Source organism: Nicotiana attenuata, unplaced genomic scaffold, assembly GCF_001879085.1.
Source record: "Nicotiana attenuata strain UT unplaced genomic scaffold, NIATTr2, whole genome shotgun sequence".
Classification (NCBI taxonomy): domain Eukaryota; kingdom Viridiplantae; phylum Streptophyta; class Magnoliopsida; order Solanales; family Solanaceae; genus Nicotiana; species Nicotiana attenuata.
Genome location: NW_017671148.1, coordinates 127,863 through 186,781, shown reverse-complemented (window position 1 = coordinate 186,781; position 58,919 = coordinate 127,863). Strand labels below are relative to the sequence as shown.

Below are 58,919 nucleotides of genomic sequence, written 5' to 3'. Positions count from 1 at the left end.
TTTTCAGAGTAAGTAATTGAGTTGTGGTACTTTTGGGATGCTTAATAGAACATTCAGCGACTTTTGAGCTATTGGGTGGTGTGGTTTTGTGCTAGGGTCTCGCGTGGTGAGTTTTGGTTGAGGATTTGGTATTTCGGCAAGAAGAAGAATCAATTTGAAGGTAATTCAGAAGGAACTCGGATAGATAGGACAGCTTGGTAGTAGGTTGGATCGGCATGGCAATGGGTATGATTAGTTCTTTGGGTGTTTATGAGGTAATGAGTTTCTACAGGTATTTCGTGTCAATGCTCTTGGGTTATAGGTGGCCTGCGTAGCTTGGTTGAGTTAGAAGGATTCAGTCCTGACAGTTTGGGTTTTGTGCAAATGGAATTCGGAGAGTTCTTGATGGTTTCTACCACGGTTAGAGATGTATATTTTCTACTGGCGTGAGAAACACGGGATGTATAGTGATTTTGTCCTAGATGGGATCAAATGGAAAGTTCTTGGCTAGTTGAGTATGTAGTTGCTTGTGACTCGGAGTGGATTATGAAGCTCTCATATCTATCATGAGATGGCATGGTATATACGGTATGTTGTGTAGGGTTGAGATGTGCATGTGTAAGGTCACGGTTCAGTTCTGAAAGAAAGGTTATAAATTCTTAGGCAGCATGGAAAGTTTCAGATGACCAGGTAAATGATATTACTAATTAGTATGGTGGGATGAGAGTATGCATTTCAGAAAGGGCGATGTGTTCGAGTTATGGATACTTCATTAGTATTGCGGCACTCTCTTGTTTGATCGACTGTTGGAGTTCAAATTTTGCTTTGTGGCACAGAAGAATTTTAGAAGTATCCCTCGTGGGGTGACTGTGTAATTGGCAAAGCATGGGCATTCGGGCGGTACAGTTGAGATCGGATATGGTGATCCGTATGCCTTATGGATTTGGAGACTGGGAGTTCTCATAAAGAGGTTATTTTGTGGTTGTGGACTGTGAAGATGTGGGCAAAGCTAGTCAGATGCTAGTATGTGCCATGATTCAGTCATTGTGAGCTTTCAGAGAGTTATTTATCTGTTGTGGGTGACCAGAGTTAATTAGGGTTCATTGGTGGGTCTGTATGGATGTGTGTTCTGCACTGGGTCAGATTTGTTGACTCCGAGCAGCTATTGTTGAGGAAGGTGCCATTCGATTATTGATAAGCTTATTAGTGTCCCGAGATTTGTTGTGAGTTACTCTTGTAAGCTACGCGGGATTGTGATTCGTTGATTTTATGCACAAATGATATGGTTCTATTTGGGCTTTATAGCGGAGTTGAGTGAGACAGGTATTTGGGCGTTGCATGATTGATTGCGCATTGGATATGTTCTTTCGGGCTGGTATGACATTGTGTCGTTTGCTTCTCCGTGGTTATGGTGATTCACTTTTGGTACTAGACATCAAATTGCGCGTGGTTGTTGATTTTGAGCATGGTGATTTGAGGTGATTCATGTGGATCAGTGTTTGGATAGGGTCGCGCATTGCAGCAAAGTTATGTTGGGATATGATCCTTCGAGTTAGATTAGTATGTTCTGGTTCTACGGTGTGTGATGGGTTGTTAGCATCGTGTTGAGATGGTACTGGTGAGCTTGCGGTACAACTCTCTCATTTGAGTCATTTTCCATGATTTGAGTACATTTGGATTGTTGCTTTTTGGTGCACGGATTGTGGCTTTAGATCGTATTGATGTGTCATGTCACCAGAGTAGTCGTGTTGGATGAGATGATGTCATTGAACCTAGAACGAATACTATCGGATTCGATTTCAGCATGTTGGACGGATAATACAGGAATTTGGCTTAGAAATGCTACGGTCCTTGCCGACGGAGAGGGAACTCCATGACTTGTTGATCGGAGGAATGATTATGATTTCTGCATGTTTCTTTCATCCTTGGCAGTATAGGAAAGTGTTTTAACGAGGCTTTGTTTGATAAGAGGTTATTATCGGTATTGGGCTGTTTGAGCAGCTGCGGTGATTAGAAGTTATCGCTATGAGTGCTTGAGTTGTGTGGTATATCATGTGATTTCATCTTGAATTGTGGTTATGGCATGTGAGATTCTGATCTTATAGATAATTTCGGAAGTGGAAATTTGGTTCTAAGGTTATGGGCTAGGGTAATTGTGAAATTCCAGTTATGTTGTGTGATCGGACCTATATGGGATAGGCTGACGTGGGATCACCCCCGGGTACGTGCATGGTAAGGTTATACAGCGATTTGATGGTTTTTGGAACAACTCTGGCACGTTCGACGATGAACGTATGTTTAAGTGGGGGAGGATGTAACGACCTGATCGGTCGTTTTGAGCATTTGCACTTGGCTCGCCAGTTCTCGGGCATGGTTAGCCCCGTATGATGTATTATGACTTATGTAAATCGTCGGTTTTAGTTTTCAGGTTAATCGGAACAGATATGGAAGAATGATTCTCAACTTGAAGCTTTAAATTTGAAAGGTTTGACCAAGTTTTGAATTTTTAGTATTCGATCTTGGATTTGGAATTTTATGATTTGGTTCGCTTCGTTAGGTGATTTTGAACTTGGGAGCGCGTTCGGAGTATGATTTGGAGGTCCGTAGTAGATTTAGGCTTGAATTGGCGAAATTGGAAATTTGGCGTTTCTCGATCGGCAGTGGAAATTTTGATATCAGGGTCGGAATGAAATTCTGGAAATTTGAGTACGTCCGTAGTGTCATTTGTGACGTGTGTGAAAAATTTCAGTTCATTCGGACGAGGTTTGATAGGTTTCGGCATCGTTTGCGGAATTCTGATGTTTGGAAGTTCTTAGGCTTGAATCCGAGAGTGATCTGGTGCTTTGATGTTGCTTTGAGTGTTCCGAAGGTTTGAGTAAGTTTGAATGGTGATATATGACTTGTTGGTATTTTTGGTTGAGGTTCCGAGGGCCCCGGGATGAATTCGGATGGTTAACGGAAGAGTTGGAATTGAGATTGTGCAGTTGAAGCTGCTGCTTCTGATGTTTCCACACCTGCGGATTGGGGACCGCAGGTGCGAGGTCACAGATGCCGTGGGGAAGCCGCAGATGCGGAACTTGAGGGCCAAGAGAAGAACCGCAGATGCGGTGTGTTTGACGCATCTGCGGGACCGCAGGTGCGGTGCCTGGGGCGCAGATGCGGTCCTAGGCGTTTAAGTGAAAACCGCAGGTGCGGTTGATTGGACTGCATAAGAGGTTGCGCAGGTGCGAGAAAAAGGGCGCATGTGCGGAAATGCTGGGCAGAATGTATAAAAGGGTCCCTTCGCGAATTTTTACCTATTTCCTCCATTTTTTAAGACGGAATTGGAGCTTTTGGGGAGTTTTGAAGAGGGAATCAAGGGGTTCTTCATTGTGGTAAGTTTCTTGAGCCAAACACACGTGATTATGGTGATTTTCAGTTGTTTAAGCATGAAATTAGTAGAAATTAAGGATGAAATTGAAGGGATTAGGGCTTGGAATTGGAGAGTTTAATTTGAGGGTTTGGGTGACCATTTGATCTCGGATTTTGATGATTTTGGTATGTATAGACTCGTGAGTGAAAGGAGTTTCTAGTATTGTAATTTTTGTCAAATTCCGAGACATGGCCCGGGGGCCGGGTTTGGGTGAATTTCGGGATTCTGGTATAATTTGATAATTTTCGTATAGAATTGGTTCATTGGCCTATATTGATTGCATTGTAATGCTTTTGGCCAGACTCTGGACGTTTGGTGGCCGATTCCCGAGGCAAAGGCGTCGCGGAGTAGGGATTTGACCGGTTCGAGGTAAGTAATGATTAAATCTTGTCCTGAGGGTATGAAGCTCCGGATTTTACATCGTTTCACTATTTTGAGGTGACGCACATGCTAGTTGACAAGCGTGTGGGCGTGCACTGTTAGGGATTGTGACTTGGTCCGTCCCGTAGCGGCTATAAGTTGCGTATTTGACTGAAAACTATATGACACTTATGTGTTTTAGAAAAAATTTCTATAATTTGGGCTGAATGCCATATTTGGGCCTCGTGCCAAAGCTGTTTGGACCCTTAGGGGTCTTTCCTTATTATTTCCTCACTGCTTTGATTTAAGATCCGTACTCAGTCATGCTATGTTTTACTGATTTCATAACTCAGTCTTTATTACTCCATTTTGATGCACAAAATGATATGTTGGGCTGAGCACCCTGTTTTACTGATAGCCCGAGTGGCTTGAGAGGTTTCTGACTGAGTGAGGCCGAGGGCCTGTGTTGTAAGGATATTATGGGATCGGGTTGATACTGATTTGTGATTATGAGAGGACGAGGGCCTGATTGATTATGCCACGAGGTGGCTTGTTATGGCGCTTGGGCTGTAGGAGCCCCTCCGGAGTCTGCACACCCCTAGTGAGTGCGGGTACCCTGAGCGAGTGTTATACTATTTTGCCCGAGGGGCTGTTCTTGATTTATGTTGTGCCCGAGGGGCTATCTTGATTTATGTTGGTCCCGAGGGGCTGTTCTTGATTCATGTTGTGCCCAAGGGGCTGTTTACGAGTGACTGTGAGGTTTGTCCGAGAGGCTGATTCTGAGTGATGCTATGCCCGAGGGGCGGTTTATGATCCATGTCGCCCGAGGGGCTGTATACGAACAATGTTTTGCCCGAGGGGCTGTTATGATTTTTATCACTTTTACTCTAAATTGCATAGAGTTTTTGAAAACTGTTGAAAGCATCTTCAAATGATTTTCACTGAAAAACTGGGTTATTTTTTTTAAACGAGAGGATTTGAATCATATACTTATTTGAAAGTATGTTGAACTTACTGAGTTTTTGTGATGTGGATTTTATGTGTTTCCTACTGCTCGGTCTTTATTTACCTTTATTACTTACTGAGTTGGTGTACTCACATTACTCCCTGCGCCTTGTGTGCAGATCCAGGGGTTGCTGGACGTGCTAACGAGCATTGGATTTTCATCCGCCGCGGATGTTTGGAGTTGGCAAGGTAGCTGCATGGCGATCGCAACCTTGCTCTTCTCTCTCCTATCTCCCTATAGATATTAGTAGTTGATTTCCAGACTATTTTAGTCTTGTTATATTTTGGGACAGTTGTAGTATTTGCTCATAACTTAGTGACACCCGAGGTCGGTCTTTTAATTCCGTATTTTGGTTTTTAATTTATCTTTTTATGGAAATTTCAGTATGAAAAAGGTTATTATCTAAATTTTAATGAAATGTCGAATTATTTTGGGAATGTGTCGGCTGGCCTAGCTTCATGATAGGCGCCATCACGATCGGGTTAGTTTGTGGGGTCGTGACATCACTGTTTCGGACCATTATTGGATCTTCGATTTTCCTCTGATAGTATGCCGTTGATGTTGATCATGATTCACTGCTTCGGACCAAACGTTAAAGGCAGATCTAAAATATAAATCTGATGTCTTCGACCTTTAAGGTTGTTAAAACTGAAGTTATTATACCTTTAAAGGTTACGATCCAATATTCGCTAAAACTTTTGTGAGCTTTAACATAAATTTATACTTCAAATCGACAATGCTAGGTTTAAAAGAACCCTGTATAGGTCAAAATTTGGCGTATCGATAATAAAGTATAATTAAGATAAAGGACGGGGTCGACCATGGTAAGGCGACTGAGGTTTGCTTTTGAAATGTTTTGTACCAAAGACGGGCAGCTGTGATACGGAGGCAACGATAACCTATGTTCAAATTTAGACACAAGGAATATTCCTTAGGATATTCCTTGCTTTGTACTTTATAGGGATTTTGAAAAATGTCCCTTATAAATAGGAAGATATAGAGAACAAAAAGGGGGACTGTACAAAAAGAGACTTCATGTAAAGAGTTGACCCGAGAATATACAAAATTGTCTCATTCATTGATTACTGGGTTCGAATCTATATTTTTGGTTCTATATTCATGAGATCCAAGGATCCTACAACTCGCTATTATTCCATTCATTCCACTTTGTTGTCATGAGAAAGAATTGTTTCGATCTCACGACACTGGGGAAGTAAATCCTTCTTGTTGTGCTAATAGCATTAATCTATATTCATTGATTAGTTATGTTGTCGCATTTATGAGCATTTAATCAGTTCGAACATATTTATTGACATCTCCTGTTCTGCACATTTCGTTTAGCATCCGGTCTAGAATTTATTATCATTAACTAAGATTCGCCCTTCTTATTATTATTAATTGATTTAACCAAAGAGTTTAACACTTTTTCGTCAAACAATTTGGAGCCGTCTGTGGGGAACAACGCAAAGCCCAAGAATGCTACCGCATCACTCAAGATTGCACATTCACTCAACAGCTAAAAGGAACAAGCTCAGAAGCATAGCAATCAACGAAGTCGGGTTCTGAGCCCGGTGATCGAAAAGACGTTATTAAGGACCCCGACATCGTGGAGGCCGCAGGATCAACAATAGAAGATCTCGACCCCGTACAACTGGATAGTAGTAACAACAACAAAAAGGCCTATAAAGGCCATAAGCTCTCCGAGCCAGGTAAATTTCATGAATTTTTAACCAATAATGCCGATCTGTTCGCTTTATCCCATGGAGATATGCCAGGGATCCCGAAAGACGTCGCCACACACAAATTGAACGTCGATCCATTTTACCCCCCCCCCCCCCATCTCCCCCTGTGACAAGCAAGAAGAAAATTCAACGTTGCAATCAATGAGGCCGTCGGCGAGGAAGTGGATAAACTACTCGCTAACGGCTCCACCCGAGAATCAAAATATCCTCAATGGGTCGCCAATGTAGTCATGGTCAAAAAGAAAAACGGGAAATGGCGAATGTGCGTGGATTTCACGGACCTAAAAAAGGCCTGCCCAAAAGACTCCTTTCATCTGCCTCATATCGATCAGCTCATTGACGCAACGGCGGGGCACGAATTGTTGAGTTTCCTAGACGCCTACTTAGGCTACAACCAAATCCTCATGGAGGAAGAAGACCAGGAGAAGACTACTTTCATCACCCATCAAGGAACATACTGCTATCGAGTCATGCCGTTCGGCCTGAAGAATGCGGGAGCGACTTATCAATGACTAGTAACCAAAATGTTCAAGAACCAGCTCGGCAAAACCATGAAGGTTTACATAGACGACATGTTGGTCAAATCAAAAAAAAAGGAAGATCATATCGACCACCTGAAAGAAGCCTTCAAAATACTGAGGCAGTACGGCATGAAACTGAACCCCGAAAAATGCGCCTTCGGCGTAACTTCAGGCAAATTCCTCGGGTCTTGGTATCATAAAGAGGCATCGAGGTCAATCCCGACCAAATCAAAGCCATTGACGGAATATCTGAAGTGTTAACCAGCAAGAAGCAGGTGCAGAAATTGACAGGTCGCATAGCTACCCTGTCAAGGTTCATCTTGCGATCTTCCAATAGGTGCCATAAATTCTTGAACGTGCTCAAAAAGGATAACAGGCTCCAATGGAATGCAGAATGCATCGAAGCCTTGAGAGAGCTAAAGGTGTACTTATCATCTCTCCCGCTACTCGACAAAGCGAAACCCGGTGAGCGCCTCCTTGTATATCTGGCCGTGTCAGAAGTCGCGGTAAGCGCAGTGTTGGTCCACAAGGATAAAGGTACGCAATCTCCAATCTATTACATTAGCAAAACTCTGGTCGACGCCGAAACGAGGTACCCTCACCTCACGACGAACAGTGATAAAATCGCCGGTACTCACCGACTTCGTTGCCGATTTCAGCGCCAAAGTAATAACAGAGGCCGAAAAGGAAATTTCACAGACCTCGTCCGATTTGCCCAACCTATGGGTCCTATACACCGATGGCGCGTCCAACGCGTCGGATCTGGACTGGGACTCATACTCGAAGTCCCAACAGGCAAACTTATTCGCCAGTCCATACGGTGCCCTCATATAACTAACAATGAGGCCGAGTATGAGGCCGTAATTGCAGGATTGAAACTAGCTCTCAAATACGGAGCACGCCGAGTCATCCTTAGATGCGACTCACAACTTGTCGTCAACCAAGTCACAAGGGCTTTCCCAATCAAAGAGCAGAGGCTACAACAGTACCAGGCAGAAATTCATAAATTGCTACCGGAATTCGATGAATGCCAACTCGACCAGATACCTCGAGCACAAAACATCGAAGTAGACGGCCTCGCCAAATTAGCGGCAGCCACCAAGAACCTCACAAAGGAAAACGTGGTCACCCTCCTACATTCATCAATAGACCAACTCGAGGTACACTCTGTAAATTTGACTTGGGACTGGCACAACCATATTACAACGCTTCCAGCGGACAAAAAAGAAGCCAGAAAACTTCGAATGCAGGCGGCCAAATACAGCCTCATACACCATGAGTTATACAAAAGGACATTTGGAGGCCCCTTAGCGAAATGCCTAGGGCCGAACCAAACAAGGCACGTACTCGAAGAATTGCACGAAGGCCACTACAGTGCCCATACAGGCAATCGGTCCCTCGTCAGATGCCTCATTCGAGCGGGATATTATTGGCCCACAATGAAAAAGGAAGCCGCCAATTATGTCAGGAAAAATTGAACAGTGCCAGAAATATGCCCCTATGATACACCAAGCGAGCGAGCACCTCCACTCTGTCACATCGCCATGGCTAATTCATCAAATTGGGAATGGACATCGTCAGACCACTCCCAGCAGGGCGAGGTAATGTACGTTTTCTTTTAGTTTTAACTGACTATTTCTCCAAATGGGTAGAAGTAGGTGCGTTCACCCAAATACGCGAACAGGAAGTTATCACATTCGTATGGAGAAACATCATATGCCGCTTTGGCATCCCTAAAGAAATCAGATGCGACAATAGACCTCAGTTCACCGAAAAAAAGACCGTCGAGTTTTTCGAAAAATGGCACATCAAGCAAATACTCTCCACGCCATACCACCTGGCCGGCAACGGGCAGGCCGAATCCTCCGACAAAACAATACTAAATATCTTGAAGAAAAAACTTAAAGATGCCAAGGGACTATGGCCGAAATTACTCCCAGAGGTATTGTGGGCGTACCGCACCACGCCGAAAACAAGCACAGGAGACACGCCATACTCACTAGTCTACTGGACAGACGCCATGATACCGGTTGAGGTCGGTGAGCCCAGTCTGAGATACTCCAACGAAAGTGGGCCGAGCAACGACGAAAACAGAAAACAGGACCTCGACGAAGCAGAAGAACGAAGAGACATGGCTTACGTAAGGATGGTAGCCCAAAAGCAACAAGCAGAGCGGTACTACAACAGAAAAGCCAAAGTACGACCGCTCAAAGTCAGAGACTATGTACTCAAAGCTAAAACACAAGCGAGCAAAGATCCGAAAGAAGACAAATTAGGAACCAATTGGGATGGGTCGTATAAGATCACGGCAACAGCAAGCAAAGGATCTTTTCAACTAGAAACTATGCAGGGAAAACTACTACAAAACAATTGGATCCATCTCAAATACTTCAACTTCTGAGAACAGACGCCCTCCGCGTCGTACTCTTTTTCCCTCATCCAAGTTTTGTCCCAATTGGGTTTTCTCCGAGAGGTTTTTAATGAGGCGACAAAGGGGACGTCTCGAAGTTCAAGTACAATTCATCGCCCCGCCTGCCGATTGCTTCTCCAGGACAGACGAAGAAGGGGCTGGATACATAGAAACTTCTCCAATATGTGTAGGAAACGGACATATGTAATATTCTCCAATGAACGAAATAAAGCAGCATTTTTTACTCCCACCAAGGTATTCTCCAATGAATGAAATAAAGCAACAGTCTTACTCGCCATCGTCTTACATTCGACCTTGCTCTAATCATTTAAACATTCGACCCTGCTCGAATCGTTCTACATTCGACCCGCTCGAATCGTTCTACATTCGACCTGCTCGAATTGTTCTACATTCGACCTCGCTCAAATCTCTTTACATTCGACCTTGCTCGAATCATTTAAACATTCGACCCTACTCGAATCGTTCTACATTCGACCTCGCTCAAATCGTTCTACATTCGACCTCGCTAGAATCGCTTTACATTCGACCTTGCTCGAATCATTTAAACATTCGACCCTGCTCGAATCGTTCTACATTCCACCTCGCTCGAATCATTCTACATTCGACCTCGCTCGAATCGTTCTACATTCGACCCTGCTCGAATCACTCCACATTCGACCTCGCTCGAATCACTCCAAAATCTACGATCAACTACGCCAAGACACTACACACAAGTGACCGAAAAGTCAGGAACTTCACCATATAGCAAACACGGAAAATATAACGATAATCTGGAAACACGTAGCAAGAAGGTAATCATTCCATTACAACTGTCATAATTACAATACTTTTTCAAAGGTCCTAGAGGTGCCCTCACAAAAATAGAACGACAAAACAAAATAAATACAACGGCTTTATGCCGCGTCATCCCTATTGGCGTACTCGTCATTGTACCAAGAATCGGAGGCGAGCCTGTCCGCATCATCATCAACATCGTACCCGTCAGGCGTACCGGGAGCATAACCACAAGCTTCGTGGGCTGCACGCGCTTTAACGCGGACACCCTCGAGTTCTGCCTCAGAAACTCTCCCGTTAGCCGTCAGGGACTTATACACATCAAGTTGAGCCTCGGCGTGAACCCACATCTCATATATCTCCCGTGACACGACGGGATCGACAGAGGTATGAGACGTAGATGGATGCAACTGCCGTCGCACTTCCTCAGCCTTCAAAGCAACAACCTGCTCATTCAATCCAGACAACTCCGCCTCCAGGTCCTGAATCCACTCTTCCAACCTCGCCACCTTGAGCACCAACGTCTCCACTTCATTATCCCGCTCAGACCTACAAACACGGAGGGCGTCATCTAAGGCCTCTGCTTCAGCCAGGGCGGCCACTCTATCTTTTTCGGCACGGGTCAATTCCTCGACTTTGATGCTCAACTCTCCCCTCTGAGCGATAGCCTCCTTTTCCCTCCGCTCAAGTTAAGCAATTAAGAAAGCCACCCGCGCTTGAAGGCCGGCATTCTCGGCCATCACCCCCTTGCCCACTTCGAGCTCATCGTCTTTGGCCTTAAGAGCCGCCTCGAGCTCGCTGCAGCGACCTATGGCTTTCATCAGCTCATCATCCCGCTCTTTCAACTCCTCAACTTTCCTCGCCAACTCCTCCTCTTTCTGTTTGAGCCCGTCACGAAATAGCTGAAACTCGTTATCTTGGTTAAAGACGTCGGCCAGCATTCGGTGCTTAGTACGGTACTCTTTGTACTTGGAAGTCATCCTCTTAGAAAGGGCCGTCCTCCTCTCCTTCCGCCGATCACGCTCAGTTCCCATGATTAGAGTCTGGTATGCGAAAGAAAGAAGACAGCACAAGCAGATTATGCAGGCGAGGCAAAAGAGAAAAAAAAGGCACTTACTCGCAAAGCCATGCCGGAGATACTCAGTGACAGCTCGACATGCTCATCGTCTGCAGTGTCGTATTCTCAAAAACCGCGCACAAGGGGACAAAGGACGGCACTGCCCGCTCAGAGTTAGCCAAAAGGTTATAGCATATGGGAATGATTATGTGCCTGTTAGGACCTTCCGTCCTCACTTCTACGCGAGTGATCCTGTCTAAGAAGGACCGTATCTCATCGAGGTCGATGTCTGAACCAGAGCCATCGTCTCCCACAAGTACCACTTCTTCTCCTTCGGTCGCTGACGACGCACCGCCATCTGCGGTCCGTACAGGCTCCTCACCTCCATGCATCCCCTCGGCCCTAAAAGACCTCCCCTCCTTAATAGCATTTGCCATGAAAACGGCCACTGCGCCTGGCATACGTGCAGGCACCTCCTCTTGAGCAGTGATTCTCTTTGGCTCAGTACCGGTAAGGGCGGCCTTCCCAAGTTCCACTCTTCGCCTCTTTCTCGACGGCGACTCCTCTCCATTAGACGACTCATCTACGAGATGGTAGATAGGCCGGGAGGAGATCTCATCCCATGCAGCAATACTCTGAGGGGGATCCCTCGTTGATAGAGCTTGAGTACGACCTCCACGGACGGATTCAGCCAAAGTAAATTGCATCCCGGCCGATGCAATAGCCTGGCAAAATGCCGGCACTAGAGCTTTCTTTTTTGAAGCCCGTTGACCTGGCATCATAAGGAAGTCGTATCAACAAACAAATGACAAACAACAGAAGGCCGAAGCAAAAATAACACTTACTAGACGAGACCTTCGGTCCAAAGCATTTGTAGAAAATCGCCCAATCACGAATACCCGCCATGTGGGGTAACACGCGAGCCACCCAGTCTTCAATACCGAAGACAGGGGAGGGTGCACGCCTCTGAGCTGAAAAAACAAAACAAAAAAGCCACAAATTAGCGAAAAGCAAAAGGACGAAAAAAGACCAAGCGTACGCCAAAACGCTTACGATTATGGTTCCACTGCTTGGGAAACCCAGTCGGGTCCACCACAAATGTTCAGTTTTGATAAAAAAGTATTTGTGCCAAAACTTCCTGTCATCCATTCCGACTATCAGCCCTCTGGTCCCACGATGCCGCAGATGTATCATAGTATCTCTGTAAAAACTTGGTAAGAATAAGTGCAATAAGTGGCGTACGTCGACCTCACAACCAGCCAATTCCGCATACATCGTCAGCATCAGAAAAGCTTTATACAAATACGGAGATAGTTGTGCCGGGCAGACGTTATAAAACCGTCAAAATTCTTCCGCCAGCGGAAGGAGTGGGATAGTATAGCCAATTAAGAAGGGGTAGACATAGAAGGCACAATATCCAGGTTGATGGACCTCCACGATGTCGCCACCAGCCGGCACTATCTCGACGTGGGAAGGGATGCGATATGTAGATCGGAGCTCAGCTATATGAGACGGTCCAGTCTCGGAAATCACCTGAACAGAGCAGGAGTAGGTCCTTTGGGAAAATCGTTTCTAGATAAGGGATTCCTGGGAACTATCTCCTCCACAGTGGGAAAGCTCTCAACTTCCTCAGCCATGAGATCGTCACCACCAGAAGGAGGGGCCACCGATAACGGAGTGGCATCAGAAATTTCATCGTGAATCCGAAAATTCTGCGACGTTTCGACAATAAAAGATATACTACTAAACCTGGAAAATAAGGTAACAACTGGACAAGAATGGGAGATATGGAATCGCGAAAGCAAAGAGCAGACACTGGTAAAGAAGGTCAAAGGGGAATAATGTTCATGCAAGAGGGTGAAAACTCTTGAAAAACGAAATCCTCGTCTATTTATAGGGCTGAGTGGCGCAAGAATCAAAGCAAAGGATTGTCAAATAACACCAGAACCAAAGCGACAGGCACGCAGACGTTGTCTCGGGAAGATGCGTAATTATGACGTGCTTGGCTGTGACGTCACTCCATGGTAGCCACACCAAGCGCGACTCCTCCAGTTGCATCTTTCTCTCCATCTGGGTCGACCCTGCTTATTCAATGACCAAATTCTTCCAAAACGAAGGGAAATCAGGTCCGCTCGTCGAGGGCATACAGGACCACGGCCTTAACAAGCGGAGGGACTAACTGTATAGGTCAAAATTTGGCATATCGATAATAAAGTATAATTAAGATAAAGGACGGGGTCGACCATGGTAAGGCGACTGAGGTTTGCTTTTGAAACGTTTTGTGCCAAAGACGGGCAGCTGTGATACGAGGCAATAGTAGCCAAAATTCAAATTTAGACACATGGAATATTCCTTGCTTTGTACTTTATAGAATTTTTGGGAAATGTCCCTTATAAATAGGAAGAGATAGAGAACAAAAAGGGGGACTACACAAAAAGAGACTTCATGTAAGAGTTGATCTGAGTACAAAATTGTCCCATTCATTGATTACTGGGTTCGAATCTATATTTTTGGTTCTATATTCACGAGATCCAACGATCCTACAACTCTCTATTATTCTATTCATTTCACGTTGTTGTCCGGAGAAAGAATTGTTTGGATCTCACGACACTGGGGAAGTAAATCCTTCTTGTTGTGCTAATAGCATTAATCTATATATTCATTGATTAGTTATGTTGTCGCATTTATGAGCATTTAATCAGTTCAAACATATTTATTGACATCTCCTGTTCTGCACATTTCGTTTAGCATCCGGTCTTGAATTTATTATCATTAACTAAGATTCGCCCTTCGTATTATTATTAATTAGTTTAACCAAAGAGTTTAACACTTTTTGGTCAAACAAACCCGTTGTCAAAAAGCTGCCTAGGCACTAAATGCTAAAAGATTGTATTATGATGGATAGTCATGAATATCCAGAAGCAGAGATGATGAAATCCGTTATAATCCACCTATTGTTCTTCTCCAACGAATCGCATAAGGGAAGATGATGATTGATATTTGATACCCTAAAATTTTCCTCAAAGTTGACTTTGAATTCCTAATTTAATTTGATAAATATCTGATGATGTCCTATTTTGGGTTGCCCAGTTGTTATACAATGGATTTCAGGATGTATTTCTTAATAAACCGTTCAATGTACAAACAATAAGAAAACTTATCATATTTTAGATTAATAACAGTACGTGATAAAAAAAAATCGGCTTTGAATCATCATTAACAAATTAAGTCATGAGGTTATAGATTAAGGAGGACATTGTATCTTTTACGTCTCAAAGAGGATATTGGCAGATCGCACACCCTGTAACCTTTTTCTGAAGTTTTATTATTCTCGTTTGAAGTACAAGCAATTAGGGGTTGTTTGGTTCGGAACAAGTTATTACAGGGTTACAATGACATGATTATAATACGAGGATTAAATAGCAACAAGATTATATAATAGTGGATATATTTTTATTGAGAGATATTGGCTCCTTGAACTAGAAATGAAATATATGGGGTATAATATAAAACATATGTCTGGTGTAAACTAGATAAGTTAGGATAAAGTTTTATTTTCAATTTTAACGTAAGACTTTTTAAAGGATTTTGGGTGAAGAGCCTTGGAAAAGAGCATTTTTGTCGTATTTTATCTCGGGATTAAGTAATCCCATGATTATTATCCCACTCTCAAGATGAGATAGAATAATAAAATAATTATGGTATAGATTATTCGAATTCAATCAAATACGAAATAAAATAATTTCGCATTTAATCTCGATATTATTATTCCTTATCCCACCCACCAAACAACCCTGAGAGTTTTTGGCAAAGGACTATGTTATCTTTAACAACAACATTTTTCTTCTCCTCCTCTTCCTTATTTCCTATTTGGGTAATTTTGTTATTCAGAATAATTGAGTGATTATAATTCGTTACTTCTCCACTATGGCAACCCAATTTTTCTTTTCTTTTCTTTACCTAGAAGAAACAAAACACCATTTTTCCATATAAATTTCTTTTTCTGCAACTTTCTTTTCTTTGTATAATCAATTATCACAAATTTCTCAATTTTCTTACTAAGTTCCTCATGTATTTAGGTTCAAATAGGATTATTTATTCGAAATAACTCATGTTGTCGACTTGCCGTTGTTATTTCTTTATAGTGCACTAATTATTTTATCAAATTTAGACTAACATAGTACTAATTTTGCCGAAAAATTGCTTAATTGTCCTTCATACATGTTAACACACACACACACACACACACATATCCACAGACGAGTTAATTAAAAATCACATGTATGCACACATTATAAATTTAAATTAGCATCAAATATTTCCTACACCATTTATTGGCGCATAAAAATCAAACAGTGAATGCATATTCTCACATTCCTTTAATTTACACAGTATCTTTTGCCATTTTGTCTAGTCTATAACTCTATACAGTCGAGTGCTTTCAATATAACTATTTGTGGAATGAGAGCTGGGAATTGTACTTATCGAACTAAAGAACAATCAATTTTTGATGGAGATAAAGTGTAGTTGTCATAATCAAAATCTCGTCCTGCCCTAAAGTATGCAATAAGAAGTAATCAAAATGGCAGATTTTGGCATCGCTTTATTTTTCCAGATCTGAAGTGCACATACTTTCTTAATCTTATTTCTCTAATCAAACACTTTTGGATTAGGTTCCACAAAAATAAGGGTTACAACTCAGGATGAACCAACTCAAGGAAAGGTTTCACATGACTAAAAACTGAAGCTGAAAGAAGATGATCAACCAACACTTGGGACAGAGCCATAACCTTTATTATGTACACCGTTGTTTCAGCCAACCGTTCTGTTGCTCCTGTTGCCGAAAGACTCAGGAGACAGATTCCAGTATTTGAGAGTTGTTTACATACATGAAAAACTGCTTGTTGCCCTCAACCTCTTACCAGAAATATGAAAAACATACTCTCTGCTTGTTTTGTTGATACAAGCAGCTGTAACTTGTGATACTTTCCGGGGCAGTATGTTGTATTTACTTGCAGCAAAGTGTGAAGATACCTGAACCAAAGCCAAAACTTTAAACTAAACTACTAGGCCCGAAAAGCTTGACATATGAGTCGTCCACGAGATTATCTTGTGCTTGAACATATGCTTGTATGCATATTTACGAGTATATTCACCAAGTCAAAATGAAAAAAGCAAGCTCTTGTTTCCAGTTCTCTTTGTTTTACTAGCCCCTTTTTCTTATTGGGAGGCAGGGATGGGCCAGACTTACTGAAGATAGATTTAGCAAACAAAGTCTTTAAGCGAAAAAAGTTTACATACCTGTAGATAGGAAACCAAGACTGGTTCTCAAACAGATGCAACGGAGAGAAACTTCAGACAACAGCAGAAAGCATCAGTATTCTTAATACACTAAGTTTGATGCATAAATTCTCTCAACACAAGTTCCACTTCTCCAACTACCCCAAGTTTCTTGAACCAACGAGCCAATATTTCGGAAGCTTCTCTACCAAGCACAACACCATCCCTCTCCAAATTCATCAAAACATCAAGTGCCTTGCTCAGGTTGTTTTCGGTTTCATAAGCTGACAACAGCAGTGCGATACACTTGTCATTAGGTTCTATGCCAGCTCTTCTCAAATTTTCAAACGCAATACAAGCCTCGCTCAATTGACCAGCCACAACATAGGCATTCATAAGCAGCCCACAGACGGTCGCATCAGGGATTATTCCTGCTAACTGGAGAGCATCAAAGACCCTCTGAGCTCCTTTGCTATCACCAATCATCGAATAGGCTCTCAGAATTGCTTTATAAACTTCTCTTCCAGCATAGATCTCTTGTTCTTCCATTTCCTTCAGTAATGCCTCTCCCTCGCCAAGCATTCCAGCTCTGACGTAGGCCATGATCATTGACCCGTAGGATCTCTTATCTAATGTTACTCCAAGCAACCTCATCTCTTCAAAAGTATCTTCAGCCATCTTAAGCTTACCAGCCTTGCTATACATGTGAACTAAAGCCGTGAGAACCACCTGATCACATGTGAAGCCTCTAGTCTTCATGGCTAAGAGCATACTTTCAGCTTCTCTCAGCCGATTCTGCTTTGCATAGCCATGAATAATCTTGGTGTAATCACGAACGTTGGCTTCAAATGATTCTTCTAAGAGGGACACTTCAGCTACCTGAGATACAGAAAGTGCACCAAGGAACTAATAAGTTGACTGACTTCCTCGGTCTTCATTCAAATAATTCAAAGTTTGGTGAACAGATTAGTAAGCACATAAATCAAGAAAATTCACAACAACTGTGGCCCTGTTTCTGATTCCTATCTTTCTTTTCAACTGGGATGAAGAGAATGGTGTGTCTTCACTTGTTCTTAACCAAATTGTGATTCTATAACTGATCGATAGTGAGGCTCTATGGAAAATTCCAACAATTTTGGGGCTAGAGTGGTCAGAAATTAATACTCTTGAAAGGCTTAATATTGAAAAGGAGATGGATAACTCTTTATAGATTAATGACAAAATGGAATAGAAGAATCAAATGCTCTTTAGGAGAATACTAGAACTAAAGAACAATCCACAGATTAAATATTAGTCACCTTATGGATTTGGAAGATTGGAATTGCAACCGTCTAAAAAAGAAAAGAGAAAGGCTTGAGCTTTTCATACCCATGAATTTTCTAGGTATAAGTCAAAAACTGGCTTCAAATAACTCAACCTAGTGGGAAGGCATACCATAAACCAGTTCTATCAATCCCTTAGGCACATACAAGGGTACAGATTAATATATTTTTTTTTTGGTAATAACCTGTGAAATTACCATTAACAACAAACTTTATACATCTCAGGAGCATCTCGTGCCATAGCCACCTCCAAGGGAGGGTACTATGAGCAGACCTCAAACTATCAAGAAAACTTCAAACTAATTACATAGCTTTTGAATCAAACTATAACATCTACTAGCTTTTTTCGAGTGTTGCACTAATCCTATCCTCTCTCTTATCTCCTTAATTTGTGCTACTACAAAACTTGTATTTACATTTGTATTCCTAAATATCTTCCAATTGCGCGCTTGCCATGTATGGTAAATCATCGAACCCCATATTGCTGCCAGCATCTCTTTCTTGAATTGCCTCCAATGCCTTCTTTTAATCCATTGCATATACTGCTGTACTCCTTTCTTCTGTATTCGTATTCCTATCCAGGTCGACAGTGCATTCTTCACTTCTGTGATCCATCTACATTCAACGAACGGATGTTGTTGAGTTTCCCTGATTCCTTCCTCACATAAGCAGCAATTATCATTTTCTACTTGTATATTGAGTCTGTGTAGTCTTTCCTTTGTAAGTAGCTTCTCCTGGGCTGCAATCCATACAACAACTCTCTGTCTTGGCATCATTAGTGAGCTCCAAATAAGGTCTGCTTCTTTAACTCTTTCTAGGCTGCCCTTTAAAGCATTGTAACTTCTGGATACTGAGTACACTCCATTATCAGTCAATTGATACACTCCTCTGCAATACCAGTTCATCATTTGTGTTTTCAAAGCATTTAACTTCTTCCAGTACCAGCTAGTCTTCTGTAAGTGGCCTGTGCTCCCATATATTGCCTCTGTCTTTCATATAAACTCCATGTCCCATTTTACCCATAACATGTCCTGTTTATCAGCTAACTGCCATAATAATTTCCCTACTGATGCAATATTCCACTCCCTACAACTCTTTATATTAAGGCCACCATACTTTTTTGGATTACAGACTTTCTCCCAGGATACCAGTGCTAACTTCCTCTTCTCCTCAGAGCTCCCCCATAGATAGTCCCTACATTTCCGGTCTACCTCTTTTAGCACACTCTGGGGCAGTATAAACACAGCACCCCAAAAGTTATATATTGAAAACAACACTGCATTAATTATTTGTAATCTACCAGCATATGACAACTGTCTGGAGTATGCATTTTTTATCCTGTCAGTGATTTTATCCACCAACTGGTGACATTCCATCTTGCTCCATTTTTTTGAAGATAGTGGCAATCCTAGGTACCTCATAGGCAGATTTCTTAAAGAGAACCCTGTTTTGTTTAGTATACTCTGCTTGACCTCCTCATCTACACCAGCAATAAAGATACTAGACTTATCAAGATTGGCAATTAGGCCTGATACTTTACTGAAATGTTGCAGTGCTCCCATAACTCTAGAGATTGATTTCATATCTCCTTTGCAAAATATCATCAAAAGTTAAGTGAGTTAGCTTAGTGCTCTTGCACATTGGTTGGAATTTGAAGTCTGGCAACTCATTCATTCTCCTTAGAGTTCTTGATAGGTACTCCATAACTAGGACAAACAACAAAGGTGACATGGGATCACCTTGCCTAAGTCCTCTTCTTCCTTCAAAATACCCATACCCCTCACCATTAACCTTAATAGAGAACTTAGTTGATGAAACACAAGTCATTACCATCTGGACAAAAGAACCTGGAAACACATAGCCCCTTAGAACTTCTTCTAAGAACTCCCAGCTTACCATATCAATTCCTTAAGTCAATCTTCATTAGGCACCTTGGTGAGGTTTTACTTTTATAGTGTCTGAGTAGGTCGTGACAGATCAATACATTGTGTATTAGGGATCTGCCTTCTACAAAAGCTGCCTGATTTTCAGCCACTACTTGTACAATAGCCTTCTTGAGTCTAGCACATATCTTTTTGGAGATGCATTTGCACAGCACATTACAGCAGGAAATGGGACTAAATTGGCTAGCATATTGTGGTACAGATTAATATATACTACCATTAAAGAAAAGTTATGTTAAGATAATTCTATATTCATGGACTATTAATGAATTAGAAGATCTTCATGGTATTCTAATGATTCTATAGTTTCCTGATTGAAAGGGATTCCAAATAATAACACGGCAAGTATCTGGCGTGATGCATTTAACACATACTTCAAAGTGCAGTTTTCCTCCTTATAGTTTCTAAATAAGCTAAGCTCTGAGATTGCTGGTCTGTGTCCTCGCCCCCAACAATAAAACCTCCACCCTCTCCCCAGGTTTAATTTAATGAAGTTGTTTGTATATATGCTGTCATGGAGCTCTTAGGATTACTAACGAAGTCGGAATTCTGCACGTCCAACTGTAAAAGAAACCAGCAACTTGCAGTAACAAACTGACAAATTGACACTAACGAAAAGGAAATAAGGCAACTCAAATAACCAGTAACTGAGGCTTTATAGACAGCAATAATAAAATTAATCATTTAATCCAGTAAGACTTATATGCCTGTACAGGGATAAGTACGAATTCTTTTAGTAATTTTTTGGATAGGTGGATAAGTATGAAATTTTAAGAACCCTAGTTTTAGATAATCTCTAATTTGCCTTGAAAGACAAATATTTTAGTATTGGAATGAAATAAACTTGAATAGGGCAGAATGGATACAAATTATTCATATAGTCAACCACAACAAATTTGAGATTGAGGCATAGTTGATTGAAATTGCTGGAGGGCTAGTTAGCTGTAACTAGGATCTTTGACATGTGCCAGTTGCTCTCATCTCCTAGGGAGAGGGGAGCAAGCTTTTATGAGAACAACTAAGGCACTGCATCAAGTGTTTTACCACAAACCGGTAAGGGTATGCCAGAGTAAAAAGTACTAGCACCGTAGCACATCCATATGACAGTTATAGTCTTATAGAAAGATGCCCTGTCATCTCACAATAATGTTAATGGCAACTGGAGAAAGAAATAGGGTGGTGATGGAAGACAATTGCTCTCCGGCACCACACAAAAAAAAAAGACCTATCACATAGATTAAGAGTTATAAAACTAACTAATAGATTGTGTATATTGATTAGACAAATTGTTTGAAACATTAGTTTGATTATGTTAAGTAATTAGATAGTTTGTAGAATGCTGCATCAGCTCAGAAATAATAGTATATATTAGCGTGAACGGTAAAGTAAGGAGTGGAAATCGTCAAGCGTTTCTGGTAGACATCAATTGAGCTTTGTGAGAACAGAGAAGAGCAGTTTTGGCTTTAATTCTAAAAAGCAACGAGGCAACCTTCTATGCAGAAAAAGACAGAAATCGAACATACACCTTATAACCTCAGGGAAGATATCTAAGCCATTGCCTCCCTGTTTAAAGATCAGTTGAAGAAAACAACCTCCCAACATAGCAACCATTATAGAAAAGACGACAAATGCCATAGAAGACATGTAGTTATTTAAGTCTTAGTAGGTCATTATGCGCAACTCCTAATTTCAATTATCTAAGCTATCCAATGGATGATGATTGACAAAGATAACAAATTCATCCAATTTGGATCTAGCTTCCTGATTCCTGTCTAGTTAACATTAAAACTAGTGCAAGGGTACCAGCTATTTCAAGGAGAATGCCAACGAAACAAAAGCTTATGAAGAGGAAACACACACTGTTTGACAAGCAATGGTGTCAAATTTTTATAGGACAAAATTTTATCCAATGTTTTTTTTTATCGCAATACTACTTCAAGGCATTATTACACTCGTTTAGTGCTGAAATAGTGAGCCCTCAAACTAAACTGCAAACGGAAGGAAAAGGATATAGAAAACATGGGAATAGATTGAAGTCTTCAGCCCCAAAAACAAAAAGATCTTTAACTTCAATATTTAATGGGGCAACAGAAAGATCAGAAAAATCAGTTTCAAAGGTTAAGGTATGGAAGACATGGAATAAAAGAAAGAATCCAGATGATTTGGCAGAATAGTTTCAAAACCACCTACAGAATTTGTTGGAAAGAAAAACATGATGAAGTTAGTAACAGGAGGCAATATCACCAGTTGTTGAACACAAATTTATGGACATGGTTCCCAAAAAAAACTTAAAGTGATGTGAACATGGACGAGAATTAAAAACCAACCAATTACAAGTTTTAGAAAAAAGTTTCAACCATTTCTGCTTACATACTTCAAGTTTGATGAAGGAAATGTGGCACTCAAGCACAATCCCGACTACATTTCTAGTTTAAAAAAGTAGTGAAAGTAATTGTTATAATTAACAATCTTCCACAATAGATAGATGATTGATTACAGATAATACAAATACAGCAAACTTTAAGTGACAAACTCACAATGAATGTGAACAATATCCATCAGCAAGCAAGATTTGGGTGAAATCAAGAACTATATGGTAGAGGAAGAAACTGACATTACCTCAAAATACAAGGGATGATTCAGCCTGTCCAATTCTTTAAGTACCTCAAGCCAATCAGCTCTCTCAGGCTTCATACTCTTCACCCAAGCCTCTAACAAGAGGGACACACTTCCCTTTTCAGGTGAATAGCAAATGATCTGTAGCATTAATGCCTTACATCTATTTGTCATCTTTGGTGGAAGCTTCAAAATAGCTTGTTTCTGTTCCTCAGTAATATCAGAGCCTATCTTAACCCACTTATACCTGGGTTTATCATTTGCTTGGTTTTCAGCACTACCCTTCTCAACTGCTACATTACTCACAGCTAATAATGGCTTAAACCCCAATTCACGGTACCCAAAAATGGTAACTTTTTGCAACGAAAAAACACCATTTAAAGGGTACTGATGGATTCTTCGAATAGTATTGCTCAATGGAGATGTTTGAGTGGAACGAGAAAAGACGCCATATACCGTAAAACTCATGTCAAATTCAGATATTAATACAAGAATACTGCAAGATTAATTGGTTTCTCCCATGGAATTTTATGGGCTCTCTTCAATCTGCCATCATCATAATCAGGAAGGAAAAATTGGAGGGGCTAACGCCTAACTGGCGAAGTGGATAACAAACGGGTTAATTCTCTTTTATGGGGCTTCTAAGCAGCTATTGAAAACATAGCCAATATCTGTAAAATATTTAAAATATAACCACAACTTAAAAAGTCAACTGCCAAAGACACCCTCCTCTTCTTCTTCTATGCTTCTTCTTAAAGTGCGAACCCCATAGTTCAAACTTCAAAAAATCGTACCCTGAACGCATTTGCTTGTGCTTTACAAATGCAGTTCTTTCCTCAATTGTGTAAAGATTAAAATACAATTGATTGCTGATTAGTATACCATAACGAGTAGAAGTAAGCAAAAGATCCTTTATACTCTGCGGTCTGCGCTTGTACCAGTTAGTTGTTGTAAGAACTTAAATTGCATTATGCAATTCCTTCAATTAGAATAAACAGAAGAAGAAGTTGAAAACATCGCATTTGTGTGGTGGTTTATTTTCTGGCAAACTTTAAATACTATGATCACAAAGAAGTTGGACAAGCTAATTGGAAATATGACTGCATATAAACTTAGAAGGCAAACCATGAAGATGGATGCACCCAAGAAGGAAAGGAGCCTGGCACTCAGAATCACCGAAGGCGCTGATCTAGAAGAGGATGAAATGGCTATGATCACAAAGGACTTCAAGAAATACCTAATGAGAGGAAAGGGTTCCTCAAAAGGTGCAAGCTACAGCAAATCAAGGGTTCCTGAAAAGTAGACCAACAAGGGCGGCTACAAGTGTGGGAAGACTAATCACCACATCAAAAATTGTACTCAGTGGGAAATTGAATGGAGGAAAGAAAGAGCTGAATGAAGAAACAGGAAGAAGGAACAGGTTCATCCCAAAAAGAACAAAGGATCAACAAAGGCTATGGTTGCTGCCTGGATAGAAAGCTCAGATGATGACTCAGAGGATGAAGATGGAGATGAACAAGCACTTATGGCAATTGGAGAATCCGACGAGTAATCTGAGGTAAGTATAATTCATCTCAAAGACAAGATTAAGTTTTTATCTAAAGAAAGTCTATCTGAGTTACTTCTAGATTTCATTGATGAGTCTGAGGTCATAAATAATGAAAAAGGAACAGCTGTCTAAGGAATGTGTGATTTTGAAAGCTAAGTGCAAAAATCCAGAACTTAGGGCTAGTGAAAGTGATAGTAAAAATGCTGAGTTAAAGAACCAGGTTCTTGAACTTGACACCACTGTGCTACTTAGATCTGAAAATTTAAAACTGAAATTAGGAACAGGTAAAAAGAAAGTTGATCACACACATCTCACTTTAGAAGAAAATCTAGGAAAAATGAAAGATGATTGTACAAAAGAGATGAGCAGATAAGAGTCCTAAAGGAGGATCTAAGCAAGGTTAAGAACGAGCTAGACAGAACCTGTAAATGGAATAGGTCCTCTGGTGTACTTTCATGGCTACAAGAACACCATAGTAGCAATAAGAGAGGACTTGACTACAGGACCCCTGCACCTAAGTGGGATCCCAAAAGCAAGTACATCACACTTCCTGAGAACAAAATCTGCACACATTGTGGTAAGACTGGTCACTACAAAAGTGAATGTACTGCAAAAGAAAAGGCTAGTCTAAAGAACAAAACATTTGTTCTAGGGAAAAATATGCTTCCAGGATGGGCTAAAAAGAATCTAATACATCCTTTTGCCTATAGAAAGGGACCCAAACTAGTTTGGGTTCCTAAGACGAACCCCTGATTTCCTTTTGCAGGTCCAAGTGAAGGGGAGCAATCAAATATAGTACATGGATAGTGGCTGCTCAAAGCATATGACAGGAAGCAAGAACCAGTTCCTTTCACTTGAGGACCTCAAAGGAGGTAATGTCTTCTTTGGAAATGGTAAGAAATGTGAGATCATTGGGGTTGGAAAGGTAGGTAAGACAGACTCAGACTCCATTGTGAATGTCTACTTGATAGTGGCTTGAAATACAACCTAATCAGTGTATCACAACTGTGTGACAGAGGTAACTTGGTAGCATTCACCTCTACCAAATGTTTTGTGATAAATCTTACCACTGACAAGATTATTTTGCAGGGAAAAAGAGTAAACAATATATACATTGTAGATCTGTCCACTCTTTCAGAAAATGAACTCACTTGCTTAAGTGTGTTGGACAATGATCCCCTCCTTTGGCACGAGAGACTTAGACATGCAAGTCTGAGTCAACTCAACAAATTAGTCTCCAAGGAGCTGGTGATAGGGTTACCTAACATCAAGTTTAAGGAAGACAAAGTTTGTGAGGCTTGTGCAAACGGGAAGCAGGTAAGATCCTCTTTCAAATGTAAGAAAGTGGTAAGCACAACCAGATCGATGGAACTGGTCCATATGGATCTCTGTGGTCCAATGAGAACTTTAAGCAGAGGTGGTAAAAGATATGTGATGCTGCTTGTTGATGATTACTCTAGGTTTACCTGGACATTGTTTTTAACATCTAGGGTATGTTTGGTATAACGGAAAATGTTTTCCGTGGAAAATGTTTTCCAAGAAAATATTTTCTTGGAAAACAAGTAGTAATCTTATTCATTTTTCGGTGTTTGGTACGCAAATTAAGGAAAATAACTTCTCAAGAGTATTCAAAAATAATTTAGATATAATAAACATGAAACCATAAACTTTCAAACCAACAACCTAACGAACCCACAAATTTCATAAACTTCAAAATCGCGGAATTTCGAACCCGTAAACTTTATAATTTCTAAACCCATAAACTTCCAAACACATAAACCTCCGAACTCATGATTTTGAAACTTGTAAAATTTTGAGCCTTTAAACCGATACTTAATAAAATTAAACCTGAAAAATATCTTTAAATTTTTTTTTCGGAGGAAGGGGGAGGGCTGGGGGCAGTAAACAAAAAAAAAAAAAAATTTAAATTAACAAAAAAAAGTAAAATTTTTTTTTGTGCGGGGGGTGGGGGTGGGGGTGGGAGGGAGGTGGGGCGGGTGCTGGGTGGTGCAGAAAAATGAAAAAATAGAAATTTGAAAATGCAAAAAAAAAATGTAAGGTATTTTTTTTGCGGGAGGGGGGGGGGGGGGGAGGGGAGCTGGAAGGGTAGTAAGAAAAAACTGAATTGAAAAAAAAAACTTTTTTTGGAGATGGGGTGGGGTGGGTTGGTGAGGGCGGGAAGGTTGAGAAAGAGCTTTGGAAAATGTTTTCCCTTCTTTGATAAGGAAAATATTTTCCTCCAATTGGAGGAAAATGAATTGATAAGGAAAATATTTTCCAAAACATTTAAGCCGACCAAACATGGAAAAATTGGAAAATATTTTCCTTCATACCAAACACACCCCTAAAGATGAAGCATTTGACATGTTTACTCCTTTTGTTAGAAAAACTCAGAAATAACTAGGTAATCAACTTGCATCAATTAGGTCTGATCATGGAACTAAATTTGAAAATGCTAAGTTTGCTGAATTTTGTGATGTGCATGGCATAGATCATAATTTTTCTGCTCCTAGGACTCCACAATAAAATGGAGTAGTTGAAAGAAAGAATAGGACACTTGAAGATATAGCTAGGACTGTGCTTCTTTCTAGCAAACCGCCCCATAGTTTCTGGGCAGAAGCTGTAAATATTGCATGCTACATCATCAATAGGTGCATGACTAGACCTCTTGTAGAGAAGACTCCCTATGAGTTACTTAAAGAGAGAAAACCAAATATATCTCATCTTAGGGCATTTGGATGCAAGTGCTTTGTGCACAATAATGGAAAATACTCCCTAGGTAAAGTTGATCCCAAAAGTGATGAGGGAGTATTCTTGGGATATTCTTCACATAGCAAAGCTTATAAAGTGTACAACAAAAGAACTATGTATGTAAAAGAAAATGTACATGTGGTTTTTGATGAAACTAACATTCTTTATGTAAGAGAGGAACATGAAGATGAAGCTATTGGCTCGGTAAGAAGTTTAAATGAAATCACAGCCCAGGCTGAAGCTGCACCAAAAGAAGGAACATGTGCTTCTCGCCAGGGCAACCTGACAGGGGGAACTGAACAAAGAGAAACTGAATCTAATACCTCAATGGATCCTGTCCATGAGCCTGTTCCTCAGCAACAAAACATTGGAGAAATATCAAGAGGAAACCAGTTGGTTGTGAAAACTTACAAGTACCAAAGTTCTCATCCCATTGAGAACATAATTACTGATCCAACCTCCGGAATTAAAACTAGATCTTCATTAAAGAATCTTTGTGCTTTCGATGCTTTCTTATCTCTTATTGAACCTAAAAATATTGCTGAGGCTTTGCAGGACGCAGACTGGGTAAATGCAATGCAAGATGAACTCAACCAGTTTGAAAGGAGTCAAGTTTGGCATCTGGTTCCAAAACCCAAGGACAGATCAGTAATTGGTACAAAATGGGTCTTCATAAACAAACTTGATGAAGATGGAACTGTTACAAGGAACAAGGCAATATTGGTGGTTCAAGGATATAGCCAAGATGAGGGCATAGACTATGATGAGACCTTTGCTTCAGTTGCAAGGTTGGAAGCAATAAGACTCCTCATAGCTTTTGCGGCTTACATGGAATTTACTCTTCACCAGATGGACGTCAAGAGTGCCTTCCTTAATGGCTACTTAAAGGAAGAAGTGTTTGTCAAGCAACCTCCATGATTTGAAAGCAAGGAGTGTCCTGATCATGTATACAGACTTGACAAGGCACTCTATAGACTCAAGCAGGCTCCTAGAGCATGGTATGAAAGATTATCAAAATTTCTGCTTGAACATGGTTACAAGAGAGGTAAAATCGATAACACTCTATTCTTGAAGGAAAAAGGTAAAGATCTTTTAGTAGTACAGATATATGTTGATGACATAATTTTTGGAGCAACTGACAAAAAACTAAGTAAGGAATTTGCTAAACTAATGGGGAGTGAATTTGAAATGAGTATGATAGGTGAGCTCAATTTCTTTCTAGGCTTACAAACTAAAAAAAACTCAAATGGAACTATGATCCATCAGCAGAAATATGTAAAGGAGTCGCTTAAAAAGGTTTTAAATGGAAGAATCAAAGGAAATCGATACTCCTATTGCAACAGCCACAAAATTGGATATAGATAAACATGGTTCATCTGTTGATCAGAAGGTGCATAGGGGTATGATTGGTTCACTTTTGTATCTTACTGCTAGCTGACCTGACATTGTTTTCAGTGTAGGTCTTTGTGCTGGATTTCAAGCAAATCCAAATGAATTTCACTTGACTGATGTCAAGAGAATATTGAGATACTTGAAAGGCACCACTGACCTTTGCCTTTGGTATCCAAAAGGTAGTAATTTTAACCTAGTGGGATATGTTGACGCTGATTATGCAGGTTTCCTTGTAGACAGGAAGAGCACCTCAGGTATGGCTCACTTTCTTGGTTCATGTCTTGTGTCATAGGCTACTAAAAAGCAAAATTCAGTGACCTTATCTACTGTTGAAGCTGAGTAGTTGCTGCTTCATGTTGTGCTCAATTGATGTGGATCAAATAACAATTATTGGACTTTGGAATTGATGTTGGTTGCATCCCTATTTTTTGTGATAACACTAGTGCCATTAGTATGACAAAGAACCCGGTTCATCATAAGAGAACTAAGCACATAGATGTTAGGCACTATTTTTTTAGGGACAACTATGAGAAAGGTTTGATGACTGTGGAGTTTTGTGCTACTGATAAGCAAATTGTTGACATCTTCACAAAAGCCTTAAGTAGAGATCACTTTGAGAGGAACATGTTGGAATTAGGGATGATTAAGATCACCTAAAAGGACCAATTCAAAGTTAAACGAAAAAAATGGAAAAAATTAAAAGAAAAAAAAACAAAAAAAAATTGGTAAAAAAGTCTGTAAATTGTGTATAAGTAGATTAAATCTTGCTCAATTTAGTAGACTTACACGAGAGAATTATCAGTTAAGAACCTGGTTCATCAAGATGACACGATATGTTTTTTACACTCTGCATAATTTGAAATAATAATATTTGGATCATGAGCAGAGTGAACCAGTTTCGTTCAAGACTCCTAACCGTATTAAACTACCTAGATTCTTTTAAGTCTGCTACTGAGGGGGAAGAACGTGGTTCTTCTGAAACTGAACTGGTATCTTCTGATCCTAAAGTTGCTGCAAATTTAGAGAATAGATTTGTACTTGCAGGATCTATAGCAGGTGTTGAGACTACAGAATCTGGAGAAGTTGGTGGTAAAAATAAAAAGAGAAAAGAAAAAAAAGAGCAAGGGTGCTAGGAGTACTGTGAGGGGAAAAGGTACAAGAGTGGTTGATTCTTCACCCACTCCTGTGAGTTTAACCGAAGATAAAGGCGCAATGGTTGTTTGGGGATAAAAATCTGGTAGAGTAGAGGAGAGTGTCAAGAAAATAGGGGGAAGGCTAAGCTGCTGAGGGGTTGGTTCAACTTGGGAAAAATATAGATGAACCTGTTCCGTCTAAAAAGGAAACCCTCGCGGACCTACTGATAGGGTTATCAGTGGCACCAAAACTCATGTCATTCCCTATGGTTTCATTCTCACAACTATACTTGCACATTTCAAGGTACCTATGAAGAAGTGGGAGGTTAGTACAAGCAAGGATCATTTTGGGGTTAATACTCTGCTTGCTTGCGATTATGAAGTCAATGTCACTCCTAAAGAAACTGGTTCATCCAAGAAGGTACCAATGAATAGCAAAGTCAGAGCCTTGATGCAAGAAAGTGGGGTTAAGGATGCTGAGATTGAGAGGCTAAAGAAGAGGTTGACTGAGGTAGAGACTGAGAGAGATGCTCTCAGAACTGAGCTGGCAAGAGAAAAGGAGAAGAATGATGGCATTCTTTAGGATATGCTGAAACTCCTCCAAGCCAAAAACCAAGCACCTAGTTCTTCCCAGCCTTAAGCCTCCTAGCCTAGTGTAGATCAACCAGTGACCCAGTTCGGGACTTTTTGTTTCTGTTGCTCATGTTTTCATTATTTTTATTTCTTCTTATGCTTTATGGTAGAATCTTATCAATCATCAATGAAATTTACTGTCTTTTGCTCTAACTGTTTGCTTATATTTCTTTGATGGTTAAAATTCTTAGCTTGATCTATGATGATTAATCCATGATTGCATTTGAAGTAGCCCCAGTGGCCATGAGTAAGCTTTAAAATCTGGTTATCTCACATTTTTATGCAACTTTTCGATGATGCCAAAAGAGGGAAAAAAGGTTGTGCTTTACACGCTTTACACTTTGAACAGTGATGTTTATAACCTAATGAACCTGGTCCTTGATGATAAGTGATAAAAAGGAAAAATATTTCTAATATTGTGTTGATGTTGAGCTAAGTTGAAACAGGGCCTAAGCTTATGAAAAAGCACAGAGTTTATCAACAAAAAGGGGGAATTTATTGGCCAAGTAAAGGTTTGTTTTGAAGATTGACAAAGGAAGCTCAGGCATGAACCAGGTCCATCCCTTGTGTGCATAGAAATGGGCAGATTCGAGCATGTGGGATGCACGTGAAGGATATAAGCTTAACTTGGTATATTTGATATCTCCTTATCGAAAAGGTTGCATAGTTAATAAGGAGAAGGACTCCTTAATCAAAGAGAACACTGTCCAAGTTAGGGAAAGAGTTGGAAGTTGAGATCAACTAGAACTCTTCCACCAAGGAAGAGTAGCATTAGAACTCTAGTTATTTCTTCATCTACTGACTCTATAAATTGCAGGATGTTCTCACTTTACTGGCGTTGCACAAACACAGAAGTTAAACGTGAATTGAGAGCAAAATAGCAAGGCAATTTTGCAAGCTGTACGAGTGTGATTCATGTGTGCAAACCTGAAGCTACATGAATCAGATAGAAGAATCAGCATCAAGTGTATGTCTTTTATTCTAGTTCAATTGTAGTAGGTGTTTTCATATTGTACCTTTCAGCTTTATCTAGAGGCAATTGTAATAGGTACTCAGAGTTTTCAAGTTAGAGTTAACTTGAAGTTGTCGCAGCAGTTAGAGGTTGTTTGCCACAACGGGATTAGAGTTAGTCCTAGGTTTACAAAAGTGTTTTTGTAAATGCAGTTTTTGGCTCGGTGATTTAGTGAAGAGTTTGGAAAAATCCTACTGGGAAGTATGTCGTGGTTTTTTCACCTTTTGAGCCAGGTGTTTTCCACGTAAAATACTTGTGTTCTTTACTTTCCGCATTTACTATTTATGCAATAGTAGGTTAAGGAACACTTAGAAGAACCAGGTCCTTCCATAATCAGTTTAAGCAAAAAATTGGACACCACACAAATCACCCCCCCCCTCTTGTGTGGTATTGAAGTATAAAATATCAATCTGTAACCAAGATCTAGACATTCGCTCGGTTTTCCTCCGAGATCCTCTCTGGCTCTTCTGCCCCTTTTTCTTGAAGGAGGGAGCCCCTTTTTCTGTCCTCTTACCTTCTATATATATTATCAGTATTCCCTTTTGTCCAATGGTCCTTAGCCAGAATATCTCCATCCCTTGATTGTACTTTACGTCACTCCCCTTAAGTATCACGGCATATACATTGCCGTGCAAGCTTTCTGATGGTTCGATCTTTGCAGCGGCCGAGATACTCATCGTTATTACGCCTTGTAAATATGACCACAGCTTAGTCAACCCCTTGCCATTCCTTTTAGCGTTAATCTGCGTATGGTCATATTTTGACCCATACAGTTAGTCCCTCCGCCCGTTAGGGTCGCCTTTTGGCGAGCTCGATGGGCAGACTTTGTCGGTCCGAGAGTTGAGAGAAATCTGAATGCTTTATACGAGGGACGAGCACCTCATGGTGAGGTAGCGAAGTGACATTTCGAGAGCGGCGTTAGACCGTCACATCAGTTCAGAATATTATCAATATTTCTCATGCGTCATTATGGCACACGTTTTCTATGCATTGCATCATTTCTCGTGACCGTTCTGTTTTCTAACTGGCGGCCCTTGGTTTTCCCGCTCAGGGCATTTACATTTCTATAAATAGGGGGAGCCTCTCATTTGAATGTTACGCTTTTCAATCGCTTAAGAAAGAACTTTACAAATCTTCTCCTTCTCTCTCAAACTTCTGCTTATGTTAGGATCCGTTGTGACCATTGTCTCTTTCCATTACCATTTTCGTTTCTTTCGATCAAAGAAAGATGGCTAGTGCTTCTTCCCAATCTGATAAAGCTCTTGCTGCTCCGGTGCCGGAAAATGACACACCCCTACTCGAAGAGGGAGTGGAAATGGCGGAAGACGAGGGTTTTTCGATGGTAGATGAGGTGGTTCCTCGCCCAGGGAAGGCGAGGACTGACTTTAATAGCCATGTCGTAGATGAGCTGAAGACCGTCTTTTCAACGATGGATGCGGTGGCGCTCACGGTGTTCAAAGCCAAATGGGGGATTCCTGATCATATTGAACTGGTTTCGACGGACCGGGACATAGTGCATATACACCGTTCGGGCTACTGCACTTTTTATGCGTATCCCTTTATCGTCGGGTACACGCTTCCCCTACCTTCCTTAGTGGTGGATTTCTGCCGCTTCTATGAGGTGTGACCGGATCAACTTTCTCCGTATGCGTACAAGCTTTTTCTTATGCTTATCAAGTACGCGGAGCTGGTCGGCCGAGGGATTTCTCTACGACACCTGCTTTATCTCTTCGCCCCCCATTTTCTTAGGGGTACGATGATTCACATGCGCCACCAAGGATCCAAGAGTTTGGTGGTAAAGATGGACGATAAGGCAAATCGCCGCTTTTAGGAGAGCTTCTTCTACGTCCGAACAAAGCATGTCGTGTCGAACCCAGCGGGGTTTCCTAAGATGTGGAATTTCGCTCGTAAGTTTTCCTTTCTACTTATTTTATGCATTTTTTTTAAGATGGTCGTCGGTCGTCTACCTTTAACTACTTCATTGAGGATTTGCTTTTATTTTTGTAGCTGAGAGAGTACCTCCTCCGCTAGTTGCCGATATCTACGAGTGGCTGAGGGCGATTCTCCCCCACACGATGGGGATTCGTGAATGGGCACCTTTCCATGAGAAGTTTAGGCGCAAGCCCCTTGTCGGTGAGTTGGCTTGTTGTGGTCTTGCTTTGTTCTCTGGTCGGTAGTTTTTTTAACCTTATCGTTGTTTGATCAAATCCCTTCTTATTGGCAAGTCGGAGAGGAGTGTGAAGGGCGAGGGCTCCTGCGCTTGCATTCCGTCAAACGGCTACCTCCGCCCGGCCCGCACCAAGAGCTACTGCGGACGAGGGCGTAGAGAGTTTGGTCAATCGCCGGACCGCATTTGAGGCCGAAATCGTGCGCTTGGAGGTTGCTCCTCGGCCGGAGACTCCGATCCCCGCAGTCCATTCAACGGGCGAATCTTCTCGTGTCAGTAGTGGAGAGGCCCCGCCGAAGAGGCGAATGGTAGTGTTGGAAGGGGCTTCTTTAGCTGAAACGCCCTCGAGGGGCGACCTTGTTTCGACGTTACCCGAAACCGGCAGTGGTCCCAGCCTGGGTGCGGAGGCGATACCCGTTGCGAGCGTTCAAGAGGCTATTATGGTGGAGGGACAGAGTTCCGAGGCTGTCGCTACTGTTTCGGGCGGCCTATCGACATCTCGATCGGGTCATACCCCGTCTTTGACCAATGAGAGATTGAAGGGCGTCATGGTTGAGGATTATGAATCCAACTCCGACATTGACCCTGAGGACATGAGGATGTTCAAGGAGGGCTTTACCATGATTGATGTAAGGGCGGAAAGTCCTTTCCGCATACTCGAAATTCCGTTGGATTTCAACCTATTGCAGGACACGATGGATTTGGTGCCACAGTTTGATCTTCTATGCTCCGCCGCTGAAAGTAGATCTCTTCAGGAGATCAACGATTCTGGGTTGTCATGCGGTGTGGCCGTGATGGCCCTATGGGTGAGTTCCCTTTTGTTGTTTTCTTTGTTTTGTGCCCCTTGTCTTTACTGACTCTTTCTCTCCTCTTTTTTTTCAGACTTATATGCTGGAGATCGAGAGTGCTTGCAGGGCTGAGACGCGGGCCGAGATTTTTCTAAAAATGGCCGAAAAGTACCGGCGGGATCGCAACAGGTGCCGTGAGATCCACGAGCAGCTTAGGGCAGGCACTAGTACCCAGTTCGCCAGGGAGGAGTTAGAGAAAAGAGATGAGGAACTGATCCGATCTATCCGCAGATGCAGCGAGCTTGAGGAGCTACTTCACTCCAAGGACGAGGAGCTCGTGGTGGGCATAGGGGTTGCCGCGGAGTGCGAGGACCTTCAGGAGAAGGTGCTATCTTTACGAGCTGAGATTGAGCAAAATGCTACTAGAGTCGCCGCTCTAAGTGCAGAATGGACGGAGAAGGTATCCGAGCTAGAAAAGAAAGTGGCCGAGTTGGAGAGAGCCGAGAGTGCTCGAGTGTCATCTTTGGTGAGGGCGGCGGTGCTAGAAGACACTATCCGCACCCTCAAGTCAGAGCAGGAATCTGAGAGAGCGATGGCCACGCTGAGGGAGGCGCGGCTCGAGGAGCGAATTGGTGCACTTGATCGGAATGCTTCGAGCTTGGGAGACCGAGCTGCGGCTTTTGAAGCCGAGAAGGCGCAGTTATTGGCTCAAGCTCCCCTCCAAGAATCTGCTTCTACTAGTGTTCCCCGCCATCTGTATGAGCTATGGGTCCATGCTGAGGCCCAACGTGATATATACAAGTGTTTGTGGGAGGCGGGGAGCGTTCCTGAGGCCGTTTTTTATGATGCTCGGGCAAAGGCACGCGAGGCTCGCTCGCTTGTGGTTATGACCTTGCGATACTGGAGGCCGGTGAGGGTTCTGAGATTGAAGGTGACCTTCCTTCTGATGACGAGGATGCTGGGAAGAACGGCTGTGGAGATGATGCCGAGTGAGGAAATTTTTGTAGCTCTTGTACTTTGTACTTAGTTGTTTTTCTAGTTTTTTCTTTCTCTTTTGTGGTTTGTTTTCATTTTTTCTTGGGGGTCCGCTTTTGGCCCTTTGTAAGGCGCGGTTGTTGCGCATGTACATCTCCTGAATAAAAATAGTCGTTTTGCCTTTGGCTATGTATCTTTTGACATTCTTTCCCTTTCTTTTTTGAAAAAGATCTTCGAATTTCCTCGCGATGAGTCCCTGATTCTTGATAGGGAATTCGAATGCGGTTTTACCTCGCTTGATTTGAGTGAGGTCGAAGTCAGACTTGCCAACTCGGGCGAAGTCAGTTTCGACTTGTAAATTCGAGCGAGGTCGAAGTCTGACTTACCAACTTGGGCGAAATTAGTTTTGATTTGTAAGCTTGTATATTATTTCTGCTTGGTGATGGCCAGGGGCCGTAGGAGCGTCAATTCAAGCAAAGTCGGGAATACGACCTGAGGTCAAATTGTTACCCATTATAAATTCGAACGAGATCGATTTTCACTCACTTGGCGATGGCCGATGGCCATGAGGGTATAAATTTGAGCGAAGTCGAAACTGTAACCCATTGTGGGCTCGAGCGAGGTCGAACTTTCTTTTCACTTGGTGACGGCCGATGGCCGCAAGGGTGTTAAGTCAAGCGAGGTCGAAATTGTAACCCGTTGTGAGTTCGAGTGAGATTGAACTTTCTCTTCACTTGGCGACGGTCGATGGCCGTAAGGGTGTAAGTTCAAGCGAGATCGAAATTACAGCCCGTTGTGAGTTCGAGTGAGGTCGAACTTTACTTTCACTTGGCGATGGCCGGGGGCCGTAAGGGTGTGAACTTGGGTGAGGTCAAAATTGTAACCCGTTGTGAGTTCGAGCGAGGTCGAATTTCACTTTCACTTGGGAATGGCCGGGGGACATAAGGGTGTGAATTCGAGCGAGCTCAAAATCGTAACCCGTTGTGAGTTCGAGCAAGGTTGAATTTCACTTTCACTTGGCGATGGCCGGGGGTCGTAAGGGTGTGAATTTGAGCGAGGTCAAAATCGTAACCCCTTGTGAGCTCGAGCGAGGTCGAATTTCACTTTCACATGGCGATGAGATTTGTCTGTTGCATTACTTATATTGGAGAACATTACTCGTTGCCGCATTGTTTATGCATGCATTAGGGTGAGTCCCGGTTTGTTTAATTTCGCTTTCATTGGAGTGTTGTACGTCGTTGCATAGTTCATATGCATCGGTGGAGTCTCATTTTATCTAGTCCCTTCATTGATCGGCCTGGGGAGGCCGTCGATGGGATGGGCAATGAACTTATCGCTTGGGCTACCGGGCACCTCGGAGCTTCACTGATTCAAACGACATTCAGTCGTGATTCGTAATATTTAGTTGGCTGAATTGGCGTAGGATTGTCATGGCGAACATATGTGTAAGCTTTTCGAGTTCATGTTCTGCCTGTGTTGGAAAGATTATACATTCCATGGACTTATTACTCAGTCCCGGGTTATGGAGATTGTTTCTTAATGATGTTGACCTGTCCTGAGTCGTTTGTCATTTATAATATGGCTCGGCACAGAGGGTTTTGCTCGATCATTGCCTGCGAGACGATGCAGTACAGAACATTTTCCTGGTGTGTTCAGTGGCGTTTGTTCCTTGTCCGCGAACCTGTGAGAATGCCAGAGAGAAAATATGACACGTTAAACCCAAGCGAAATTGCTTGTTACCTTGGCCTGGTAAGCCGGTGAGAGGGGGAAGGGCGTTGTAGGGCTACTTGCTCCCTCCCATATTCGCATGGCGGTTTTAGATTTGGCAGACCTGTGTTTGGCTTCGCCATTAGTCGCATCTGGGCTTCTCGTGGGCTGAACTTACCTTGCCCGTTGGAATCTCGAGCTCGAGTCCCGATCCGATCCCGTCCGATGCGCTCAAAGAAAAAGGGAAATATGTCATACTATTCTGTACATAAATCACATAGCGCATACGGGTACAAAAATAAGGCAGGATACGCCGGTTATTTCAAAAAATCGCACAGTAGGCTATCCTAGGAGGTGGAAATACAGATCGGCGTAACGTGAATATGGCAGTTAGAATTGTTGTCGCGCTAAGTGTGTAGCGATCGTGATCTCACTTTGAATACGTATATGACATGTCAAATCCGTCGCTACCGACGAGGCGTGGTTTTTTTTTATAGATATTGGATACAATTTCGTTTCCATGTAAAGATCTAACCGTGATTGGTTTGGTTATTTCAAAAGCTTGCCTACAATTTTCTCAAGTTGGTATTTACACGGAGGGTGGGCTATGGCCAACGGAAAGCGAAACTCTGGCTGAATTTAGATCTAGAGGGAACTAAAATTTTGGCTAAGAAGTCCCCACAGACGGCGCCAAATTGTTTGACCAAAAAGTGTTAAGCTTTTTGTTTAACTAATTAATGAAGAAAATAGAGGGTGAATCTTAGCCAAGGATAATTAACTCTAGATCAAAGCACGTTAAATATTAAAACAGAAATATAATCAAGCTTATAACCTTTTTGAGATTATAAAAGATATCAAACGTAAATGATAGGCTTACATCCTTGAGGTGTTCTGTAATGTAAGAACAAAGAAGAAATAGAAAGAATGCCATTAACAACTTCAGGATTTATCTTTATTGATTTGACAATGATGATTACAAAGATCTGTAAATCTAGACATTCGCTCGGCTTTCCTCGGAGATCCTCTCTGGCTCTTCTGCCCCTTTTTCTTGAAGGAGGGAGCCCCTTTTTTTGTCCTCTTACCTTCTATATATATTATCAGTATTCCCTTTTTGTCCAATGGTCCTTAGCCACAATATCCCCATCCCTTGATTGTACTTTACGTCACTCCCCTTAAGTATCATGGAATATACATTGCCGTGCTAGCTTTCTGATGGTTCGATCTTGGCAGTGTCACGACCCCAAATACTCCGGTCGTGATGGCGCCTATCACAGTACAAGGCAAGTCGAACCAACATTTACCACATCGAATCCTTTTATAAAAAAATCATTTCCTAAAACCGATTAAATCTCAAATTCTTCATATGAAATATATAAACTAAGGAATAAGCGGAAAACCAGTACAAAATATTTTAACACAGCCCGAATCTGGTGTCACTAGTCATCAGCCTCTAAGTACAACCAAAACACGGTATGAATAATACAAAATCGTCTGAAATAACGAAATACTAAGATAGGAAGGAGGAAGGCGGGGCTGCGAACGCGGCTACCTTGCGATCTCCGGATACGCTTCTGAGAGCGCTAGAAGCTCTCACTCTGATGCTCGGGCACCTAGATCTGCACACAAGGTGCAGGGAGTAACATGAGTATGCTGACTCAGTAAGTAACTACAGTAAATATAGTCTGAGTGCAGTAACGAGCATTTAAAATCATATTATAAATATCAACAGAAATATCAAGTCAAATCTGCAGTTCAATAATCAATGATCTCATAAACTCTAGTTTCAATTAAAATCCTTTAAAGGCATTTATTCAACATTTTTCAATAGAGGTTCAGTACAAAAGGAAGAGTGAAAATAGCAAAATGTCATAAACAAGCCCCTCGGGCAAGGTATCACTCATAAGTATAGTCCCTCGGGCAAGCCTCTGAGTAACTCGTGACTCAGCTCTCGTCAATTAGTACTCATACTCAACACTCCGACTCAATAGATATCTCATAATAATAGTAATAGTAATAACCGCTGTGGCGTGCAGCCCGATCCATGGTTTATAGTCGACTACGCTCACTGGGGGTCTACAGACTCCGAATGGGCTCCTACAGCCCAAGCGTCATATCGCTGCGGCGCGCAGCCCGATCAAATACATATCGCTGCGGCGTGCAGCCCGATCCATAATGTATATATAATCCTCACCATTGGGTTCTCAACCTCTCTCTGTTATTAACCTCACGGCCACTCGGGCACATTATTGAAAATCAGGGAAACTCAGCCCAAACAGTTTTCATTTATTAAGAAGTTGAGCAATGAAACCGGATTAAACAAATAAGCAGGTAAAACATGACTAAGGATATGCTTTCAAATCAAACAGAGTGAGTAAAGTAGTAAAAATACCCCTAAGGGTCTAAACAGGTCGGCACAAAAGCCCCAAACATGGCATTCAGCCCAAAATATAGAATAAGTCTCTAAAATACGGAATATTATAAGATTTCAATCAAATACGCGGCTTAATAGTCGCTACGAGACGGACCAAGTCACAATCCCTACCGGTGCACGCCCACACGCTCGTCACCTAGCATGTGCGTCACCTCATTTATCAAAACAATACGAAATACCGGGGTTTCATACCCTCAGGTCTAGATTTACAATGGTTACTTACCTCAAACCGGATGAAATACTACTCTGCGACGCCCTTGCCTCTCGACTCGGCATCAAATCGCGTCGAATCTATCCAAAATCAGAATTATAACATCAATATATGCTAAGGGAACGAAGCCCATGCTAAAATAATCAGATTACATCAAGAAATCCCGAAATTGGCCAAACCCGACTCCCGGGCCCACGTCCAGATTCCGATAAAAATAACAAAACTAGAATCCTTACACTCTCAAGAGTTCATACATATCAAATACATCAAAATCCGACCACTAACGACCCCTCGAATCCTCAAATCAAAGTCTCCAATTTCAAGCCCTAACTCTCCAATTTTAGGCTTTAAATCCCACTAATTTCATGTTTAATCAGGTAGAATTCATCATAGAATCGAGTATTGAGTTCAAAAATCTTACCTCAAAGTGATTCCCTTCGATTCCCTCTTCAATCCCTCTCAAAAAGCTTCAAAATCGCTCAACAATGGTGGAAGATAGGCCAAAAATCGCGAAAATGGCTATTTAAACATTCTGCTCAGGGATTTAAATTCCTTCATCGCGATCGCGGAAGTAGCCTCGTGATCGCGAAGCACAAAAGATCACAGCTCAACTTTCCTCTTGCACGAACGCGAACACCACCTCGCGAACGCATTGCCTTACTCAGCTTAACCTACGCGAACGCGTTCCTCCAGTCGCGAACGCGATGCCTTAGGGCCTGATGCCAAAGTCCGCTTCACCTTTCTAAGCGAACGCGAACAATACCACGCGTTCACGATGAACATTCAGACTCAATCTTCGCGAACGCGAAGGGCAACTGGCCTGCCTCACTCAACATCTCTTCACGAACGCGAAGACACTCTCGCGAACGCGAAGAGTAAAACTCTGCAACAAAAACCTGAAGAAATCTATAACTTCCAAAAACAAGAATTGATCCGTTTAACCACCCAAAACTCACCCGAGGCCCTCGGGACCTCAACCAACCATGCCAACATCATTCAAACTTGTTCCAACCTTCGGAACGCTCAAAAAACATCAAAACATCAAATCATCATCGGATTCAAGCCTAAGAAAGTCCAAAACTTTCGAATTCCGCTTTCGATCAAAAAGTCTATCAAAACTTGCCCGAATGACCTGAAATTTTGCACACACGTCACAAATGACACAGCGGACCTACTCCAATTTTCAGAATTCAATTCCGACCCCTATATCAAAATCTCCGCTACCAATCGAAAAACGTCAAAATTCCATTTTCGCCAATTCAAGCCTAAATCTACTCCGGACCTTCAAAACACATTCCGATCACGCGTTTAAGTCATAATCACCTAACGAAGCTACTCGAACCATCGAAATCAAATTCCGAGATCGTTTTCACACAAGTCAACTTTCAGTTGACTTTTCCAACTAAAAGGCCAACTTAAGAGACTAAGTGTCTCGTTTCTCTACAAAACCACTCCGAACCCAAATAGGTGAGGATATCTGCTCCGCATCTCCCGCTCGGTCTCCCAGGTAGCCTCCTCCGCGGGCCAACCTCTCCACTGCACTTTCACTAAAGCTATATCCTTTGATCTCAATTTCCGAACCTGACGCTCCAAAATAGCCGCTGGCTCCACATCATAGGTCAAGTCTCCCTCTAACTGAACCGTGCTGAAATCCAAAACATGAGACTGATCGCCAATATACTTCAGGAGCATAGAAACATGAAATACCGGATGCCCACTCGACAAGCTAGGAGGCAAAGCGAGCTCATAAGCCACCTCCCCAATCCTCCGAAGTACCTCAAAAGGCCCAATGAACCGAGGACTCAATTTACACTTCTTCCCAAATCTCATAACACCCTTCATGGGTGAAACTTTTAGTAGAAACTTCTACCCAACCATGGAAGATACATCATGGACCTTCCAATCAGCATAGCTCTTTTGTCTCGACTGCGCTGTACGAAGCTGCTCCTGGATCACATTTACCTTGTCCAAAGCATCCTGCACCAAGTCTGTACCCAAAAGCCTAGCCTCGCCCGGCTCAAACCAACCAACTGGAGATCTACGCCGTCTCCTATATAAAGCCTCATATGGAGCCATCTGAATACTCGACTGATAACTATTGTTGTAAGCAAACTCTGCGAGCGGTAGAAACTGATCCCATGACCCTCCAAAATCAATGACACAAGCGCGCAACATGTCGTCCAATATCTGAATAGTGCGCTCGGACTGCCTGTCCGTCTAAGGGTGAAAAGTTGTGCTCAACTTAACCTGAGTACCCAACTCTCGCTGCACGACCCTCCAAAACTGTGAAGTAAAATGAGTACCTCTATCTGAAATGATGGAAACTGGAACCCCATGAAGGCGAACAACCTCTCAGATATAAATCTCTGCTAACCGCTCTGAGGAATAGGTAGTACATACGGAATGAAGTGCGCGGACTTGGTCAGCCGATCCACAATCACTCAAATAGCATCGAACTTCTTCAAAGTCCGTGGGAGCCTAACTACGAAGTCCATGGTGATTCGCTCCCACTTCCACTCTGGAATATCTATCTGCTGAAGCAAGCCACCAGATCTCTGATGCTCATATTTTACGTGCTGACAGTTGAGACACCGAGCTACAAATCCCACAATATCCTTCTTCATTCTTCTCCACCAATAATGCTGTCTCAATTCCTGATACATCTTCGCGGCTCCCGGATGATGGAATACCGCGAGCTATGGGCATCCTCTAAGATCAACTCCCGAAGCCCATCCACATTGGGCACACATATCTGGCCCTGCATCCTCAATACCCCATCATCACCAATAGTCACATCTCTAGCATCGTCCTGCTGAACTCTGTCCTTAAGGACAAGCAAATGAGGATCATCATACTGGCGCTATCTGATGCGATCAAATAAGGAAGACCGGGAAATCACACAAGCTAAGACCCGACTGGGCTTCGAAATATCCAACCTCACGAACCGATTAGCCAAGGCCTGAACATCAACTGCAAGAGGTCTCTCCCTAACAGGAATATACGCCAAACTCCCCATACTCACCGCCTTCCTACTTAAAGCATCGGCCACTACATTGGCCTTCCCTAGATGGTACAATATACTAATATCATAATCCTTTAGCAACTCCAACCATCTTCGCTGCCTCAAATTGAGATCCTTCTGCTTGAACAAGTGTTGGAGGCTACGATGATCCGTAAACTCCTCACAAGACATACCATACAGATAATGCCTCCAAATCTTCAACGCGTGAATAATGGCAGCCAACTCTAGATCATGAACAGGGTAATTCTTCTCATAGGGCTTCAACTGACGCGAAGCATAAGCAATAACTCTACCCTCCTACATCAACACACACCCAATACCAACTCTTGAAGCATCACAATACACTGTATATAAACCTGAAGCTGATGGCAAAACTAACACTAGAGTTGTGGTCAAGGCAGTCTTGAGCTTCTGAAACCTCGCCTCACACTCATCCGACCACCTGAATAAAGCACCCTTTTGAGTCAATTTGGTCAAGGGTGATGCAATAGATGAGAATCCCTGAATGAACCGATGGTAATAACCCGCCAATCCAAGAAAGCTGCGAATCGTGTGGCTGAGGACGGCCTGGTCCAACTCTGAACTGCCTCTACTTTTTTGGATCAACCTGAATACCCTCACTGAACACCACGTGCCCCAAGAAAGCCACTAAACTAAGCCAAAACTCACACTTGGAGAACTTTCCATAAAGCTTCTCCCCCCTCAATCTCTGTAACACAACTCTCAAATGTTCCGCGTGCTCCTCCTGACTACGCGAGTACACCAGAATATCATCAATGAAAATAATCACGAACGAGTTGAGATAAGGCCAAAACACGCTGTTCATCAAATGCATGAACGCTGCTGGGGCATTGGTCAGCCCAAAAGACGTCACAAGGAACTCATAATGACCATATCAGGTCCTGAAAGCTGTCTTAAGAATATCCGAGCCCCTGATCTTCAACTGGTGATACCCTGACCGGAGATCAATCTTGGAAAACACTCTCGCTCCCTGAAGCTGGTCAAATAAATCATCAATGCGAGGCAAAGGGTACTTGTTATTGATTGTAACTTTGTTCAACTGCCTGTAATCAATGCACATTCTCATCGTGCCATCCTTCTTTTTCACAAATAGAACAGGCGCATCCCAAGGCGACATACTAGGCCGAATGAACCCCTTATCAAGGAGTTCCTGAAGATGCTCCTTCAACTCTTTCAACTCCGCCAGTTCCATACGATACGGTGGAATAGAAATGGGCTGAGTTCCCAGCACCAAATCAATACAAAAGTCAATATCCCGGTCCGGTGGCATGCCCGGGTCTGCAGGAAACACATTGGGAAAATCCCTCACTACAGGAACAAAATCAATACTAGGAGTCTCTGCACTGACATCCCTCACAAAGGCTATGTACGAAAGATAACCCTTCCCAACCATCCGCTGGGCCTTCAGAAATGAGATCACCCTACTGGGGACGAAATCAGTCAAACCTCGACACTCAATCCGTGGCACACCCGGCATAGCCAACGTCACTGTCTTAGCATGATAGTCCAATATAGCACGACACGGGGATAACCAATCCATGTCCAAAATCACATTGAAATCCACCATACAAAGTAAAAGAAGGTCCACTCGGGTCTCCAGACCCCCAATAGTCACCACACACGACCGGTATACACGGTCCACAATGATAGTATCGCCCACCAGAGTAGATACACGAACAGATGAAGCAAGAGACTCACAGGGCGTATACAAATAACGAGCAAAATATGATGACACATTTGAAAAGGTGGAACCAGGATCAAATAATACAGAGGCATCTCTGTGGCAGACTGAGACAATACCTGTAATCACAACATATGAAGCAATAGCATCTGGTCTGGCTGGGAGTGCATAGAAATGGGCCTGACCACCACCTGATCGACCTCCCCCTCTGGGGTGACCCCTGGCTGACTGACCCCACCCCTGGATGCCTGAGCGGGTGGTGAAGTAACTGGAGCTGAAGTCATGGGCTGACTCCTCTGCTGAGACGGACCCTCAAGAAGACGAGGAAACTGCCTCCTCATATGCCCAAACTCTTCACACTCGTAACAACTCCCTGGTGCGGGGAACGGGGAATGAAGGGAACCTCTGGCACCAGAATGACTAGTAGAAGGACTTGGCATGGAAGAGCCCTGAACAATGGAGCACGAGACGAACTCTGGGCTGGTAGGGCACTGAGTGATGAATGGCCCTGATGAGAACCGTGAGAACCATGGACCAAAGATACCCCACAATGAACTGGGCGAGCTGACTGAGCATGTCTGAATGGACGGCCTCTGCCGTGCTGAAACTGGCCTCTCGAAGGAGCGCCACCAAAACTACCAGATCCTCGAGGCCTCTAGGCCTCCCTTTCATCTCGCTCCTGGCGACGAACTGACTCAATCTCTCGAGCAATATCAACAACCTGCTCAAAGGTAGCACCGGACATCCTCTCCCTGGTTATGAGAATCTGAAGCTGATATGTGAGGCCATCCACGAACCTCTTGATCCTCTCTCTGTCCGAAGGAACCAACCAAACAGCATGACGAGCTAACTCTGAAAATCTCATCTGATACTATGTCACAGTCATCTCTCCTTGACGCAACTGCTCGAACTGCCTATGCAGCTGCTCTCTGCGAGACTGTGGCACATACTTCTCCAAAAAGAGAACAGAGAACTGCTGTCAGGTAAAGGGCGCTGCATCAACAGGACTACGCCTCTCATATGCCTCCTACCAAGTAAAGGCAGCCCCAGAAAACTGAAAAGTAGTAAATGCTACCCCGCTGATCTCCAGAATACCCGCGGTACGAAGAATCCTCTAACACTTGTCCAGGAAGCCCTGGGCATCCTCGCCTTCTGTACCACTGAAAGTCGGAGGTTGAAGTCTACCAAACCTTTCCAATCGACGCTGCTCGTCCTCAGGCATAACTAGTACTACAAAACCCTGAGTGGGTGCAACCGGCTGGGCTGGAGGTGCCTCCGGTGTCTGCAATCCCTGAACAACATGCTTGGGTGTGCGGCCAGCGGGAGTCTGAGTGCCTCCCCCACCCTGAGAAGTGGTTGCGGTAGTAGAAACTGCGACCGCCTGAGCAAGACTAGTGCACACGATCAAGATCTGAGCCAAGGTCTCCTGAAGACCCAGAATGACAATAGGCACAGCGGGTGCCTGAGCTGGTCCCGCTGGAGCATCTCCCACTGGAATCTGATCATGAACTGGGGCAGCTGGTGGATCTGCAGGTGCTGCCCCATCTGTTGTATGGGCTACACCCCTGCCCCTACCATGGCCTCGACCGCGACCTCGGCCTCTAGTGGCCCCAACTGGTGGTCGTCCGTCCTGGCTGGTAGCGCGTGTCCTAACCATCTGTGAGAGAATAGAATAACTGAAGTTTAGTACTAGAATCAACAGATTCGCACGACAGGAATTTCAAGAATGTGAAGTTTTTCCTAAAGGTTCTGCAGCCTCCCGAGGATAAGTACAGACGTCTCTGTACCGATCCGCGAGACTCTACTAAACGGCTCATGACCCGTGAGACCTATGTAACCTAGGCTCTGATACCAACTTGTCACGACCCCAAATACTCTGGTCGTGATGGTGCCTATCACAGTACTAGGCAAGCCGAACCAGCATTTACCACATCGAATCCTTTTATAAAAAAATCATTTCCTAAAACCGATTAAATCTCAAATTCTTCATATGAAATATATAAACTAACATGAATAAGCGAAAAACCAGTACAAAATATTCTAACACAGCCCGAATCCGGTGTCACTAGTCATGAGCCTCTAAGTACAACCAATACACGGTCTGAATAATACAAAATTGTCTAAAATAACGAAATACTAAGATAGGAAAGAGAAAGGCAGGGCTGCGAACGCCGTGCAGCTACCTTGCGATCTCCGGATACGACTCTGAGACCGCTGGAAGCTCTCACTCTGATGCTCGGGCACCTAGATCTGCACACAAGGTGTAGGGAGTAACGTGAGTACGCCGACTCAGTAAGTAACTATAGTAAATATAGTCTGAGTGCAGTGACGAGCATTTAAAATCATACAAGAAATCTCAACAGAAATATCAAGTCAAATCTGTAGTTCAATAATCAGTGATCTCATAAAACTCCAGTTTCAGTTAAAATCCTTTAAAGGCATTTATTCAACATTTTTCAACAGAGGTTGAGTATAAAGGAAGAGTGAAAGCAGCAAAATGCCATAAACAAGCCCCTCGGGCAAGGTATCACTCATAAGTATAGCCCCTCGGGCAAGCCTCTCAATCACTCGTGACTTTGCTCTCGTCAATTAGTACTCACACTCAGCACTCCGGCTCAATAAATATCTCATAATAATAATAGTGATACCACTGCGGTGTGCAGCCCGATCCATGGTTCATAGCCGACTACGCTCACTGGGGGTGTACAGACTCCGGAGGGGCTCTTACAGCCCAAATGTCATATCGCTGCGGCGCGCAGCCCGATCCAATACATATCGTTGCAGCGTGCAACCCGATCAATATATATATATATATAAATATCGCTATGGCGTGCAGTCTGATCCATAACATATGTGTAATATCACTGCGGCATGCAGCCCGATCCATAACATATATATAATCCTCACCATTAGGTCCTCAACCTCTCTTAGTCATAAACCTCACGGCCACTCAGGCATTTAAGTGAAAATCAGGAAAACTCAGCCCAAACAGTTTTCATATGTTAAGAAGTAGAGTAATAAACCAAATTAAACAATAAATAGGTAAAACATGACTGAGGAATGCTTTCAAATCAAAACAGTGTGAGGAAAGTAGTAAAATACCCCTAAGGGTCTAAACACTTCGGCACAAAGGCCCCAAACATGGCATTCAACCTAAGTTAACAGATTCATTGCTAAACACGTGGATATCATACACAGTATATCAAAATATGCAACTAACAATCGCCACGGGACGGACCAAGTCACAATCCCTACATGTGCACGCCCACACGCCCGCCACCTAGCATGTCCGTCACCTCATTTATCAAAACAGTACGAAATTCCGGGGCTTCATACCCTCAGGTGTAGATTTACAATCGTTACATACCTCAAACCGTCCAAACTCTAGCCTGCGATGCCTTTGCCTCTCGAATCGGCCTCCAAATGCTCCAAATCTAACCTAAATCAGTATATAATCATCAATATATGCTAAAGGAACAAAGCCCAAGCGAAAATAATCAAATTAACTCAAGAATCCCGAACTTACTCAAACCCGGCCCCTTGGGCCCACATCTCGGAATCCGACCAAAGTCTCAAAATCTGACAACTCATTCAATTACGAGACTACCCAAACTAGTTTCACTCAATTCCGACTCTGAATCTGCTTTCAGATCCCAAATATTCATTTTATGAAGTTCCACAATTTCCCCCCCTAAATTTTCACCCCAAATCTCTACCCCAAATGATGAATCCAACGTTATAATCTTGTATTTTAGCCAAAAATGAGTTAGAATCACTTACCCCGATGGTTTTCTTGCAAATTCCTTGAAAAATTTCCAAAGCCCGAGCTCTCTAGGTCAAAATAAGAAATAAAATCCCAAATCTCGTATTTATAGTGCACCTTTCAGATTCCGATCACCGTTGATTGCGGTAAATCACTGCTGACCGTGGAAAATCACCGCTAACCGCGCTTCTGGTGGCTGCATAGACTGGCCTTAGTATTTTGGCCAAATCTTTCACTACAGATGTCCAAATTATGATTTGCTTACCTTTATGGAAACTAGACACGAATTGCTACAAATTTTGTTTTTCAATCATCTCAAAATTCCTTGTAGATCAAAAGATATAGGCTTCCGAAGTCGGACCAACGAACCTACATATTCTTCCTTGGAGTACCTCAGCGCTCCTTTTTCCGCCTCAGCAAAAATACACCGCCCTCACTGGAAAAATCCCTTCCTTCTCAGTGAAAATTAGACATCGGAACCATACGTGAGTCCCGGTAATGCCCGAACTCGCTCCGAAATACACCCGAGGCCCTCGTGACCTCAACCAAATATGCCAACACATCCCATAACATCATTCAAGCTTAGTCGAGCCTTTGAATCACTCAAACAACACCAAAACACCAAATCGACCTAAGATTCAAGCCGAAGAACTTAGAAACTTTCAAATTCCACAAATAACGCCGAAACCTATCAAATCACCTCCGAATGACCTAAAATTTTTCACACACGTCCCAAATGACACAACGGACCTACTCCAATTTCTGAAATTCCATGCCGACCCTGATATCAAGATTTCCACTACCAACCGAAAAACGCCAAAATTCCAATTTCGCCAATTCAAGCCTAAATCTACTACGGACCTCCAAATTGCATTCCGAACATGCTCCTAAGTCCAAAATCACCCAAAGGAGCTAACCAAATCATAAAAATCCAAATCTGAGATCGAATACTAAAAAGTCAAGACTGGGTCAAACCTTCGTAATTTAAAGCTTCTAGCTGAGAATCATTCTTCCATATCTATTCCGGTTAACCTGAGAACCAAAACCGACGATTTACATAAGTCATAATACACCTTAGGGGGCTAGTCATGCCCGAGAACTGGCGAGCGAAGTGCAAATGCTCAAAACGACCGATCGGGTCGTTACACAATCCCCTTATGGGTACATTGTGGATCCTATTGAATGAGAAAGATCCTCAATTTATGAAAGTCCAAAATCTTTTCCTCTAAGAAAAGGACTAGCCAAATATGAAAAATTTATAATTTTCATTTAGGAAAAGAAGAAAAAACAATTATGGTAAATATGTCGCCCTTCCTTCAAGAGATAGTAAACCAAATATCGTAAAAAAATTAGTGCAAACACCTAACAATTCTCCCTCTTGAACATAATTTTCCAACAATAAACTCGATTATCCTTCTTCATATAATCTTTGACGGGTTGAATCTCTATCCCCTATGTAGAAATCCCTCAACAGGTTAAACATAAAAATCTCCACTAAAAAGTCTTTGTCTTAACATGGAGTAGAAATTCGGTCAAATTTTGCAAGCAAAAGTCATGATTACACATCGAATAGGTTGCAGCTAGAATTTTACCTGCATTTGAACATGTCTTCAACCTCATTCTGATATCACTTGTTATGATCGAAATAATCAGGTGGCAGGTGAAAACTAACAAACACACTTTCAACAACAACAAATCAGACCACAAAAGAGAAATAGAGACACAAATACTTAACGTGGTTTGGTCATTGACTTACATCAACAGGCGAAGATAAGCTATTCACTACGTATATAAAAGAAAGTATAAAATATTAAGATAATAACCTTAGAAAGAGGCACACATGTAACGACCCGACCGGTCGTTTTGAGCTCTAGCGCGTCATTTAGCGGTTTGAGGCCCTGAGTAGCTTCACTTCAGGTATTATGACTTCTACGCATGGTCGGAATTAAATTCCGGGAAGTTCGGAGTTGATTTGGAGAGAGAATTTTTATTTCGGAAGCTTTAAGTTGAAAGATAGACTAAGGCTGGATTTTTGAGTAAACGACCTCGGAATCGGGATTCGAAGGTCCAGCAGGTTCATATTATGATTTCAGACTTGGGCGTATGTCCGGATCGGGTTTTGGAAGACCCGGGAACATTTTGGAACCTATTGTTGAAGTTAGCATTTTTGGAAGAATTTCATAAGTTTGGGTTGAAGTGCATTTCAGTCTTAACAATGTCTGTTTGGGATTCCGAGTCTAGGAAAAGCTCCGTATGGTGATTCTGGTGTTGGGAGCGCGACCGAAAGTGAATTCAGAGGTACATGGATCATTTTGGAGTCATTTGGCTAAAGTTAGAAATTTGAAGGTTTCTGAGAAGTTTGATCGGAAATGGACTTTTTGATATCGGGGTCGGATTCCAATTCCAAAAGTTAGAGGAGGTCCCTAATGTCGAATATAACTTGTGTGCAAAATTTGAGGTCAATCGGACGTGATTTGATAGGTTTAAACATCGAAAGTAGAAGCTTGAAATTTTAAAGTTCAATAAGCTTGAATTGGAGTGCGATTCATGGTTTTACCATTGTTTGACGTTATTTGAGGCTTTGAGTAGGTTCATATTATGTTATGGGACTGAGTTGTGTGATTGGACGGGGTCCCAAGGCCTCGGGTGTGTTTCGGGTTATATTGCGCTCCTATTTGATGTTTCAACATCGTTTCTTTGGGAATGAAGGGTACCAAATTACGCAAATGAGCTCAAAATTCAGTTTTTATTGAACCATTAGATCCGTATCGTAATTACGGAGCCATAGCAAAAAGAATCGTCGAATTTGGACATCGATTGTGAACATTACCAATGCAATTGCGATGCACAGTTCGCGATTGCGTACTTTTTGTCGCAAATGCGACTTTTTCCAGCCCTTCGTTGTTCGCAATTGCAAAGGCTTTCTTCACTTTTGTGAGGGATCGCAATTGCGAACCCTGCATCTGCAGCTTGTTTTCAGCTGTGTAACTCGGGTTTTTGCTTTATTTTATCATATTTTGAACCCTAGGTCCGAGAGTAGGCGATTTTGAGAGAGGATTTTCATATCAAATCATTGGGTAAGTGCCTCTAACCAATTTTCAATTATATTTTATGATTATACCTTAGATTTAACATCAAAATTCATGAGAATCTAAAGGAAAATTTGGGATTTTAAAGAAAAACCTAGAAATTGAGATTTTTAGATTTTGACCACGATTTAGGGCATGGAATTGAGAATAAATTATATATTTGAGTTCATATGGTCATGGCTAAACTTATCTTCGAAAAATTTCGGAATCCCGGCACGTGGGCCCGAGGGCAATTTTGTTAACTTTTCGATCGGGGTTTGGAATCGTTATAAATTGGACTATAATGAGTAATTGAACATATATTAATGGGTTTACATAATTATTGGCTAGTTTTGGAGCATTTTGTATCGATTTGAGTCTTCGGAAGGGCGTGGAATGCCGATTATGGAACTTCGGAGCGGGGTGAGTCTCTTTTCTAACCTTGTAAGAGGGAATTAACCCCATAGGTGAACCAAATTAATATGTTCCTCTATTTGTGGGGGCTACGTACGCACGAGGTGACAAGAGTCTCTACGTAGCTACTAGCTATGCCTATTTCCGGGTAGTTTTAGGTTTACACCATGCCTTATTGATATTGTTGTTGATTTATGTTTATTGTTTTCCTTGAGAAGAAGCAAGATTGATTTTGCTTAGCAAATCTCTTGAAAAGAGTTGAAATTGAGGAATTTGAGATCTTAAAAGTTTTTATTTGAACTTCGTATTGTTGAAAAGAATTGGAGAAATATTATAATAGCTTAAGAAATCTATCTGTAACCGCATCGCAAGTATGTTTCGCGAGCGGGGAAATTTCCTTAAAAAACTACAAGCTGAATTTCCCTTATTTTGAAAAGAATCAAGAAAGAGATATGATTTTAATGTTAAATTTATATTTGACCGCGTCGCAAGTATTATCCGCAAGCGGGGTGATTCCTTAAATTTATATTTTACCGCGTCGCACGTATGATTCGCGAGCGGAGTATTTCCTTCTACTACTCTTATGGGATCGGGCAGTTCGCCTCGGCAGGATTTATGTACCACACTCTCATGGGAGCGGGCCGTTCGCCTCGGCAGGATAATAGATGCATCTATGGTTCGTGCCGTTCGACCCTCGGCAGTGCACATTTTACTTTTATGTTGGATCGGGCTGTACGCCTCGACGTTTCCTATATATATACGTATATATACACACACACACATCATTCTTATATTATATATTTATATATACATTATTTCCTATATATATATATATATATATATATATATATATATATATACACACACACACACATCATTCTTATGGGACTCGTGCTTAACATTTGAAATTGGAATTGGAACAACCATTTTATGAAAGCCACTATACCTTTATGTATATGTTCCGGTTACGGAGGGAACATGCTAGTTGAAAGCTTGAGTATAGTTGTGAAGAAGGGAATTGTTTCACGTATTTTATACATGTATGTTTAATATGTTTACTCTGCTTCATATTTATTCACTTCTTTACTATATTTGATGTCATTGGACCACTAATAAGTGTCGAAGTCGACCTCTCGTCACTACCTCTTCGAGGTTAGGCGGGATACTTACTGGGTACACGTTGTTTTTGTACTCATGCTACATTTGTTGTGCATTTTTGTTGCACATGCACATGTTTGTGTTGTGGCTTAGTTCGACGCAGCGGCATGGTTTATACAGAGACTGGGGTGAGCTGCATTTCTCGAGTCAGTCCGCAACCATCAGAGTCTCCTTCAGAGTAGTGTATTGTATTTCCTTTATTGTCCAATTTCTATTCCGGACGGTTAATGATTACATTGTTCCCTAGAGATTGCTCATGCACTTGTGACACCGGATTTTGGGATGACCTAGGGATTATTCAGTATTAAGATTTGTTGAAGACATCATTATTTATTTAGTGGAATTCTTTATTAATTGTTTAATGTTTAAAAAGGAATGATTTCAAAATAGTAAAACGAGAAATTTCTAGTTATTTGGTGTTGGCTTGCCTGACAGTGGTGTCCGCCGCCATCACAATCCTTAGTGGATTTTGGGTCGTGACAACATGGTATTAGAGCACTAGGTTGTCTGACGAGTCATGCGCGAGTCTAGTAGAGTCTTGTGGATCGGTGCGGAGACGTCTGTACTTATCTTCGAGAGTCTACAGGGGCTTTTAAAAGAACTTCCCTTCTTGATTCCTCATCGTCCGGTTTCATTCCTTTGAGGCTTATGCCTTTAATTCGTTCCTACTCAATCTATGCGACGCGAAACGCTTATTATAAATCGAGAATTGAGGAATTTTAATGGCATTGCAGATGTGGTGCGTGATGTTTCCTCCTGCAAGTTTGACTAGGCAGCGAAGGATGAGGAAGGGCATGTTGGAAGTGTCTTGTGGTGATTAAACTCCTAGAAGGCCAAGTGTGGGAAACAGGAGTCGAGTAGTTGCTTAAAAGAGTGAGTTTGACCAAAGTGGGAGAGTGGCAGAATAGGATATCGGTTCAGTGGCAGGGTAAATACACACCTTGAGGAAAAGTCAGAGTGATTTGGGAATTTTAATGGATGGTGATTAGGTCCACTGGCTTAATTTGAAATATTGGCTATTATACAGCGGGAGATTGGATGCAACAGAAAGGGGGGTTGCTTGATACGAAGAAGGATGCAATATAACTTTGAATTGGATGATATTGTCGCACATTTGGTTGTCCATTAGAAGTGAACGGACTAGTACAGTTGGTGAATGAGCACGGGCTCAAGGTGGGTTATTGAGGTCGTAGTGATTGTATCCTGTGCAGCAACGTTGGAAGATGTCGGCATGTAGTTTCCACAGGTGGGTTATCTCCTGTGAGTAGATCATCGTCGCGTGGTTGGCAAAGCTTCTGTGAAGAATCCTACTGGCTATACAGCAAGAAGTTGAATATGTGAATGTCGCGAGAGATTCAGAGTGTTCATGAAATGCTAACGGAATGATTTCAAGGATTTTGGCGCTTGATTGCGCAAGGTTATGTCAATGAGAGATAAAGAATCTTGGCGGGCCCCAGAGTTGTGTAATAGTAGCTTCAAGCTAAGTGGGAGAGTTCCACCGCCTACGATTGGGTTGCGCGGTTAACTACTTGTGAGGTTTCTGGCTATCGGCATAAGGGCGAGTAATTTCAGCTAAAGGAAAAGAATATAAGTGGTTTTGAGCAAATGGTTTGATAGATGTATGCCATAAATGGCCTTATCAATTATGTTCAGGCTTGGGGAAGGTTCAGGATTTACGCTTCGGGTAGATGCGGGTGCTTCATTGAGAGGGTGTTTATGTGCTAGAATAGTCTTGGAGTTGATTATATTCAGGACCAAGTCAGAGTGGGTGACTCTTAATAACCGTCCTAGTGGATTCAGAGGTTAAGGCATGGCGCCTAAGGATTTCGAGTCCATAAGTATGGTTAAGAATTGTGCTTTGCAGCGGATTGTGAAAAGAGGCTCGAAAGGTTCTATGATATCTTCGGCTTGTAGTATAGCTTTTGGAGGAATGAAAGGGAATGACTTCAGATTCGCAAAGGGATTTAAAGATTATATCAGATGAAGATGCAAATATGCGCGCAAGGAAGGCATAAAACAGTTTGTGGGATTTGAGACAGCATAGTCACGTGATACAAGGCTACTCGGGAGGAGTGCAGATTGAGTTCATTATGTGTTGAATGGAGTTATTATTGTATCTGAGGCGATTAAGGATAAATTTGAAGAAGTTAGATTGGTTAGCCATGGTTGAGTTGCATATTGGTGGCAGTGGTCAGTTCCTCCAGTGTGATTGAGTTATGCCGGTGATTTGTGACGATACGTGCGAGGCTTAACGGCCGCCACAATTGATTTTATTTGGAAGTATTCTAGTGTTATGACCCCGTTATGTATAGGCGGATCCGGGAAGGGCTATGGTGGCTTAGACCACTACTTAGAGATTTACATATTCTACGGCTATGAGAATTCACTTGTATGTAGATATGGTTCTCCTGAAATAAGTTAAGTGAAAAGTTCCTATAGGATGAAGTATTAATCTAATAGTGGTTCCAGAGTTATGCCGAAAATCTTGTGCTATCGCATATTGGCATGTTGGGTGCAGTGAGTGGTATGGAATTTGAAAGTGAGGATCAAGATTGCTGTTCGGTGTTGACAAGGATGTCACGAGCTCGGATGAGCAGGAAAGGGGTTTGAATGTTTAGAGTAAGCTGGCATTATCTTCGACGTCACCTGAGCTCAGTGTTTTGTGAAAAGGGCTTTGCATCCTGGTTAAGGATTCTTGATTGCTTTTCAGCGTTAGTGCGATCGGTGGTATGGATGTGCAGACCTGTTATCTGTTATGGAAGGTCGTGGGAGCGTGCCCCACGGGAAGGTTGTATAAGTGTGGCATGTAGTCACTTGATTGATTGAAGAATTAAACCAAGTATGAAGGTTGTGGTGATATCGTTAATTAGAGAATTTATGCCTGGAGGGCACTCGATTTATTGGGTTGTGGACTGTGGAGGATTACTCCAGTTATGATGGTTGATCTTGTGTGTTATGGGAAAAAGGGAGTTACTATGGAACCAGGAAAGATTTTTTGGCCTAGTTCGGTACGATCAGAATTGGCTTAAGGTCTGTGAATGGATTTAAATATAAATGTGGGCTCTTATCAGGACGGATATGTTCATTTCGGCATAGCGCTCCTTATGGAGGAGCACTCGGACGTTGGATGTTATTTCGTCGTCGACTATTTCATGTGATGCTATATTGCACCGTGTGAGTTGTGATACGTCTTGCTAAATTTCTTATGTGTTGAGGTTCCGCGTAGCGACGGTGTTATGTGAGCAGGATGGCTCTTGAGATTCAGATCATATATCGCACCTGAGTTGTGCTCGAGTTTTGTAGCCTATGGCGCTATATGTCTCCCCAGGGATGGTATTGTGCACTTAGCGTGCTTGTGGCCAATATCCAGTATTTTGTAGTAATGAGTGATTTAGCTCGGTGTGTATCTTCTTATGTGAAATTTTATGTGTGGATCGGGTGGCATGCCGCCACGGATATGTTGTTTGGATCGGGTTGCACGTCGCAACAGTGTGATTTTAAGTACAGTTCCCTATATCTGTTTTGTTTGTTTTGTTTCCCATTTTCTGAGAAAAGTTCATATTAGTTGCGTGAGTTGAGTAGTCCCTTCCTGAGTTCGTTTTCCTTATGAATCACGTTCGATCTTGCAGCCTATTGGCACGTTGTGGCATCATATGGGACTTTTGATCGGGACCGGGGGTGGCTTATTACCTGAGCAGTTCGTACTGGGTGAGATGAGATTATTGGATGTAGGGTCGGTGCAATCGGATTATATGAAGTATAATAAAGAGCAAAGATCATTATTTGGCCAGAATGAGGTAATGGTTCTTGTCAGAGGTGTAGACTCAATGGTTTGTTGACTCAGTAGTTGGTTATGAGTTTCCACACATCTCTTCCGTCGTGGCAGTATTGCAAAGGTTGGGATAAGACTTAAAATATATCATGAGGTGCATTGTGAGCATTAGATTCGGGGAATGTCGGCTATTATGATCAGAGAATATTATTATGGTCCTGTGGATGACGTGGTGCATAGTGTGAATTCCGCAAAGGTAACCAATCTTGTATCGGTGCATCGTGTGGTGATTTATACGGTGTTCATATGTTGAAAGCAAGCCTGGAAGAGAATTTCGAATGTTGAAACTAGGCTCTAAGGCTTATTTTCCTAAATGAAAGAGGTTATCTTTAGACTTGATTGAGCTAATGTGCCCAACTGAGATGTGGTAGCACAGGTAGGTGCACGAGGTGTTAAGCAGTGATTTCAGACTACTTCAGTGCAGTTCTCAGCACGTTCGAGGGCGAACGTATGTGTAAGTGGGAGAGAATGTAACAACCCGACCGGTCGTTTTGAGCTATATCGCGTCGTTCAGCGGTTTGAGGCACTGGGTAGCTTCACTTCAGGTATTATGACTTGTACGCATGGTCGGAATTGAATTCCGGGAAGTTCGGAGTTGATTTGGAGAGAGAATTCTCATTTCGGAAGCTTTAAGTTGAAAGAATAGACTAAGATTGGATTTTTGAGTAAATGACCTCAAAATCGGGATTCGAAGGTTCCAGCAGGTTCGTATGATCATTTCGGACGTGGGCGTATGTACGGATCGGGTTTTGGAAGACCCGGGAACGTTTTGGCACATATTGTGGAAGTTAGCATTTTTGGAAGAATTTCATAAGTTTGGGTTGAAGTGCATTTCTATGTTATCGATGTCCTTTTGGGATTCCGAGTCTGGGAATATCTCCGTATGGTGATTCTGGTGTAGGGAGCACGACTGGAAGTGAATTCAGAGGTACGTGGATCATTTTGGAGTCATTTGGCTAAAGTTGGAAATTTGAAGGTTTTTGAGAAGTTTGAACGGAAGTGGACTTTTTGATATCGGGGTCGGACTCTGATTCCGAGAGTTGGAGTAGGTCCGTAATGTCGAATATAACTTATGTGCAAAATTTGAGGTCAATCGGACGTGATTTGATAGGTTTAAACATTGAAAGTAGAAGTTTGAAATTTTAAAGTTCAATAAACTTGAATTGGATTGTGTTTCATGTTTTTAGTGTTGTTTGACGTGATTTGAGGCTTTGAGCAGGTCCGTGTTATCTTATGAGACTGAGTTGTGTGATTGGACGGGGTCCCGAGGGCCTCGGGTGTGTTTCGGGTTGTATTTCGCTTTTATTTGATGTTTCAACGTCGTTTCTTTGAGAATAAAGGGTACCAAATTAAGCAATTGAGCTCCAAATTCATTTTTTATTGAACCATTAGATCCATATCGTAATTACTGAGCCATAGCAAAAAGAACCATCGAATTTGGACATCGTATGAGAAAGTTATGCTCATTTTTGTGTCGGGAAAAAATTGCTGGTTCTGGTGTTGGTCGCAATTGCGAACATTACCATCGCAATTGCAATGCACAGTTCGAAATTGCGTACTTTTTGTCGCAAATGCGACCTTTTCTAGCCCTTCCTTGTTCGCAATTGCGAGGGATCGCAATTGCGAACCCTGGATCGCAAATGCGACATCTGCAGCTTGTTTTCAGCTGTGTAATTCGGGTTTTTGCTTTATTCTATCGTATGTTGAACCCTAGGTCCGAGAGTGGGCGATTTTGAGAGAGGATTTTCATATCAAATCATTGGGTAAGTGACTCTAACCAATTTTCAACTATATTTTGTGATTGTACCTTAGATATAACATCAAAATCCATGAGAATCAAAAGGAAAATTTGGGGTTTTAAAGAAAAACCTAAAAATTGAGATTTTTGGATTTTGACCACAATTTTGGGCATGGAATTAGAATAAATTATGTATTTGAGTTCGTAAGGTCATGGGTAAACTTTATCTTCGAAAAATTTCGGAATCGGGGTGCGTGGGCCCGAGGGCAATTTTGTCAACTTTTCGATCGGGGTTAGGATTCGTTATAAATTGGACTATAATACGAAATTGAACATATATTAATGGGTTTACATAATTTTTGGCTAGTTTAGGAGCATTTTGCATCGATTTTAGTCTTCGGAAGGGCGTGGAATGCCGATTATGGAACTTCGGAGCGAGGTGAGTCTCCTTTCTAACCTTGTAAGAGGGAATTAACCTCATAGGTGAACCAAATTAATATGTGCCTCTATTTGTGGGGGCTACGTATGCGCGAGGTGACGAGAGTCCGTACGTAACTACTAGCTATGCCTATGTTCGGGTAGTTTTAGGTTTACACTATGCCTTGTTGATATTGTTGTTGATTTATGTTTATTGTTTTCCTTGAGAAGAAGTGAGATTGAGTTTTCTTAGCAAATCTCTTGAAAAGAGTTGAAATTGAGGAATTTGAGATATGAAATGTTTTTATTTGAACTTCATATTTTTGAAAATAATTGCAGGAATAATATAATAGCTTAAGAAATCTATGTATAACCGCGTCGCATGTATGTTTTGCGAGCGAGGTAATATCCTTAAAAAGCTACATGCTGAATTTCCCTTATTTTGTAAAGAATCAAGAAAGAGATATTATTTTAATGTTAAATTTATATTTGAGTGTGTCGCAAGTATGATCCGCGAGCGGGGTGATTCCTTAAATTTATATTTGACCGCGTCGCACGTATGATTCGCGAGCGGGGTATTTCCTTCTACTACTCTTATGGGATCAGGCCATTC

At 42.1% G+C, this 58,919-nt stretch overlaps 1 protein-coding gene across 1 annotated transcript; it reads right to left on the bottom strand.

The window, feature by feature from the left end:
• Nucleotides 1–15,772: 15,772 nt before the first annotated feature.
• On the bottom strand, nt 15,773–23,037 carry LOC109206245 (pentatricopeptide repeat-containing protein At1g01970). Its single transcript, XM_019369059.1, has 3 exons — nt 22,447–23,037; nt 16,584–17,441; nt 15,773–16,316 (listed from the first exon to the last, which is right to left on the bottom strand). The coding sequence occupies exons 1-2, from the start codon at nt 22,909–22,911 to the stop codon at nt 16,674–16,676; spliced, it is 1,233 nt and encodes a 410-aa protein (XP_019224604.1). The 5' UTR covers nt 22,912–23,037; the 3' UTR covers nt 15,773–16,316; nt 16,584–16,673.
• Between the last annotated feature and the right edge of the window lie 35,882 nt (nt 23,038–58,919).

Coding starts and splice junctions, on each gene's coding strand:
- LOC109206245 (XM_019369059.1), bottom strand. CDS start 22,911: ATGAGTTTTACGGTATATGGCGTCTTTTCTCGTTCCACTCAAACATCT. Junction 17,442..22,446: donor ATCATCCCTTGTATTTTGAG/GTAATGTCAGTT, acceptor TCTGTATCTCAG/GTAGCTGAAGTGTCCCTCTT.